This window comes from Hylobates moloch, unplaced genomic scaffold (genome assembly GCF_009828535.3).
Source record: "Hylobates moloch isolate HMO894 unplaced genomic scaffold, HMol_V3 SCAFFOLD_55, whole genome shotgun sequence".
Taxonomy (NCBI): domain Eukaryota; kingdom Metazoa; phylum Chordata; class Mammalia; order Primates; family Hylobatidae; genus Hylobates; species Hylobates moloch.
The window spans coordinates 286,561-353,391 of record NW_026652330.1 but is presented as its reverse complement, the minus strand read 5'-3'; the positions used below and the strand labels follow the sequence as shown (position 1 = coordinate 353,391).

Below are 66,831 nucleotides of genomic sequence, written 5' to 3'. Positions count from 1 at the left end.
TCCAGTCTGGGGACAGGGCGAGACTCCATCTCAAAAAAAAAAAAAAAGAATGAAACCGGTCCCTTATCTCTTCCTATATACAAAAATCAACTCAAGATGGATTAAAGACTTAAACTATAAAAACTATTAGAAAAAAATCATAGGGGCTGGGCATGGTGGCTCATGCCCTGTAATTTCAGCACTTTGAGAAGTTGAGGCAAGAGGATCACTTGAGCCTCAGAGTTTGACATTAGCCTGGGCAACATCAGTGACACCCATCTCTATAAAAATTAAAAGGATTGCTTAAGCCTAGGAGGTAGAGGCTGCAGTGAGCCGTGATCATGCTACTGCACTCCAACCTGAGTGAGACCCTGTCAAAACAAACAAACAAACAAACACACACACACACACACACATTGGTTCCAGGGAAAGAGTTCATGGCTATGGATGCAAAAGCACAACTGTAATAAAAATAGACAAATGGCATCATATTAAACTAAAAAGCTTCTATACAACAAAGGAAAACAACAGAGTGAAGAGAAAACCTACTGAATGAGAGAAAATATGTAAACTATTCATCTGACAAGGGACTTATATCCAGAGTATACAAGGAACTCAAATAACAATAAAAAAAAAAAACAAATAATCCCATTAAAAAGTGGGCTAAGGACATGAATAGACATTTCTCACATGAAAATATTCAAGTGGCCAACAGGTACATGGAAAAATGCTCAGCATCACTAGACATCAGGGAAATGCAAATCAAATCCATAATGAGATACGATCTTACCCTAGGAAGAATGGTGATTATTAAAACGTCAAAAAATAACAGATGCTGGCAAGTATGCAGAGAAAAGGGAATTCTTATACACCGTTGGTAGGAATATAAATTGGTACAACCACTGTGGAAAACAGTATGGAGATTCCTCAAAAAATTATGAATAGAACTACCATAGAATACAGCAATCACAATTTTGGGTATTTACCCAAAGGAATAAGCGTCTGTATATCAAAGGGATGCCTCCATTTGCACATTTAGCATAGCACTATTGACAATAGCAGCAGTCAGGCATGGTGGCTCACACCTATAATCCCAGCACTTTGGGAGGCCAAGGAGGGAGGACTGCTTGAGTTCAGGAGTTCAAGACCAGCCTAGGCAACATAGGGAGAACGCATCTCTACAAAAAATTTAAAAAATAGCCAGGTGTAGTGGCACACACCTATAGTCACAGCTACTCAGGAGGCTGAGTTGGGAAGGTTGCTTAGGCCCCTGAAGTTTGAGTCTGCTGCAGTGAGCTGGGCTGGTGCCACTACACTCCAGCCTGGGCAACAGAATGAGGCATTGTCTTAAAAACAAAAAACAAAACAAAAAACCCAGAACCAATAGCAAAGAACAAACAGGCAGTCAATCTAAGTGCCCAATGACAGACGAATGAAGAAAATGTCGTATATATACACAATGGAATACTATTTGGCCATTAAAAAAGAATGAAATCATGTCATTTGCAGCAATATAAATAGAAATGGAGGCATGTTACATGAACTAAATCAGGCACAGAAAGACAGATGCCACATGTTCCTACTCTTATGTCAGAGCTAAAAAAAAACTGATCCCAGGCCAGGCACGGTGGCTCATGCCTGTAATCCCAACACTTTGGGAGGCTGAGGCGGGCAGATCACCTGAGGTCAGGAGTTCAAGACCAGCCTGGCCAACATGGTGAAACCCCGTCTCTACTAAAAAACACAAAATTAGCTGGGTGTGGTGGCGGGTACCTGTAGTCCCAGCTACTTGGGAGGTTGAGGCAGGAGAATCGCTTGAACCCGGGAGGCAGAGGGTGGAGTGAGCCGAGATCACGCCACTGCACTCCAGCCTGGGGGGCAACAGAGCGAGACTCCGTCTCCAAAAAAAAAGAAATAAAAATTGATCCCACAGAGATAGAGAATACATACTAGAGGCTGGGAAGGGTGTCCAGGGTGGGTAAAGAGAAGTTGATTAGTGGGTACATAGTTAGAATAAGCCCCAATATTCTATAGCACAGTAGGGTGACTACGTATTATATATTAGTAACAATGTACTTTAATTTCAACATAGCTAGAAGACAGAACTTGAAGTGTTACCAATACGTAGAAATGATACTCAAGGTGTATCTCAAGGTGATATACCCCAAGTACCCTGACCTGATCATCACATTCTATTCATGTAAGAAATACTCACATGTACACAATATGTAAAATACTTTGTATCAATAAAAGATACTGTAGCTGAAAAATTCCCACTGCCTAGTGACGTCCCAGCTATAGGAATGTCATAGCTCAACATGTTACTCGTGTTTGTAGTGATGCTAGTATAAACAAATCTACCACACTATTAGTCACATAAAGAATAGCACACACAATTATATACAGCTTGTAATAATAAACGACTATTAATGGCTTATGTATGTACTACATGACACTGTAATAATATATGCCTAGTATGTTTTTTAGAAGTTAACTTTTTTTTTTTTTTCTTTTTTTTTGAGATGGAGTCTCGCTCTGTCACCCAGGCTGGAGTGCAGTGGCGCAATCTCGGCTCACTGCAAGCTCCGCCTCCCGAGTTCATGCCATTCTCCTGCCTCAGCCTCTCCGAGTAGCTGGGACTACAGGCGCCCGCCACCACGCCCGGCTAATTTTTTGTATTTTTAGTAGAGACGGGGTTTCACCGTGGTCTCCATCTCCTGACCTCGGGATCCACCCGCCTCGGCCTCCCAAAGTGCTGGGATTACAAGCGTGAGCCACCGCGCCCGGCCTAGAAGTTAACTTTTAACTGTTAGCCCCAGGCAAGTCCTTCAGGAGGTATTCCAGCAGGCACTGTTATTGTTATCAAAGGAGATGACAGTTCCATTCATGTTACTGCCCCTGAAGACCTTTCAGTGGGACAAGTGTGTAGGTAAAAGACAGTGATATGGAGAATCACAAGTTTACCTAAATAACAAACCAGCACACATCCCCCTTGAACCTACAAGTTAAACTTTTTTTAAAACGCTTACAGATAAGTATGTATTTTCATAAAGTTGTAGTTTTTAAGAGTCAAAAAGTTCTTAAAAATTAGTTTGTGGCTGGGTGCAGTGGCTCACGCCTGTAATCCCAGCACTTTGGGAGGCCAAAGCAGGCGGATCATGAGGTCAGCAGTTCGAGACCACCCTGACAAACGTGGTAAAATCTTGTCTCTACTAAAAATACAAAAATTAGCTGGTAGCGGTGGCGGGTGCCTGTAGTCCCAGCTACTCAGGAGGCTAAGGCAGGAGAATCGCTTGAACCCAGAAGGCCTCTGCCACTGCACTCCAGCCTGGGTGACACAGGAAGACTCCGTCTCAAAAAAAAAGTTAAATGGAAAATACCTTTTATCTGGCTAATTTTGAAATTTTTGTAGAGATGGGGTCTTGCTATTTTACCCAGGTTGGTCTCAAATTCCTGGTCTCCCAAGATGCTGGGATTACACGCATGAGGTACCATGCCCAGCCTTCTGTACCTCTTCTATGCTTAGACACACAAATATTTACCACTGTGTTATAATTGCCTGTATTCAGCAGTTACATGCTGTACAGGTTTGTACCCTAGGAGCAATAGGCTATACCATATAGGTTTGCGTATACTCAATACCTTTGCTCTTTCCTTCCTTTGTTGAATTCACCTGGCAAAGCCCTAGTTAAATCCAACTCCCCACCTGCTGGCAATTCTGCATGTCCCTAGTATATCTGTTTTCCCATTCCCAAGACAACTATTTCACATCTTTTTCTCTTTAAATCTCCAACATCCCTTCAGGCCCCTTTCTCTTCGCTTTCCAAGACACACCACAATAACCCCAAGACTTTATTTTTATTATTATTTTGAGACGGAGTCTCGCTCTGTCACCAGGCTGGAGTGCAGTGGCACGATCTCGGCTCACTGCAACCTCTGCCTCCCGGTTTCAAGCAACTCTCTTGCCTCAGCCTCCCGAGTAGCTGGGACTACAGGTGCCTGCCCCTACGCCTGGCTCATTTTTATATTTTTAGGAGATGGGGTTTCACCATGTTTGCCAGGATGGTCTCAATCTCTTGACTTTGTGATCCACATGCCTCTGCCTCTCAAAGTGTGGGGACTACAGGTATGAGCCACCACACCCAGCCTAATAATCCTAAGACTTTAAAACTGAAATACATTTAATCACTGGATGAACTGACTAGTCTTAATATCCATAAACATGGAAAAAAAATCGATTGTCTTTTTATCGTTCTACTCCCTTCCATAAAGATCCATAGATTCACTCCTAACTTCCTTGATAGTATCATGAGAATATGTGTATGTACTTTCTAGACATTACTATACAGAAACACAACTAGCCAATTATAAACACTCAAATTTGACTGCAGTATCTTTTGGATTTTTGGTGTGGCCAGCATCACCTATGCATGACAATTATTTCTTCCAAATCCTTCCGTTTTTTTTTTTTTTTAACTGTACCGCCCTAGGTCTTCCAGTGCAACATTCAACAGAAACTATGACACACTCACTTTTTTCCTCACTTCCTGCTCTCCTGTGCTCACTCTGCTCCAAATGGCACATCTCTTCAGGAAGACAAAAAAAAAAAAAAAAGAATACAAGTTATCTCACAATTGCTAAGGCTGGGGAACCAGACTCAGTGTCACCATCTAGGTGAGGCAGATAGGAGGAAATCATTGCTGCTGCCACATCATCAAAGCACAACGACTACCCTCACTAGCAAACGGAGTTTGCACAGCTTCCTAGCAATGTCTCCAGGTCTCATGTTGGTGTATCTGATTGGCAGAACAGGTTCTAAACCTTGATCTTGGCTGCAAGTTTTCTGGGTAGTTTTTGAGATGTATAGCCTCTGCAGTCCTTAGAAATAATCCTTAAGTACACAAAATACTGGGCAACAGAACACAAGACAGTATCTAACAACATGTACGTAGTTCTGTTTCCAACATTAGCACGTAAGATTGTATTCCCCCAAAAAACTGTCCTCCTCAACATGTTTTCGAAAATCTCATTCTAACATTATTGGATACTTAACCAATGTTGTTGGTCTTCCCATTTCCATGATATCCTAATACAGATGCTCTTCAATTTATGATGGGTCAATGTCCCCATAAACCACAAGTCAGAAAATCATTAAGTTGAAACTGCATTTAATGTTGGCAACACTGCAATCAACTTACGATGGTTTCATTTATGATTTTTCAACTCTGTCATGCCATGAAAACAATGTTGCTTCAGTAGAAACTGTAACCCCACTAAAAGCCCCTAAGTTGAACCACTGTAAGTCAGGGACTGTGTGCATCTGCAGATCTAAGTAACAGTTTAGATGCTACCAACAGTTGAAGTTTCAGGTCCATTGCACTCTTGCCAACACTGGGTATTTTCATAGGCTGGGTGCGGTGGCTCACGCCTGTAATCCCAGCACTTTGGGAGGCTGAGGCAGAGGCGGATCACGAGGTCAAGAGATCAAGACCATCCTGGCTAATAATACAGTGCAACCCCATCTCTATTAAAAATACAAAAATTAGCTGGGCATGGTGGCACATGCCTGTACTCCCAGCTACTAGGGTGGCTGAGGCAGGAGAATCGCTTAAACCTGGAGGTGGAGGTTGCAGTGAGCCAAGATCGTGCCACTGCACTCCAGCCTGGTGACAGAACAAGACTCCATCTCAAAAAGAGAAAAGATCAGCCACACTAGGCTTAGGATATAAGGTGTTGAGAACCACATAATTACAAGCTCACCAACCTCCATGTTCCTAAGCAGCTTTCCCATGGGTTTTATATTACTTGTTTCCATCTCTAGGACGTAAGGAGCTGAACCAATATTTGATGACCACACCAGGCACTGTGACAGGTTCCCTTAACACTTCAATTGGCATCTTCAATTGGCACATTGAAATAAATTCTCCCAAGGTGACAAAACAAAGTGGAGCAGGATGAGAGTCTGGTCGGTCTAGGCTAGAGCAATGCCCTTTTAAACAATGCCTCACAGCCAAAGGGACCCACACAAAATCTACACTATCAAGCCTTTCTTACAAATGAGCTAAATCCTTCAATGAAAAATGGCCCCGTTATCAGAGTATGTATTTTCTAATTTTTAATATGGGCCCACAGGCTTGCCACTTAAAGGATTAGAGATTTTGAAGACATTTTACCTGAGGGAATTAGCAGTGAGCATCATCTATTTATAGACTGGGTCAAGCTAAGGGTCCTATAAATAGCTAAATACTTATAAACTAAAGCAAAACTAGACAAATTTACACAAAGACAATTATTTAAGACCTTTATTAACAGGTGCTTGCAGTTTGTTGACTTTTTTGAAAAAATCAAGTTGTAAACTTTTATTACAAATTAAAAATGAAGTTCTTAAAAATCTCAACTTGACCAGATATGAAACAATTTAAAAACCTTTAAAGGCGTATTGAGAAAAACCAGGCTTTTTTAAAAAACACGTTTGTTATTACCAAAAAGAGACGTCTTTAGGTAAAAATAATAAAAACCCCATGCTGCATAGATAATGCAGATAGTTCTATTTATCTGGTCAACGGGCAAAAAGCAAGCACTTAAGGTCTTCAGCTCCAATCTTTTGTTCATTTCTTATTGCTGGAATTTCATATTTCTTCTTGTTGGATGACTAAACTGTAAAGAAAAAAAATAAAGATGATCATGTAGAATTCATGGTAATCTTCATTTAGTGTAGTACATGCTCTAGCTTACATTACTTGTGTACTGGGAGACATTAACAGATCTTTTGCCATCCAGCAAATAGTAAACGGGAAAAAACCAAAAGCACCGCTTGTTGAATGCTAATTTTGGAGGGAAGGACAATCACATACCTCTCGATATCATGCAAAAAGGGGAATGAAAAGGAATCCCTTAATTTTGGAATTAAGGGTAATAAAAACAAGTGAACTAATAAGCTAAAGTAACAAGAACGTAATTGTATAATGTGGTCTGCCAGAGAATTATTATTATTAATCTACAGGCAGTTTAAATAAACCATGATAAACCACGTGTCATTCTCCTAGGAGTTTTTTAGACACAAAAACACTCTCATCTTTTTCCGGGAACAACATAAACCAACAAAAAAACAATTAGAAATGATTAAAAGATTATATTGACGTTGCCATTTTCCCCAAACGGGCTCTATTTGTCACCATCTAGGTTAATTCTAATAGCTATCCCCACTTCCTTTTTGAAACAATGCATAAATAATAATGTAATTAACATATTTCTCAGAATACAGCTAGCAAAACTTTCCTCCGTTTACTAGTGAAATCATAAAATTCATTCAGAAAAGTTGATAGAAAGCACTAATAGTTCAAAATACTCATGAAAATACAGGTCTCCAGTGTCAGAATTGAGAACTAGCTGAGGGGTGGCCAAATATGACTCTGATATTCAATATTCCTAAAATGAAATATTAGGTAATTAAGAATAGGGCAGAACACATTATAAATAACATGGCTTTCATTAGCTGATGGAACTGAGGTTTTTCCACTCTCGCATTAATAAAATGAAATGGTCACCACTCACAACTGCCATAAATGGATGGCCATCCAAGCTTGCTTACCCGGATGATGGTAGAGATGGTAAGCCGGCATTTACTCAGCCCCGCCCTGCTCAGCCTCGGGAGCGGACGAATTCTCAGCTGGTGGATCGGCTGCTTTTGTCTCTTTGCCATCTTGTGGTTTAGGGTTTTCTGGGCGTCTGCGTCGGTAATTGAAGTTGCGGCGGTACCGACGTTGAGGTGGCTGCTGACCCTGGGTCTCATCTCCTTGATTTTCTTTATCTTCTTCATTGCCGTCCTCTCTAGGCTGTCTTTGGCGAGGAGGGCCCCTGCAATGAACGGTGTCAAACTTAAGAATGATAAAACCTTCTCCAACACACCCACCAGTGTAACCAGTTGGTTCACAACTAACTCACCATGTCTGGCCCATTCTGTATCAAGTGGTCTGTAGGCAATTTGTGTAAAGAGATGGATTTTTTTTGGGGCGGGGGCAGGTGCAGAGTAGGGGAAGAGTCTTGCTTTGTTGCCCAGGCTAAAGTGCCATAGCATGATGACAGCTCACTGTGGCCTCAATCTCCCAGGCTCAAGTGATCTTCCCACCTCAGACTCCCGAGTAACTGGGACTATAAGGCAAGCCCCCCACATCTCATTAATGTCTGATTTTTAGTAGAGATGCCTTGCTATGTTTCCCAGACTGGTCTTGAATTCCTGACCACAAGCTATCCTCTCTCCTTGGCCTCCCAAAGATTGCTGGGATTACAGGCTTGAGTCTTTTAATCACCAAGATAAAGATACTAAATTTTGGGATTTTCTTTCCCCCAGTGCTCAGAAATGATGGATTCCTGGCCTTTCCTCCACCCATACTCTGAGCACTCCAGAAAGCCCTAGGCCTTTAGTATCTATCAGTCATCATGGGAATAAATTCACATTTACCTTTGTACATTCTAAAACTCTTTCCCCACATCTTTTGGAACTCATGATGAATCTTCGACAAAATTGTTCTGACTTTTCTTTGCAACCCTACAGTGGTGACTGTTCTAACCTTATTGTGGCTTCTAAATCAACTCTCCCAGTTTCTAAAAACTGTAGGCTTTCCATCTTATTTTGGATTCTGCTCCATTTACTATCTTCTTCTTACTGCAGTTATTACTAAGGTTCGAGTGTAACAGCTTCTAATAACCTGGGCTTTCAGACTGACCTCCCAGTCCAGCTGTTTTCTACCTGGGTTTTTTCAATTATATCACCCAACTTTCCAATTATGTACCTTCCTATTTTTTCTAGGTAATTCCTTATTGTTTTCTCATTCTTAATCTAGGACCTGTAATACAGCGATTCTATCACCTATTTATCTCTCTCCAAAGTTGGGCACAGTGGCTCACACCTGTAATCCTAGCACCGGGGGAGGATCACTTGAGGGCAGGAGTTCAAGACTGCTTGAGTAACACAGTGCAACTCCATCTCTACAAAACAATTTTAAAAAAACCCTCATTTTCCCCTTTTCTCACCTCTTAGATATATCTAAGTATAAAGTCTACCATTAATCATATGACCAATTCCTACCCCAGTGTCTTCATCTGGATAAACCAGATCTGGATAAGTCAAACCAGATCTGGATAAACCAAATCTGGATAAATCCAACTCTCTGCCCAATCTGAGCCTGATGCCCAAATGGCTAGAAACAAAGAGCCAAGCTGGGTGAACTCACTTCTAATTTATGATCGTTATCCTATTACTCATAAATTTACCATCTCTATTTTCTCTTCTAGAGGGTTCTTTGCCCCAAACTTTTCAAATTTCCTCTTTTGTCTCAATTGAGCAACCAAAGGCTTCCATGTCTTCCCATTAACACATGCGTGCCCATGTATTCTTTTTTCTTACACAGGAAAACATCAGGTTCCTAACAAAAAGTCAACATTTTCACCTGTGGGCAAAACCCTACCCTCTCTGAGGAAGAAAACAGTTCCAGCAGTCACTTTCCTGCCATCAACTGTTATCCTGGATTGCATTTCAGCCTATAAATATTATTTCTCAACAAAAAACCTCCCCTTTTGACTCCCCATTTTCCCCTTACTACTACCTATTTGTCTCCTTTTCAGCAACACTTGTACTATACTCTGTCTTAAGATTTCTCTTTCAATTTGCTCTTGAACCCACACCAGTCAAGATTTCACCACACCATTCCATGCATTAGGGGCAGCATATTTCATTTACTCTCATTTGAACAAAAGATTCCTGCAGTTTGGAAAGTCTAGCATTCATTGATAACTTCAAAGCAATTATATGTTATTTCTGCAACTATCTGGCAGGATTGAGCATTCTAAACATTGAAACACATAGAGATTAAGTTTAACCTAAACCAGAAGGCAAAAACCTTTGCACTGGAGGGGTAACAATGGACAAAGACACCTTGCTAAGAGATAAATCAACCTCAAGCTTCTTGTTCGTCAATATAAAGATAAACAATTTACTCAACGGTGAACTGAGGCACTGAATACAAATACAAAATTATGCTATTTTTAAGGACATCAATGAAACTAGGCAGAACATTTAAGCTCTTCAGTGCAACAAAAAGGTAAACCAAAGATTCTGCTGCTGGAACCCATGGACTTAATAGATGCACTGCCATGACAGCCTATTTTAGACCTACTCCGAAAAATAAAAACCCATCTATCTTCAACATCCAGCATCTGGCTAACACAATCTCCTGGTAGAAAACTGAATCAGAGATCCTCAGTTGTGGTAGTGATCAGTTAGGACCTCAGCTCTTTTAATTGAAAACTCAGGACAGGACATATATCAATACAAGAAATATGATGACATCAGCTGCTCTTGCAAAACTCTCAATGTACATGTGCTGATAAATAGATGTAATATAACCTTGACTAGATTCCCTAGTTCCTAAAACTTCACTAAGTGCTCCAACTTTGGTAAAATTTAAAAACCTATATACAGAAACCCCCTCTTACAGACTCACAGTATATTTTGGTTATGTTGGATACTTCTAGAATAATAAACTTGACACTTAAAAATCTGGGGATTTAAAAGTTGCGATTTAAGTGATCAGTTAAGATGCGTTATTACTGTATTGGTTTGATTCTTCAGAGGTACCTGTCAGTTTTTAGGGATCACCTATGAAAACGCAATGCTTTTATATCAAATCCTTAGAGAAACAACTATTACACCATTCTTATCCTACCACCACGGGACTGGGAACACTGCCTCAAAGTATACTACAGCATGGACTAAAATATGCTTGGCTCATGGAATTTTTCCTCGATTACTCTAATAATGACATCTATTAATAAGATTTCTAATACCCACTCAAGTAGATAATTGTCTAACGACAGACTGGATTTCAACCCCCAGAATGTAAATTCTCGGTGGAGCAATTTCATTTTGCAACTTTGAGCTGACAACCCCTCACTCCAAAAAAAGGGGGTAAATACCTAAACTGAGAAGTGTTTAGTGGAAGATAATGTATGCCATTTCAAGTGATAACACTGTTGATTCTTCACTGATGCCATGGTACAATTCAGACACTCCTAATGCTTTCCTTTCTCCCTACCAAGGAGGCAGGTTTAAAAGGTGTGGTTTAAAATATTATCTTACCTGTTTAAGGACAGAAAATTTGAAATTCCATACCCTCATCATTTTCTAAAAAAATTTACGTATAAAGCAGACCTCATCTATACAAGATGTTTTTAATAGGTTCACCTCTTAGGCATGTGATGAAAGAAAACGTGAAGTGTTAACAGAAAAATGAGTCAAACAGTCTACAGGACAGGCATGGTATTGCTGAGTCCTAACACAGGTTTGACGAAAGTTTAATAGAAACATGTTTACGTGGACCATACCTGCGGAATCGTGGTCTATATCCCCGATACATATTCTGCCTCACTGGTCTACCTTGTTCTCCTGCACCCTGGTTGTCAGCACCCTGAAAAAGACAATGGAAATCAAGCCTACTGGGTCAGTAACATAATAAAAAACCCAACCAGATAAATCCAAGAGTTAAAAAACAAACAAAAGACCATCTAGTAATTGTGACTACATTATAAATTAATCCTGTTGGTTCTTACTAGGAATCCAAGTTGCTTTCCGTATGATTAACAGCTCTAAACAGTCCTACCAGAACTTATCACATTGCTGTTGCTGATGGTGAAACTTACCTCCATCACTTCTCCCTGCACAGGAGGGTTGGAATACTGTGGTCGACGCCCATAGGGTCTCCGCATGTAGTAAGGTGGGAACCTTCGCCTGCGGTAGGGCCGGCGTTGTTGGGCCTGGCCTTCGGGAGCACTCTCCGATCCCTCGTTCTTTTCCCCACTCTCACTATTCTGGTAATTTTGCTGGTAATTGCGTGGAGGACCCCTACGACGTGGATAGCGTCTATAATGGTTACGGTCTGCTGCATATTTACTGCCTTGAACTGGAACACCACCAGGACCTGTAACATTTGCTGCCTCCGCACCCTACAAAAGCCATTACATATTGATAGTGACAAAGGAAATCAGAACACTTTCAACACTTTCAAAAGGAAATCAGAACAATTTCAAACAAAGCAAAAAACAAAACAAAGTTAAGGAAAAAAAAAGTGGGGGGGGGGGGGGCGCGACTGTGTGGCCAGGGGTGCACGGAAATGACTAAATATCAGTTCCTCACTGTTCTGAAGAGATTGCCCTCTAACTGCAGCCAGAACATTAGGCTTGAGGCACCTGTGTTCATGAGGTCACCTGAACACATCCATCCACATTAGAGCCACCATCCTAATGGATGAGACCTCCAAAATATTTCCATACTGAAGTCAAACCTTGACACAAAAAGCATCCTCACCTTTTCTCCTTCAACAACATCAAACTCCACAGTCTCTCCATCTCCTACACTGCGAAGGTACTTCCTGGGGTTATTCTTCTTTATGGCAGTCTAGTAATATCACATTCCAAAAATAGATTAACAGGGGAGAATAATGTGCTTTTTCATTTAAAATGTACCAGAGTCAATATTATTTTAGCTTGGATATACACTTAAGATTTGCTTTAAATAAGACCAAACCATCAATAAATTTAGGAAAGCGGGGACCACGCTATTCCCAACTTCAACAAAACACTCCAATCATACAAGGCCCCAGCATTTTACCACTATTTGCAAAACTAAAACGAGTAATTTAACACTCAAGACAGACACAACATTTTAAAGACTGCTTTTTGCAAAAGCATTATATGTAACTTTTAACAAATGAGGATATCCATCTATCCCCTGAAGACTGCACTTAATAGTAGAAGGTGGCCCCACACTGGGTCAGTTTAGATGACAGGCGAGTTTAGTTTTGCATGCTTCAGAGCTGACCAAACCAACTTTGCCCCTGTGTTACCATATCAAACTCAATTACAAATGTCAACCAAAATCCCTTCCAATCTGATAATACATCAGTGGAAATGCAATTCACGTGTATTAACTATGTCATTCTTTATATGATCTGACTGCATGGAATTGTTAGTTATCACCTCCCCAGATCAATAAATCTTATATTGGAGACTTGTTGCTTCTGCTTTCTCCAGACTGTTAAGAGAAGGGAGGAAGAGTAACATCTCATGTTTCTATGAAATTTTTTTGCAACATTCTTTCACTTACTATCTATTCAATCTCATTATGAGACAGGACATGTGAAAGTATTGTTAATCCCATTATACAGATAATGTAACAGGCTTTAAAGTTAGGTGACTTGCCCAAGGTCACACAGTTAGTAAGGAGACTTTCTAAACCCAGGTATTGGGTCTCCAAATCCCATGTTTATTCCAAATCTCAGCTATATCCATTACAGGATCACTCATGCATTTCCACTGCAGAGGAGACAGGACAATCAACGAATCTGAGGCCAGTTAAGTGAAGTTGCCCAGAACTGCAGTCTCCTTGATACACCACTAAGACCTGAGCAGCCAAAGTCCCAAGAAACAACTACATGTTGAAACCACTTCCAAAAAAATGAAAGCATATTGGTGGCACCTTGTGAATAGTACAACTGGGTGAGTTGAGTCAAATAATTGATCTCATCTGTCATCTAAACTGTCACATAGTTTTCATACCTTTCAGATATAGCCAACTATCAATTACCTGCAGTCATAGGGGATAGCAGAATTATGGATAATTAAAATCCCAACTCTTTATTTTTATCAACATCTCCACCCCCCGCCCCAACCCCAACCCTTAAGGGTTGCCAACAAGCAACAAGACTGAGAAACTTTGCTGTCTCTTGTTCCTAAGTTTACATATTCTTTTGAACATGCAGAAGGGGAGTAAGGAACAGGTGAGCTGTGTTCATCCAAACAAGAATACCAATTTTATAAAACATCTGCTTTAAAATAACATTTTGTCTGAAGTAGTCCTGTATTTATTTACATTTAGAATTTAAATGATTCCATAATTACATTTGACCCTGAACTACCTGATTGGGTTTTGGATGTACTAGAAATTGATACAGCTTCTTCCTTGTCATCGAATGCTGTGTAGGACATTTCAGTGACCTACAAAGCACCAGCCTATGACAGCCCTTCCTATGAAACATGCTGCCATATAAGCTAATATCTAATTAAATGAGAGTATGGAAATTGACTTTAGGTCTTTTGATTTCTGGATTACAGTACAAAAAAGTAGTTATGGTCTCTAATTTTAATACAAGTTGACAATATTTCAAAAGCCTTAGTGAGAAAACTGATAGCACAAACATATTTTTTCGTACTCATTTCGTATCTCTGAGGATAAGTACATTCAATGTAGCCTATAGCATATCTAAATTTGAAGTATTAACATACACTTGGCAGTGATTTACATTAGCAATAATCTTAATTCCTGAATGTGCAAACATTTTCCCTAAATGATACTTAAGGAGAAAGTTCAGTATGTAGTACTCATCCTATGTTAACAGTTTTCTCTTCCCAAAACACTGGAAGCCAATCTAAAAATTATTTAATGAACAGCTGCCAACCTTGTCACATTTCCCCCCACTTAACCTTAAACTAGTGAGAATTTTTTCATTTTCCAAGCCAGCCAAAACTCTCCAAAGGTTTAAAAAAAAAAAAAACAAACAAAAAAAAAACCCAATACCCATTCAAAGTGATTCAAAATAAGTAGAAGGCTCTTTATGCTACTTTTCAAGTATTCACTTCAATTACTATGTTTTGCAGGTCTGTCTTATCTACCCTTGATTATGGAGATTTGTCCCTACAGGTACACCTAAAAGCCTTTGAAAACTTGTTGCCAAAGTTTCTGTGTATTTATAGCAACATTATTTGTTCAACTTTAGAATCATGGAATAATCTGTTCATCTGAAATTAGGTATAAATATTTAATGCAGTGAGTTTGACTCAACATTTGAGAAAGCCACAGCTGTTGACAAAATTCCAATTTGAAATGTCCAGGATAATTAAGTCAACTCTAACACATTTCCATGTATACATTTTAAGCACGCTACTATTCCTGTAGTAAGTAAATAAACTGGTGGTTGGACTTAACCTTTCATAAGGAACAAAAGTTGAGAACATATCTAACCTTTTCTTCTCACAATCCTTGAATCAGAAGTGCAAATATCTACACAAGCACTCACCTGGTGTACAAATACATCTTCCTTGGTGTCATTCCTGCAAGACAGAACCAAGTTGAACAAGTTAGAAAATGAAATAAATCTCATGTTGTCAAAGATTAATCTTCCCAGAGACTCTCTGGCTGCCAATTAGTTACCAGGACATTTGGCAAAAATAAAAAAACACAAGCCACCATGCTCTCTGCTTTAAAGACTTCAGCAGTTGCGAACAGTTGTAGCCTCATTACCCATAAGATAGGCAAAAAAAAAAAAAGTGTGACCTACTGAGCCATAATTAAGAGGGTAGCAGTGACTAGCAACATATATTCTGCCCCTCCTTATCCTATTAAACATTAACTGTTCTAGCACACCCTCGTCTTACCTCTAGAGCATGGTTACCAACAGAAGTAGTTACATTCTCACCTTATCCTTCAATCATTTCTTCTTCACCATTCCCAACTACCAACTTTCCTTGAGATCATAAAAATGAGAACCCCCCTCCCCCTCAACAGAATGTACAACGCAAAGAGTGAAACCTAATGTGAACTGTGACCTTTGGGTGATAAGGTATGTTTGAATGTAGGAAAAGCCCAGTTATAAAAGCTACTCCACAAGTCCAGACAAGGACTGATGAAGGTTTAGACCACGGAGCCATATATGAAAAGACATTTGAGATCTCTTTTTGAGGCAAAATGAGAAACTTTGCGGCTAACTGGATGTCAGAAGTGAGAGGGAAGTAGAGAATAATCTCACTTTTTAGCCTGGAGATTGGGATTAAGGTGCTAACACTAGGAGCAAGAACCACCACTGGAGAAGGAAATAGATTTCCAGGCCTGTAGTGGCCTGCCTCACCCTCTTTACTCCATCAGGTCAGAGTGAGAAAAAGCTCAATAGTAGCTCTAGCGTTTAATGACAAAGGGAACAAAGGTTACAGTGAACTGGACAAACTGGCTTACTGACTGTTAGCTTCTTGCTGAACTAGGGGGCAACATATGCACCAAAGGATCCACATAAAATTAACTTTAAATCTGACCCGTAAATTATAGCTTGGATTATTATAAGAACATTTTTAATTGATGGGAACAGGATAATTAAAAAACCAGAACAGGTAAACTGTAAAAGCAACTTAAGGCAAGTGACTGAAAACTGACCTTCCAAGCTAGATGATTAGGATTGCCTAGGGAAATGATGGCTGTACCTAATGTCCATCTGGCCATAACTCCATAGGCACCACAAAAACAGATTACAGCCATCATTTATTAGTTCTGCTCTCCAATATGACTGAATTTCAAACTCTAAGGCTCTAAGGGGAAATACAATAAAAAACTGGTAGAGTAAGAAAGGCAAATGCAGGCAAAGTTTAGAATAGTGATTTTCAACAGAGGCAATACTTCCCCTGGCAGAGTATTTAAAGTTTTTCCAGTCCAGGTGCAGTGGCTCACGCCTGCAATCCCAGCACTTTGGGAGGCCAAGGTGGGAGGATCACCTGAGGCCAGGAGTTCAAGATCAGCCTGGCCAACATCGTGAAACCTCGTCTCTACTAAATTACAAAAAATTAGCCAGGCATGGCTGTGTGTGCCTATAGTCCCAGCTACTCTGGGGGGTGAGGCAGGAGAACTGCTTGAAGCTAGGAGGCAGAGGTTACAGTGAGCTACTGCACTCCAGCCTGGGCAACACAGTGAGATTCCGTCTCAAAAAAAGTTAAAAAATAAATTTTTTTCCAAAGATAGGGAGCACTATCGGCATTAATGGAAGTGGTGGGTGTCAGCTGCTAGAAGACTATGTAAAGATTTGGTATAGAAAGTAAATGTGTTTATTGTTATCTGAGTCATGTATGTATTTCTGTACTGTTTTAATAAGCATTAAATTCACTAAAAATGCAGCTTCTGTGGAGATTTTTTCATTATTGATAATGCTACTCATGGTATCTGGGTAATACATCATTTATCAGTCCATTTTGTGGTGGCGCTGACTGTTTGTTATGCCTTCTAATGTAGTTACAACAGCTATTCACATATCAATATCATACCCGGCAATAAAAAGAATTAAAAGTAGTTAGTGGCGAGACCCTATATCTACAAAAAATAAAAAATTAGCCGGGCCTCCAATCAAGCCCCGGAAATGAGGGTGCAGCGAGCTATAATCATGCCACTGCACTCCATCCTGCGCAACAGAGCAAGACCCTGTCTCTAAACAGAGAAAGCACAAGGCTGGCATTTCACACAGGGTAATGGCACTCCTGCAAAGACAGGGAGGTGTTTCGTGGCTACATAGATAGATATGTGAAACCAACACAGTTCACTGACCAGTGTCATGACAGTAAAAACAGTACTCCAAAAGGAATACTTAGCCAGGGCCTCAAGCTCAAGGTATTTATTGAAAACGTCCTCAATTGCAATAAAAACATCATACCATTAAAAAGAGTGATCTGTTGAACCAGTGATTTAAATGTATTGATCTGCTTTGAATTTGCAACCAGCCAGAATCTCTAGTTTAAACTGGCAGTCATAACAAAGGAGAGCCTCAAATATTAGACACCTGCAGTGCAGCTTTCTGGGTGCAGGTGTCACTCTCTGCCAGCCATCACTATTCTTTTCTGTTCAGTTTTTCTCTCAGGTGTTTGCTGGGAAATTAACACTGAACTGACCCTTTTCTGGCAGTGAATGTAAGCTCTAGCTCTTCCATCTACTATAAAGAAATGTCTTCAAGATGTAGAAATAAGGAATATTCTGAAAATAAAAATTATACAGTAGTAAAGATAATTCAGAAAGAAAAAGCTACCTGTTAGAATTTCCAGTCTAAATGGCACAGGGTAGTTAGGGAGAAAAGGAGTTGGAGAAACAGAAACTATGACTAAAGACAAGAGGTATGAACAAGCTGTCAAGTTCCGATGGGCTTAAGCTGGGGCAATCAGGCCCTGAACTCCAAAGCTGGATAAAGTATTTCTTTGTATTCTTCTTGGCCACCTGCATAGTCTGACACATACATATGGACAATTAGACTTGCAGGTCACAGGAGTGCCCTGCATTGTTTTCTTTTAACTAGAAATAAAAAGTATTAGTCTAAATGTGGTTCTGGTGCCCTGTACATATGTAACAACATAGGACCCCCAAAATAGATTTTGCTTCTGGTGAATCTTATTCATTGGGTTAGTATATGACTGTCTATAATATTTTCCATTTGTATTATTATATTGGGGAAAACACTTTTATCACTTTCTATTGTTAAGAAGATGGAAAACTTAAATATGGTGTTAAAAATGGAAATATATGTGATATTTGCATTATTAAACCCCTTTGCAGATCTTAAAAAAAAAAAAGAAATAACAGTACTCAATTTTTTTTTGAGATGGAGTCTCACTTTGTCGCCTAGGCTGGAGTGCAGTAGCTAGCGATCTTGGCTCACTGCAACCTCTGCTTCCGGGTTCAAGTTCCTGCACTTCAGCCACGAGTAGCTGGGATTAAGACAGGTGTGCACCACTACGCCCTGCTAGATTTTTAGTCTTGATTCAACTATTAACAGCTGTGTAACCTAGGAAAGCTGCCTCACTGGCTTTTTTACCTGCAAAATGAGAAAAACTACACTAAACACTTAATAACTTACATTACTAAGGTAGGGACTCAAATCTTTTTAGTATTTATTGGGCATTTACTATTCACTAATACTAGCCAGGTTTTTAAATTAAAATCTAATTGCTACCGCTCCTACACTATGGCCTATCCAGATTGGTAAGGGTCTTATAAAAATAGACAAAATGCAACTCAAAATGGGAAAACAAAGGCAAAAAAATTTAACTTCCCTGGAAAACTTTTTAGTAAGTCAAAAGACAATTACAGCTTGCCAGATAATTCTCCATGCCATAGGAACTAGGAATTCCAGCATTTGCTTTTCATGGCCCAATCCATCCAAACTCCAGGACTCTACTCCAGCATGTTCACCATGTTTGACCCCCTCCCACTCCTTTTAAAACATAACTATCTTTATCCTAGCTGTATATCTACACAAAAAAATAAGCTAAATTTTAGAAAACTTTTTTGCCAATCCACAGTATTGCCTTAAATAAGACTTATTATACGTAAATTTATCTGTAACTAAATGCTCTTATACTACTTTGTTGCAGATTACCAGACCACACTAGTCTAACACCTTAATTCACCTAACTACATAGGCTAATTTACAATCCTGTGGTTATAAAAACTCCAGGATTTACCATCTATATGCTCCATAACCTAAAGCAACCAGATACCAATTTCCAAGCCTTGCAGATGACTGTAAGATAATAACGTCCGCTTATCTTTGTATTTCTTCTCTATTAAATACCCTTCACACCCAGCAGATTCACTTCTGTTTCCCACATATTGTCTATGACTCTGCCTTTGGATAGACTGTATGTTTCCAAGGGCTAAGATTGGAGGGTAGCAAACTCAGCAATTGCAGCCCCAGGACTAGGCGGACAGGAAGGTAATACAGTGTATCCTTGAATAACTCAACATCTATGAGGATGGATAGAAGTTTGAGGTGCCAACCTGCTGCACAGTTGAATCTGCCTATAACTTTTGACTCTTCCAAAATTTAACGGCTTACTCATGACTGGAAAGCCTTACTGGTAACATAAATCCTTAACACATTTTCTATCTCACATGTATTATATACTGTATTCTTGCAATAAAGCTACAGAAAATGCTAAGAAAGTTGTAAGAGAAAATACATATACAGCACTGCACTTATCAATACAGTAAGTGTACATCTGTCTGAAAGGTAATTCCAGCTGTAGACCTCATCTATAGCATATATCAAGCAACTGAACTTTTTCTTACAATGCCATGACTTTTCTCAGCATCACTAGAGCCACTTTGCATGGGTCCCACGGTGCTATTCAAGACTTACAGTATTGCACTAAACCACAATACCTGAGTACTACAAGTTCTTTTTACTGACATGCAATTTACTAGAGAGATAAACTGTTTATGTGAAGACGATTGGCGTCACATGGCATTTTAAGGGGCTCACTGCAGTAGCAACAGGCAGCGGCTACAAATTATAATAGTACAATATTACTACAGTGAATGTCGTGCAGTTATGATTTAATACTGCCTGAACCTTTACGTTTGTTTACATTTCTCAACTGCAAATGGCCATATTAACTTTCTACTGGATTTGTGTACATTTCATGGTAGTAAATAATAGACTAGTATCTACATATTTTTGGTATTCATAACATACTCAACTTTTCCTTGTTTTGGGGGATACTTCTTGGCTACGTGGCTCATCTGAAGTTTTCAGGTTGCTGCAAATCTCCATTTTCCCAATACATTTATCAAAAAAAAATCTGTGTGTAAGTGGACTTGTGTGGTTCAAACTCACGTTGTTCACGAGTCAAACTGGATGCTAGTTCTCTATCCTAGATTTCAAGAGTAAAGGATTCTACTTTGGGAGGACACAGGGAGTGGGACCTACTAGTATTCTCCAAGTCAAGTATTCTCCAAGTCACGTATCAGTGACTTGGTGAACATGGATGACCTCCTGCCAGCCTAAGATCAATGGTTAATATAACCAGCATACAAATCTCTCTTAATGTCTCCTGCATACATGTCACTGATGTTTGTCTTTAGGGTTCCAGTTTGGAACCTTCGACATCTCTCCCTTAGTAGCACCTGCAGAAAAGTCTTTAAGCCTTCCCTAGTGCCATAACATTTTGTCAGTTATGTTATGGTCTACCCATGACTTATGTGGCTTAGCAATGGATCTACTGTGATCAAGTCTTAAAGATCAGTGTGACTTTAACAGCCCAAGAGATTTTTGGTAATGACATCCTTCCAAAGGTTTACACTTTTATTAAGAACCACACATTTGGGAGGCTGAAGCTGGAAGATCACTTGAGCCCAGGAGTGCAAGACCCATATGGGCAACACAGAGAGACTCCACCTCAAACAACCAACAACCACACATTAAGTACTTTACACCACTGCCTTTAAAAAAAAAAATCACCCTTTAGAGGCCGGGCGCAGTGGCTCACACCTGTAATCCCAGCACTCTGGGAGGCTGAGGCGGGTGGATCACCTGAGGTCAGGAGTTTGAGACCAGCCTGGCCAACATGGAGAAACCCTGTTTCTACTAAAAATACAAAATTAGCCTGTGTGGTGGCGGGTGCCTGTAATCCCAGCTACTCGGGAGGCTGAGGCAGGAGAATTGCTTGAACCTGGGAGGCGGAGGTTGCAGTGAGCCAAGATCGTGCCATTGCACTCCAGCCTGGGCGACGAGCGAAACTCCATCTCAAGAAAAATCACCCTTTAAAAAGGCAATATTCATTCTTACCTTGCAGGCCATACTAAAAAAAGATTAAGTGAGATAAGGTGCAACGTTCTCTCCTTTAATTCTTCACCTCCCAGTATCAGGAATTAAGCAAGTCCTTTTATTTGTACAGCTGACCTACGTGCTAAACTAGAACTTTTAACAATCCCAAACTTCACAAAGTAGATAGTGAAAGGCAGAAAGCTTTTCAAATCCAGGAACTAGCAAGTCAGCAGACAAGAGCCCCAGTGACATACTTGGATCATTTAAGAGTCTTTCAATGGCTAAAAATAATCACCCTAAGAAATTATCTGTTAACCATGTGGACAACAACCAAATTGAAAATGGCTAGGGTCTATTTCAGAAACAGCGTAACAGCAGTTGGTGAAGACTAACTCCAGAGTCAAAAAACAGTTCCAATCCTGCCACTTATCACCTATGCTTACGGGGGCAAGTAACAACTCCTTTGTGCCTCAGAATGACAGTACCTACGCCTCAAAGGTTTTTAAAGATTAAGTGAATTGGCTCATTTTAAGCACTTACTATAGACCCTAGTATAAATACCTGTTAGCTCTATCTATTTTCACCAACATGTGAAGCAAGTCACCTAACAGTTATGTACATATGGAATCCCCACAAGGGAGCCCCCACCCCAAAGGGAGACTAAACCTGATAGGCGTGACTAAAGAGAGATAGCTAAACCTTTCCCTGGCTTCCCTACCATCTTCCTAGACCATGGTAGTAATAAACTCAAAGGCATACACAGAGGCCAGGCGTGAAGGGAAGTCAGCAACCTAAAACAACTAAGCACGACAAACAGTCGTAAAGAAAGTATACCCCACCTAAATGTGGTGACAATATGGCCAGGTGGTTTTTACTTATGTGGAAATACAGGCCCCCAAAGCTAGCTAAAGTTCAGATCTTAAAAATATAATAATCTAGATTACTTGGTGTTATCTCCTGAATTATAAATGTTAGTAATTAATCCCAATTCCTTTAAAAAATACTGTACTGTCTAATCAAAGCATCTGGGAGTAGTTTTAGCCAGAAGGTCACAAATTTGTGACCTTTGCTCCAAATTCTTTCTTCACCTCAAAACATTAAGAATTATTAATTTAGACATTTTAAGTACTCTGGAAACAGAAAAATATTCCTATTCTGGTCACTATAAACTGTTGCCAATTCATGGTAATCTTTGGTGAATACGGATCAATTCTCAACCACTAATAAAATTCAACAGTAATCTGGGGGGAGCTAATAAACCCCTCTAGTCACATTCTCCAATTATGTTTTGTAGACACAGCTCACAAAAGAATAACTCAATGAATTTCTTAGAATTTCTAGATTACACAGTCTAACAAAATAAAGCCAAAACTTCTGCTATTTTTAAAAGCTCTATGCTCATGTTATTTAGCACCTTCTTCACAATATAACCATCAGGGAGAAGCCCTTTCACGAATTAATTCTAACAAGGTTGTAACAATTCATCAGGTGGTAATTCAGGCTGGAATAAACACATTTACAATGAAATTATGTCTTTAAAGGCAGAAAATTTACATACAATATTGTAATTATAAAAATTCCTTACAATCCTAGAATATATAATCCAGCGCATCCAAAAACTGCAATTAAAAGTCGTCACAATAGTCATCCCCAACACTGCACCCTCTCCTTTATACAGAAAACAGCACGTTACGTGTCAGTCTGTCTCCCTTCCTTGTAAAAGACAGGTGCCTCCAGCCAAGTCTATCTGTTCTACTACACGAACTACATATAGAACCAACTGCTAGCTTCCAAACTGATTTCTTTTATCACATACATTTTCCTTAAAGCAAATCTTCCCTGTATTTAATTGGAGTCGGATTTTACAGCATCTTATTAAAAAGTCCCAGAATCATTGAAACAACCAGTTCAGAAGCATGAAGAACATTTTAACCAGTTAATTTGACAAAATAATTGAGGTTAGGACAGTCCAAACAAAGGACCATCAGAAGCCAATTCATAACTTGCCCTGGGGGATGACCAATTGAGTTGATTCCAATTCAGAACAGAGAGATTCAATGAATAGTATCTCATGGACTAAATTCTTATAAAATGTAAAGGTATTACTCTTATTTTGGACAAAACTGTTGATTTCAAAAAATGTCATAACCTATGCCCACTTCAAAAAAATGCAGCGAAACAAGGCACTCTCCCAAGGTAAGCACACTTAAATTAAACTAAAACACTAATAAGTTCAGAGAGATCAGTTAAAAAGCTATCAGTATACCAATTATATATAAGCATTCCTTTCCTTCTTTGCTAGTAAGCCATTATCAAAAAATTAATGAAAAACATAGTTTCGGCCAGCCAGGAATGCAAACAGTATAGAACAAGTTGGAAAATCCTAAGATTTTGGAAGAAACAAAATATTTTCCCACAATTGCAAAAGTAGAGAATAGATCATCAAATGCTTATCTCTTACTCTGAGTGTTTCCACAATACTCTATGATTGACTAATGAACAGTTTTTCATCAGGCAATGATTCTGTCCTTAAGCTTGATTTTGCCCATTTGTTGTCCATTCCACATTGTTCTTTTAATCATCTGCTTAGGTCTTCTACATTAAATAAGCAAGAGAATGCCGAGATGGCACTAAGTACCATACCTGTGAGGCCGAGATTGCTACTGGCATACCCAGTGCTCTGCACCCATGTAACTAGCACTACTAGCCTTGGCAGCCATCTTGAAAATGATGCCCGGCTCACAAGGGAGCCCATGGAATACAGTGGTCTACTGCACGTTACCACCACCACTGCTACAAACGACCCGAAGGGTAACTCCTAAAGACGTGTCTGCAGCTTTGCCTTCAAACAGGAAAAAAAATGTCAAGTTACCAGTGACTATGGCCACTCTAATAAGCTACAGCCAGGGATCTAACAGAAATCGACTTAACCGGTTATGATTTTAAGACAAGGAAGAATGAAAAATAAGAACTGAAGAAAGAAAAAAAACCACTTTCTTGCAAATATATTATTATTAAAAGCAGTTCTCTCTGGTCAAAGCTGTGCTAAGACAAAATTTATCTCAGGTATTAAAATGAAACGTGAAACAAAGGCAATACAACCTCTCGGTAAAGATGACAAAACCTCATATACTTGACACGTCAAATCCTCTTACCCCAAAATGTTAACAACGCGTAAATATCCGATGTCAGTGGATCACACTCTCAAATACCGAGTTCAATAAAGTAGAAAAGGATGACAAGGACAAAAATGTACTGGACCGTAGTTTCCCGTTTACCCTGTTAAGAAATGGCTCATTCACTCCGCTTGCCTTTTAAATTGCTTTGTACTGTGACGAAGCCTTTGAAGTTAGCTTCAAATTAATATTTAGCTGCAAAACAAAGGCATTCTCTAGATCCACTAATCCCTCCAGTCGTCAAGGAAAACAACAAAAAAAAACATACTAATACACCAGAGCTAGTAAATGCCTCTCAGAACAGGGCTGTGCATTGGGGCTTCCCAAGCCCCGAGAAGCCGACAGAGCAGGAAGCAAGCAAGAAGGTGGGATGGAGGCTTCAGAGCCCGGCAGCTCACCTGTTGATGAAACCATATCCGTTCCTTACATTGAACCATTTTACTGTTCCCAAAACCTTCGTTGCTGGAAAAGAAAACAAAGCAAAACAAGCCACGATTACCAGCTATCCAGCTATCCTTTTCCAAACCCGCCCGGCTTGGGCATCCGGTCCCTCGCACGCTGGCCGCCGCGGCCACCTGACAGCCCTTTCTCTCCACCGCCCGGGTGCGGGGCCGCGCCGGGGCCACGCAGTCACTGCCGCCGCCGCACACGTGGGTGAGTCCGAAGCGCGGGGCGCTCCAGGGCAGGCGCGGGGCGCGGGCCCAGGATGCGTGTGTGCGCAGGCCGCGGACGGAGAGCACGTGAGGGAAGGGGAAGCCGCTCCGGCCTGCGTAGGCGGTGCGCCGCGCCCTCCGAGCACACGCGGAAGGGAGCTGGGTGGGGGAGACGCGAACAACGGCGTGCGGGCCCGAGCGCACGAGGCCGGTCGGCGGGGAGGGGACACCGTCGCACACGCGGTCGGCGGCGCGCGGCCGCTGGGGGAGGGGCGCGCGGCCGCGCGGGGTCCACAGGGGGCGCGGGAAGCAGTGCGCGCGCGCCTGCCGGGCGGGTCCCCGCGAGAGGGAGTGAGGGGGGAACAGGGGGGATGGGCGTCCGCGCGCCGCGGAGTCAGTGCCCACCGGCCGCGCGCCCGCCGGCTCGCCCAGCTCCGGCTAACGGTTCCGCTGCCGGGCTGCCCGAGGGCCCCACCCCCGTCCCTGTCCGGTCCTCACCGATGACCTTCTTGTCCCCGCCGGCAGGCGCCGCCGATGTGAGGCCGCCCGGGCCACCGCTCCCTGCGCCGCTGCCCGTAGTGCCGGGCTTGGTGTCGGCGGCGCTGAGGGCGGGGGCGGCGGGGGGGGCGGCGGGCGGCTGCTGGGTCTCGGCCTCGCTGCTCATGGTTGCGGTGATGGTGACTGGGGCCGGCTGCGGCAGCTGCGGCTCCTCCCGGGGTGTGATGGTAACTAGGCCGGCGGCGGCGGTGGGGCTGCTCAGGGCTCTCTGGGGTCCGCTCTCCGCTCCCGCTACCGATCGAACTAGCGAGAATGGCGGGACAGGCGGGATAAGCCCTACGAGCGACCCGCCCTAGGCGTTGTTCACTGGCTAGTGATACTGTCAATCTGCCCACCTGACCCCAATCCCTGGTTTCTATTGGCTAATATTTTATCAGTCTTCCACTCTCATTGGACCTTTGGCGGCTAATTCAGCCGACCTACAACCGTTCCTGCCTCCGCCGGCCGCCATAGAGACCGGAACTAGAATTAGAGTAGTCGGCCACGAAAACCATAGAGTACCTGAGAGGACGGGCAGAGGGAACGTGACTTCCACGAGGCAGCCGCCGGGCTGGCGGGCCCCACGTTCAGGGTTGTGTCTCGGCTGAAAAAAAGGCACGCCCGAACGCTGGGCAGGGATTACCCGGCCGGACCCGGGATTGGAAGGGGGCTCGACGACGCCTTAGCCCCCCGTGAAGAAAAGGCTTCCCTCCCTCCCAGCTCCAAATACGGTCCTTGTGATCTGAGAACGTTACAGCGGGCATAGAGTCGTTTTTTCTTTAATGGCCGTGTACTCGCGGCACAGCCGAGGGTTTCTGGAATTGCCTTAAACGTATGCGTTTGAAGAGCGTACGCTTTTGTCGGAGCAGTCACCTTGGAGGGACCACGCAGGCTCTGGCAGTCCGGGTTCAGCATGTTTAGGGCGAAGGTGTGCTCCATGGGGACCTGCCTTTGATCCGTTTTACCAGGCATATATTTAAAAAAATGTGTCTTCCTTTCCAAGTATTCACGTCTTTTTCTACTGGCCACAAATCAGATTTAATTCAACTCTCATTTATTGAACAAGCTAGCCTGTTTTGTTTTTTCTCTTTATTCCTGCAACAGCCATGTGATTGAGGGATTACTATCCACGTTTCACAAACGATAAAATTGAGGCTGCCACCTGATGTTACTGAAGTCCTCCACCCACCTTCTTTCGTTCTTTTTTAAGCGTCTACTATCGGCTGGGGATGGACTAGTTCGCGAGTCAGTTTCTGCCTTCTGATGGAGGCAGAAATTTAAACAGCCAACACGGTAAATACTCCAGAGCTGCAAAACCACGAAGTATTTTGGGAGTGGAAGCAGGGAGAAGGTGGAGGGCTGACTTTCCGCGCACAGGGTACAGGCGAGAAGAGGTGGGATCTCGGGAAATGCAGTCAAGTAGTTCATTAAGACTCGAATATGACATTGGGTTGCAGAGGTGGGCAGTCACTTAGGTATATTTAATTGGAAATATATCCTGAGGGGAAGAGTGAGAAGAGCAATTTTAGAGTCATAAGTAGGGAGGGGCATCTTTTTAAAAATGGCTGCGGAGTAGAGAATGGGTTGCAGAAGGGCAAGGAGTGGAAGTAGAGAAAGCAGTTAGGAGGCCAATGCAGTATCCCTTACCCCTACCAATGCTGTCTAGACCTGTGAGTTCCACCTTCTAAAGGCGTTCTTGAGTCGGTCCTAAACCCTCTAAATGTCAGAGTCTTTAAGTTCCTACTGTCACTACTGTAGGCCGTCATCACCAATTGCTTAGAGCAAGGGGTAGGAACCGTTTTCTGTGAGAGCCAAATAGTTAATAATATAAGCTTGGCCGACCATGTGGTTCTGACTTACTACTCAGGTTTGGAGCTTGAAAACAGCCTTAATTTTTACATGACACGAATCTTTACATATTTTCAACTATTTAAACATTTTAAAAACCATTTGTATTCTTAGCTCATGAGCCACAGAAAAACGGAGTGTAGTCGGCTGACCCCTAGCATAGAGCAGTGCCGTTGGCTACTAACCACACCTCGCTACCTCTTTCTTACTCTAATGTTACCCACCACAACAGCCAGAAAGTTCTTTTGAGAACATCTATCTGATCATGACACTGTCTTACTTAAAATCTTCCAGTGACTACCATTACCCTTAGGGTAGTTCAGATTCCATAATGTGGTTTACTGGACTCTATGACTTCTAAGGGAAGTCTTTAGAGTCGAGTCTTGTATTCCCTGTCCAACCTTCCAGGTGCTTGTAACTACTGGCTGCAGGAGCAGAGGTAGCAAACAGCTGAATTCTATGACAATAGAACTTGGTTAAAAGTGTTGCTTCAGTGTATCAGATGACAAGGGAGATGGTGAAATATTACAAGGGCCCTACAGAATAGACACTTGCAACTCTCCAGCCAAGTGAACATGTTTCAGAGGGCATTGTAGAGAAAGGACTGTCATCTAGTGGAGTCCTTTAGCCCCTGTTTCGTTTGGAGTATTACATAAAATTCTACATATAACACTCTTCCTTTCCTCCTTCCTCTTTGCCTGCTTAATTTTTCATCCTCTAGGTCTTGGCTCAGATGCTACTAGGTTAAGAATCCCTCCCGTCTTAACACACTGTATTGCTCTAATTAAATGTTCCCCACCAGACTGTGACTTCCTTGGGCATCTTAGTGCCTGACACATAATACCTTAAAAGATTTGTTAAATGAGCGACATGGTGTAGAAAATGAATTGAAAAAGGTACTGGCAGCAGAAGGGTCATCTGGGCAGCTGTGCCAGTAATCCAGGTGAAAAAGGCTTTCAGCAGCAATGTGTATGGAGAGTGGGTGGATTCCACAGCTGCTATTCATGTGTTCCAGCTCCAGATGACTTGAATGTTAAAATGTTTCCTCAAAAGGCAGTTCTGCCAACACTGAGGACATTTAAAAGCTTGCCCTATAGGCTTGAGAGCTTTTCTCCAGTTACAAAGACACTTAGAAAATATTGCAGCAGCACCTCTACGAGTAAGTGAACAGCCTCACTATGTAACTGCTTTGAAGGGATGGCTTCTCAAGCAAAAATACAAATTGTGTAACATCTGTCTTTTCAATGTTACTTTAAAAAGTATCATTACTTACTCATCCAGTTACTTCATTCAGCTCTCTTCGTGCTCAGTGAGCCTGAGGATGAGCTGTTTAAGAAACTAGTTTGCAGCCAGGCACGGTGGCTCATGCCTCAAGCACTTTGGGAGGCCGAGGCAGGCAGATCACTCGAAGTCAGGAGTTTGAGACCAGCCCGGCCAACATGGCAAAACCCCATGTCTACTAAAAATACAAAAATGATCTGGGCATGGTGGCATGTGCCTGTAATCCCAGCTACTCGGGAGTCTGAGGAGGGAGAATCGCTTGAACCTGGGAGGCGGAGGTTACAGTGAGCTGAGATTGTGCCACTGCACTCTAGCCTGGGTGACAGAGTGAAACTATATCTCAAAAAATAATTTATTGTAGCCACCTCTCTACAAGCACCAATAGTTCATGGCTGTTCTAAAGTGGGAGAGCGCCACTCCAGAGCTTTGCTAGTCTCCCTGCCATCCTGGGAGCTCACACCACCCAGCTGTCCGTGGTGACCACAGTACAGACAACTCCAGTGCCTGCCTTTAAGTGATGTGATGGGCAAGGGATTCATCCCAAGAATCTTCTCTGCAAAATAACTTTTACTTTGTCCCCCCATCTCTAACAGACTGTGGCGTAAGAACACAGTTCCCTCTTCCTAGAAAGCCCTCACCACCTTGTTGATCTGGCAAATTAAAGCCTGTCAATACTTACCTCAAGCGTCACCTCTTCCAAGAAGCCTTTTTCCCCTTTTTTCCCCTCTTCCTCTCATACCACTATCATTCATGCAACAAATACTTAATTCAGCATCTATTAGATTCCAGAAGCTTACTTCTTCCAGGTGTTGGGGACACAGCAGCTAAAAACAAAACAAAAAAAAGGTGGGGCGTGGTGGCTCACGCCTCTAATCCCAACACTTTGGGAGGCTGAGGCAGGCGGATCATGAGGTCAGGATATCGAGACCATCCTGGCTAACACAGTGAAACCCCATCTCTACTAAAAATACAAAAAATTAGCCGGGCACGGGGGCATGTGCCTGTAGTCCCAGCTACTCGGGAGGGTGAAGCAGGAGAATCGCCTGAACCTGGGAGGTAGAGGTTGTAGTGAGCCAAGATCGCGCCATTGCACTGCAGCCTGGGCGACAGAGTGAGATTCCGTCTCGCAACAAAAAACAAAAAAACCCCAAATGTCCTGCCTTGCCTTCATACAGGCTCACATTCTAATACCACCGTGCATTGAAACTGTCCCTGTCTCCTATCACAAGCATGAGCCACATCTTACCTAGCTCCAGGGCCTAGGACAAAGACTGGCATAGAATGTAGGTGCCAGATGTAACAGTGCAGCTGACCAGCCCATCGCAAGAAGGTCAGCTCCGGATCACAGCTGTTCATCCTCCTTCCCATCTCTTTACAGTCCCACCCTATATAGTTAGTTAAAAATCTCTCCTCCTCTAGATGACAGTCCTTTCTCTACAATGTCCTCTGAAGTATGTTTCCTTGGCTAGACAGTTGCAAATGTCTGTACTGTAGGGCCCTTATCACCATCTCTTGTCATCTGATACACTGAAACAACACTTTTAACCAAGTTCTATTGTCATAGAATTCAGCTGTTTGCTACCTTTGCTCTTGCAGTATCTTGCAGCCAGTAGTTAAGAGGCATCCCCATCCACAAGACAGAAGAAAGCAAGTAAGAATGAGAGCAAACAGAAAGTGCCTCATGAAAGAAACATCAGGGAACTTTCTTCTTTGCCTCTTCAAAATAGATGGGGTCTCACTCTGTCACCCAGGCTGGAGTGCAGTGGCATGATCATTGAAGCTCACTGCAACATCAAACACCTAGGCTCAAGGATCCTCCTGCCTCAGCCTCCTAAGCAGTTAGGACTACAGGTACGTGCCACCATACTCAGCTAATTTTTTTGTTGTTGTTGTTTGTTTGTTTTGTAGAGACAAGGGCTTGGTACGTTGCCCAGGCAGGTCTGAACTTCTGCGCACTGAAGTTTCTCCCACCTCAGGCTTCCGAGTAGCTGGGATTATAGGCAGGAGCTACAGCACCCAGCTCAGTGAGATCTTTATATGTTGAGCTGTTTCCTTTCAAAACTAACATTTTCTTTTTTTGAGACAGTCTCACTCTGTCACCCAGGCTGGAGTGCAGTGGCGCGATCTCGGCTCACTGCAACCTCCGCCTCCCAGGTTCAAGCAATTCTTGTGCCTCAGCCACCAGAGTAGCTGGGATTACAGGTAAGTGCCCCAAGCCCAGCTAATTTTTTTATTTTTAGTAGGGATGGGGTTTCACCATCTTGGCCAGGCTGGTCTTGAACTCTTGGCCTCAAGTGAACTGTCCACCTTGGCCTCCGAAAGTGCTGGGATTACAGGTGTAAGCCACGGCACCCGGTCCCAAAACTAACATTTTCTAAGGTATTGTTGCTGTTTACTACAAATTACCTTCATATCCACTCTTATTTGACTCTTTCAAGGATGCTCTGAGGTAAGTAGATAGGTCAAGTTAGTGACCCTTTCCCCATGGGCTCAATCCAGAACTAACCAAATTGATCCTTCTGGGAACATCCTTGGAATAAGTAGAGCTGTAAAGTCCTGGGGCTATGCCTTCTTTGTCCATCAGCTGTAACCTGAGAGAGTTAGGTTTGCTACAACTGCCTGCAAGTCAAGAGGCATCAACTATACACAGCAAAACTTGGCTCTGGTCCATGCTGGCCTCTGAGGAGTGCCAGTCCTCTTAGCTGAAGCTGAGGTGTGAGGAGACAGGGCTATTACAACTATTTAAAAACAACACACAAACAAACAAAACCAAAAGAAAAAAAAACATACACATATAAAAAAACTTTATTTACAGTTGAAAACTTAAAGACAATCTTGGATTCTGAATCTCTGACACTTCCATGGTCTCTTGATCAAATGGGGCAGCAGCAGGCAGGGAAGCAAACACAGGGGCCAGTCCAGATTATCTTACTCAAGAACACCACCAAGAAGAAGGGAAGGCCTACAATGGCAGAGACATGGAGGTCAGTGTGGGATGGGGAGGTAAGCACCTCAGAGGAGCTGGAAGAGGACATCCCATATGAGACAATGCTCCCAGCTATTCTCTCTCTCTTTTTTTTTTTTTTTTTTGAGACAGAGTCCCATTCTGTTGCCCAGGCTGGAGTGCAGTGGCACGATCTCGGCTCACTGAAACCTCTGCCTCCCGGGTTCAAGCAATTCTCCTGCTTCAACCTCCTGAGTAGCTGGGAATACAGGCACCTGCCACCACACCCAGCTAATTTTTGTATTTTTAGTAGAGACGAGGTCTCACCATATTGGCCAGGCTGGTCTTGAACTCCCGACCTTGTGATCTCCCTGCCTCGGCCTCCCAAAGTGCTGGGATTACAGGCATGAGCCACCGTGCCTGGCCACTCCCAGCTATTCTCTATATTCCTAATCCTCTTTTCCCAAAAGGGTAGAACAGGTCAGATTCTCACCATAGGTCAGACCTTTGGGTCCCCAGAGCAAAGCTGGGCAGTAAATTACAAAAGAACCAGGAAGAAAGCAACCAGCATTTATGGTCAAGCATACTATCTCACTTATTTGCCCTTCACAACTCCATGCATTATATATTATCTAATTATGCAAAGGAGTAGGGTCCCAGGGGGTTTCATGGCTTGACTAAAGTCACAGAATTAGACAGTGATGAGGCTTCCTGGTCTTCTTGGCTCCAAAGCCTTTGTCCTTTTTGTCAGACTCTGATGGCTCTCTGTGGAGGTCCAGAACAAAAAGCAATCCTTTTTCCTTGCAGGTTTCGGTCCCAGAGGTAAAGAGAAAGGGAAGTCCACACTCTGGGTTTACGACCTTGAAGTCGAGCAAGCTATACTAAGAGAAGGATATTTTTATCTGAGTAAGTACACTCAGATACTATTGTCCCCCTCCTCCTGCCATTCCTCAAACATGCCACACCTTGCCCCAGTGGACAATGAGTACTGGCATCGTACTGCAGGCACAGACTGAAGTTTAACTGTGGGCCCTCAAGCAAAATGTATGAAAATGTATAAATGTACTTTGTAAGCTGCATGGTGTGCCAGGACCTAAGCTCTGTCATACCAGGCACTATGTTAGTCAGCATGATCCTTGCTTCAACGAGTTCTCAGTCCAGAGAAAAACAGACTGACACATTTGTGATACAGTATATTAAATGCCACAATGGAGAGATGAACCAAGTGCTGTGGGAGCACCCACTGTCTGGGCTTAGACCTGGAAGAGGAGGTGGAGAGATCAGCAATGGATTCACAACTGATGTTAGCCACAGCTGTGGGCAGGCTCCTGGGAGGTGCTGGGAGGATTTAGGATTAGTTAACACTACATATAAACAGTACGTATTTCTATTACGACACACATGTTCAAGGTAGAAAATTCAAGCTTAAATAAGCCAACTGAAAAGTCTCTTTGCTATCTCTACTCTGCAGAAGTATTATCAACAGTCTGCTATATATCACTGCAGAGATTCCTGAAAGTCATTCAAAATAAACAGTAACATGCTTACATAAATTACTACATCTTGACTGTCACTTAACTTACCTTAGAAATCTTGCCAACACATCCAGATCTACCTCTATTTTGTTAAGGCTGTATAGTATTCCACTGAAGAGAATGGAACCTCTGTGTGTGTAAGACTTGGCTGCAATGCAAGCAGCTTTGCCTTTGTACTGGACTGGAATGGACTGGAGCCAGACATTCTCTCCACCCCTGGCCTTTTCAGCTGGCAGAGTTTCTGAGTTTCAGGACAGGGAACAATCAGTGTCACATGCCCAGCAGGCACATAAATATTTGCTGCCAAATCTCCAGTGCTCCCCAGACCCATATTTTCATGTAAAACCTCTTTTCTCTTGCCTGGACTACACTGCAGTGGACTCCTCACTGGCCTCCAGCCCATCCTCCACAATGCTGCCAGAATCATCTTCTGAACATGAAAATTCATCTACAGTATTCTGCTGAAAATCCTTCAGTGGTTCATATCGGCCTGATTCTTTTTTGGAGGGTCAGTGCCCCTTTTGAGAATCTCAGGAGCACAATGGACTCCTTCCCCAAAAGGGAACAATTACTTCATGCCTGAAAGTCAGCCCCTGCCCTCAGAATAACATATGAACTGCTAAGCTTGGCACTGGCTTTCACTACTGGCCCTGGCCTCTCTCCAGCCTTCTCACCGTTTGCTTTTCATATCTTCCTGCTTCAGTCATATTGAATTATTTGCAGCTTCCTCTACACTTCCTGCTGTTTCCTGCCTTTGTGAATTTGCATAGGCTGTTCCCTCTGCCTGGAATGCCCTGCCCAGTTTTAGCCACCTGACAAGTTATATTCTTTCTTGTACTAAACTGAAGCATCATCTCTTCTGTAGTCTACTCAACCACTCCGGGAAGATCCGGGCATTTATGCTTTCCTCACCTCGTTCTAAAACCTCCAATACAGGGCTTTATTGTACTGTAATTGTCAGTTCTCCCAAGAGACTGAGTTCCTTGAAGGATGGAACTGACTTTTCAAATCTGTAGCCTCATATGCAGCATGGGACCTATCTTAATTCATCAGCGCTTAGTTATGGAATGAACAGGACCAGCCCAACTGCCACCAACACATCTTTCCTAATCTTCCCCTACGGGAATGTCTCGCATCTACAGGTAATTCCAGAATGACACACAGTGTTTCCTAAACCTTAGTCATTGAAATAGCACGTTCACAACTGTTACAATATCTGTCATCCACAGGTACAATTTATTTTTTAAGCTAATCACTATTTGAACTTCAATATTGCCTCACTGTAAGCTGTAATAACTGTAAAATGATGTATTGTGCTAATTCTGTATTTTTCCTAAGATCCAAATATTAAAATAAAAGACAGTCACCCCAGCACTAACTAAAGTAGTGTTTCCCACACTTTTCTATTAAGAAGCATGTGAGATACTTGTTACAAACATAACATCCTGGTCCCACCCCAAAGCCACTCAATCAAATACTCCAGGGAAGGGATCTAGGAATTCGTAGGTTTAACAAGTGCCCCAAAATGATTATTATCTGTTAGAGAATCTAGGCAACAATGAATTAAGGAAAGCTCTCTGCCACTTGGTACTGGTACCAGGTTTGAGGATCACAGGGAAGGGGGTAGCATATCAGACTAGCAGAGTTGCCAGAACTTGGGCTTTCAAAAGAGAAATATACCCTCTCCCATGTATATGTAAGTAGCAAACAACCCATTCAGACTACAGCAGGAGAATCCTGAGGGTAGAGGTTCATTTATGCTATACATAACCAAATTCATCATAAAAAGTTTTCCAAGGGCTTGGCACGGTCGTTCATGCCTGTAATTCCAACATTTTGGGAGGCTGAGGTGGGAAGATTGCTTGAAGCCCGGAGTTTGAGACCGGCCTGGGCAACATGGTGAAACCCCATCTTTAAAAAGTTAGCTGGGTGTGGTGCTGCACGCCTATAATCCCGCCTACTAAGGAGGCTGAGGTGGGAGGATCACTTGAGCCAGGGAGGTCGAGGATGCAGTGAGCTGTGACTGCGCCACTGCACTCCAGCCTGGGTGACAGAGTAAGACCCTGTCTAAAAAAAAAAAAAATCTCCCAGAACTCACTGAGATAAAACCAAGGTTTCTATAACTAAAGTTGTACAGACCAGGCTTGGTGGCTCACACCTGTAATCCCAGCACTTTGGGAAGTCAAGGCGGGCAGATCACATGAGGTCAGGAGTTTGAGACAAGCCTGGCTAACATGGTGAAACCTTGTCTCTACTAAAAATACAAAAAAATTAGCCAGGCGTGGTGGTGCATGCCTGTGATCCCAGCTATTCGGGAGGCTGAGGCATGAGAATCGCTTGAACCTGGGAGGTGGAGGTTGCAGTGAGCCGAGATCGTGCCACTGCACTCCAGCCTGGGCGACAGAGTGAGATTCTGTCTTTAAAAAAAAAAAAAAAAAAAAAAAATTGTACACAAAACTTCATTTTCACTAAAACCAAAGTCAGAACCTAGGAAGGGAAAACACAAAGGTTCTGGAAAGAAGTGCTCCATACAGAGGTAGAATTGATCAAGTGACCCGTCTTCTATCTCCTTCTTAGCTGTTTCACTGCATATGCCCAGTGCCTGGGCACAAGGCCTCAAATGCAGGATTAGGTGATATCTTGATGTGAATGCAATGGATTCCTGCTGGACTAGTGCCACCAAGAGAGTACTTCCTCTTGGTCTTTTTTTTGGAATATGGCAAGTTCTCAATTAAAAGATAGACTCTTATCCCCTATTGACTTGCCTCTCAAAGTCTGCATCAGCATCACCTGAGAGCTGATTAGAAATGCAAAATCTCAGTCCCCATCCAAACCCACTGAGTCAGAACCACTGTTTTACAACAAATCTCCTGGAGATCCATATGCGCATTAAAGTATAAGAAATACTGCCTGGCCGGGCGCGGTGGCTCATGCCTGTAATCCCAGCACTTTGGGAGTCCGAGGCGGATGGATCATGAATTCAGGAGTTCGAGACCAGCCTGGCCAAGATGGTGAAACCCCGTCTCTACTAAAAAAATACAAAAATTAGCCAGGTGCGGTGGTGGGCACCTGTAATCCCAGCTACTCAGGAGGCTGAGGCAGGAGAATTGCTTGAACCTGGGAGGCAGAGTCTGCAGTGAGCCGAGATCACGCCACTGCACTCTAGCCTGGGCGACAGAGCAAGACTCCATCTCAAAAAAAAAAAAAAATACTGCCCAATAGGGCTTAAAAATACCACTTCCCTTCCCTCCAGACCCCTGCTCCCTGGGAAATTCATCTCCTCTTTCATTAATTTTTCTCAAATCACATTATTCAGAAACCCAAAATGGGGTGCCCATCTGTGGAACCCCTTTACATTAGACTGCCACCCAGATTTCCTAACACTTTAAAACCTATGATGGGGATTTTTGGTAAAGTGAAATGCGATAATTCAAGTAAAGTTCTTAGCTCATTATTTGGGCACAGGAAGAATTCAATGAAGGATAACTGCTTGAATTATAGTGCCCTTAAGTATTAGCTACGAGATTCAGTTCTAAGCAAGCCAGGGCGAGTAGATTGAGAGGCTTACATTTAAAAGAGCTCACTGTCCAGTACAGTAGCCACTAGCTACAACTGGCTCTTTATATTTATTATTTTTTTAATTTACTTATTTATTTTTGAGACAGGGTCTCGCTCTGTCGCTCAGGCTAGAGTGCAATGGCAGTCTTGGCTCACTGCAACCTCTGCCTCTCGGGTTCAAGAGATTCTCGTGCCTTTGCCTCTAGAGTAGCTGGGACTACAGGCGTGCGTCATCACGCCCGGCTAATTTTTGTATTTTTAGTAGAGATGGGTTTTACCATGTTGGCGAGGCTGGTCTCGAACTCCTGGCCTCAAGCGATCCACCCACCTCAGCCTCCCAAAGTGCTGGGATTATAGGTGTGAGCCACCACATCCAGCCTAATTTAAATTTAATAAATTACAGCTTAGTTCTGTCAATAAAAAAAATAAATAGGCTGGAATGTTGGCTCACGCCTATAATCCCAGCACTTTGGGAGGCCAAGATGAGCAGATTACCTGGTCTCAGGAGTTCAAGACCAGCATAGCTAACATGATGAAACCCCGTCTCTACTAAAAATACAAAAAATAGCCAGGCACGGCAGCGTGCGCTTGTAATCCCAGCTACTCAGGAGGCTGAGGCAGGAGAATTGCTTGAATCCGGGAGGTAGAGTTTGCAGTGGGCCAAGATGGCGCCACTGCACTACAGCCTGGGCGACAGAGCGAGACTCCATCTCAAATAAATAAATAAATAAATAAATAAAAAGTAAAAAGTTAACAGTTTAGTCTCTCAGTTGCACCAGCCACATTTTAAGTGTTCCGTTGTCACATGGGGCTGGTAGCAACCATACTGGACCTCCCAAATCTAGAATTTTTCCATCATCACAGCCTATGGACAGTCCTGGTCTAGCGGGCCTGTGGAATGTACAATGGCCACCTGAGGAATGCGTTCTGCTTGGGTTGCAGGCTGAGAAGAAGGGCTTTCTTGGAGGCAAAAGTTCATATAACTTTTGCTAACAGTGGGGGAGAGTGGGGAGGGTTGATGATCCCCACCCTCAGAAATAAAACCTCAACAAGGACTTCCAGTAACTTTATGTAAAAGACTCAGAAAGATACAGAAAAGAGGCCCCAACATTAAGAATTTCTAAACTTTATTCTTTTTGTTATCGTCTCTCCTCTGGTAGTGATCAGTGGTCAGTCTTTGGAAAGAAAGGACCTATGAACTCAACTTTAGTTATAGCAGAGAAATGAGTAGGAGAGGGAGGGAATGGCCAGCAGCCATTGAAGAGGGAGAGCAGGCTGGGCCCAAGGGGGACCCAGTATTGGCAGAAAGGAAAGCTCAGGGTGTCAAGTGGGCCTGAGAAGGGATCATCTGGCTGAACAAGAGAGGTCCACATGCAGCTCTCAGCACACACTTGTGCATTCCAGCCTCAGCATTTGCTCACACCAGTTCCCTGCCTAAAATGCCTGACATTCCTCCCTCTCTACTTAACTCATGTAATAAATTTTTACTGAATGCCTGTAAGTGCCGGATACTCTGAACAGAGTTGGTCACAGATAAAGGTGTGTTGTAGAGTCATTAAAATGGTCAAGTATTTGACTGGATCTCCATTTGGAAAAAAAGACAAGAAAAAGTCCTATCTTAACACTATACAGAAAAATTAATTATAGATGGTTTTATGAATATACAAATAAGACTTTAAAAATACTAGAAAAATGATCTTAGTTCCACCATATAAAAAGAAACACTAGAAAAAACACGGAAAACATTGTGATCTGAGGTAGTAAAGACCTTAAATGAGACAAAACCGAAAAGCAGTGAAAGACTGACAATTTGGACTTCATCAAAATTTAGAACTTCTCTTTAAAAAAGAATATCACCAAACTTAAGCAACACAATACTAATTTTTTTATTAAAATATATTCTGAAGAAAACAATTACAACATATAAAATTAAGAACTAATGCTCAGCTTGGGGCAGTGGCTCAGGCCTGTAATCCTAGCACTTCAGGAGGCCAAGGTGGGCAGACCACTTGAGGTCTGGAGTTCGGGACCAGCCTGGCCAACATGGTGAAACCCCATCTCTACCAAGAAATATAAAAATTAGCTGGGCGTGGTGGCACGTACCTGTAGTCCTAGCTACTTATAGCTATCGTATAAGGTAATCTTATACAATATTTTTAATACGTTTGTGCATGAAACAAATTTTTGACTATGATCCATCACATGAGGTCAGGTGTGGAATTTTCCACTTCTAATGTCATGTCGGTGCTCAAAAAGTTTCATATTCTGGAGCGTTTGGGATTTCAGATTAGGGATGCTCAGCCTGCACTGCAGTTTCAGTTTTTCTTTTCCTTTTTTTTTTTTTTTGAGATGGGGTCTCACTCTGTCACCCAGGCCGGAGTACAGTGGTATGATCATAGCTTACTGCAGCCTCAAACTCCTGGGCTCAAGTAATCCGCCCATGTCAGCCTCCTGAGTAGCTGGGACTACAGGCTTGCACCACCACACCTGGCCAATTTTTTTTTTTTTTTTTTTGGAAAGGCGGGGTCTCACCAGGTTGCCCAGGCTGGTCTCGAACTCCTGAGCTCAAGCTATCTGCCCTCCTTGGCCTCCCAAAGTGCTGGGATTACAGGAGTGAGCCACTGTGCCGGGCTGTTTTCATTTTTTAATACAAGGTGGTTTTACATGAACTAAGAAGGAAAAGTTTTCAAGACATATTTTTTAGAACATGAAAAATATAGTATGATTTCATTTGGGAAAAAGAAAACCTCCCAAATGGGCAAGGCAAAGGCCCTGATGGACATACATCAAACTAATAAGGAAGTGACCTCTGGAAAGGGGAGTGGAATTGTGGGTGGGTATTGTCAAGAGGGGCTTTCTCTTTATCTGTTTGGTGTGAAAGTTTTCACAATGAGAGTGTATTGTTACTTGTGTAAACCAAATGAAATGAAATATGGGAACCTTGATTGGATCACCTTTTCTTAAGCTACAAAAGTTACTTTTGGGACAACTGGGGAGGTCTGAAAATGTACTATATATTAGATAACATTGTGGTTACGTAGGATGTTCTTATTTTTAGGAGTTCCTTGCAGAAATACTTAGGGGTAAAGTGTCAAGAAGTCTGCAACTTTCAAATGGGAAAGAAAAGAAGAAAGGGTAAAGGAAGGAAGATCGGAAGAAAGATAGGAAGGAAAGGATGGAGGGAGGGAAGAGGAGCAGGAAGGGAGGAGGAGAGGCGATGGAAATGGGTGAGGAGACAAGAAGGGAAAGCAAAAAACAATTGTTAAGGCAAAGCAATAAAACAAGAATGTTAATCACTGGTGAATCTAAGTGAAGATATATGGGTGTTCAAGGTATTATCTTCTAACTTTTTTGCAGGTTTGAAAAAAAAAAAAAGAAAAACAAAACATCACTACCCCTCACCTGGCTGGAAGTGATGGATTTCTCCCTTGTACTCTTCTCACACTTGGCAATGTCACTCATGTTACTAGTGATCACCTCTCGGAATGTCTTACTTTCCATGAGCTCCTGAAAGGAGACATCTTTCAATTCTTTGTCCCCCTCTCTACAGCTAGTATGCTGCCCAGCGCAGAGCAGGCAGTGGTAATTACGGGTAAGAAATGAGTCCTCGTAGGCTGGAAGATGCAAGGCATTCACCTATGAGGCCAGCAAATACGAAGTCAAGGCCTGGAATTGCAGCATCAGTTCTGATGAGAAGCATGACAGGTGTGTCTCCTGGCTGCCTGGCCTGGTCCCAGCAGAGAGTTACTCAGGCCTGGAGCCAGGTCTTTCTAGGCGGACTACTGAATGGAACTGTAGTCTGAGAGTGCTGTTACAAACTGCCTGAGTAGTTTTCACATTGATACTTTGTACATTACAAAGTGATAGAAAAGTAAAGTGCTCCTACAACCCTTTCTGATTTTTACAGTGACTCTGAGAGATAGGTATTACAGTATTTCCATTTGACAGATGAGGAAACGTGCTCAGAGAAGGAAAGTGACCACTCCAAGGCCACACACAGAGGAAATGGGCTCAATCTCATGTCTTCAGGACTAAAGTTCTTTCCAGTAGACCATGCTACCTTCTCTGAGGTCTGACTCCTAACCCAATAGGAGAGAGACACACTTACCTGATTCAGTCTCTCTGGACTACATCTCCCCACACTGCGAGATCACCACAGGTAGCTTGGGCTTATTGTTAGGGCCTGTGGGAACATTCTAGGAAAAAAAGCACAGTGGAGATTTATCCACTCAGGCACTTCCTCATTCCCTTATCAAACTTTTACTGATGCCTGCCAGCCCTGTGCTAAGGACTCAGCACTCAGAAACAGTCCATGTCCTGGCAGACAGGTAAAGCATATAATATCTATCAAAGAGAAAATGCAAAACACTTAGAAAATATCAAACTTATGATAATATAAGAAAAAGTTATAAGAGAGAGTTGGATAAGGGTTAGATGGGCAGCTAAACTGGGGCTTAAAGAGGTCAGGGAAGGATTCACAAAAGAGGGGTATTTGAACTGTGCCTAGAGGGATGAATGGGATTCCATCGGGAGGGAAGGAAAGAAGAGCATTCCAGCTACAGGAAACTGTGTGGGCAAAGGCTCAGGGGCAGGAAAGAGCAAGTGGCAGGGACGTGTATGGCAGATTTAGAGAGGAGCTAGTAGCCTGATGTGACTGGAACATGGAAGAGGCAGTGGCAGGAGAAGGTGCCATGGAGAGGTAGACAGGGACGAATCATGAAGGACCTTGAACGCAATGCCGAGGAGTAGAATTTTATCAAGTAGGCAACAGGGTCATCAGAGGCCAAACCTCAGTGTTGGCCAGACAGGCTAACTTATGTGGTTTCTCCTCCCTTTTCCTGAGGCAATGAAGACCGGGCCTAACAAACTGGAGCTCATTCCCCATTCTCTAGCTCCTGGACGCTAGTCAGACAGTACCAGACCAGAATGGCAGAGAAAGAGAAAAATCAAAGCAGTACTTACCTCAATCTTTCTCATCACTAGAAGTCCATCGATGATTTTTCCTGTAGGAAGAGTGTGAGCTGGACTTTATTCTTGTTTACATAGCATTTTCCAGCTTCCAAAGCCCATTCTTAGCTATTTTCTCATTAGACCCTCATACTAACTTTAGGAAATTAAGAAGCGGTAGAGGTGAAATGACTTGCTCAAGGTCATAGGTAATAAGTAGAGTTAGGGCTCAAACTTATACCTGAGTGACTCCAAAGTCTCACCGTATCATGCTGCCTCTATGGCATTTCTTTGGTGCTAGCAACTGGGTTTTCCCCCTAAGTGGTTCCATACTATATCAAATGGCCCTTTTGTCCTTCCCTCTAGTTCTCTAGCCACACATGTTCCCCACCTCCCCACCATTTCTGTTTTCTCTATTACCACCTAAGCAGTTACATGAGTTGAGCGTTCTTGATAAGAGTTTGAGAACTAACTCCTCTGGAGGTTCCATCCGGAGTGAATGGGGCCTGGACCATGGGACAGGAGTAGGGCTTACCAAACACCACATGCTTCCCATCCAGCCAATCGCACTTAGAGCAGGTGATAAAGAACTGACAGCCATTTGTACTTGGACCACTGTTCGCCTGATGGAAACCAAATATACCTGCAGTAAGTTTCCCTGGCCATGTTAGCTGAAGGGCAAGATTTCCAAAAGAGCTTGTAACACTGATTCCTCCATGGTTTTTTTCAGTAAATGTAACTTAGCACCTATTATGAGCTAGGGCCTAAGCTAGGATCCAAGGATACAGAGATGAACAGGATATGGCTCACTGCAGCCTCAAACTCTTGGACTCAAGCAATCCTCCCACCTCAGCCTCCATAGTAGCTGGGACTACAGGTCTGTGTCACCACACCTGGCTAATTTTTTTTTTTTTTTAAGTAGAGACTAAGTCTCACTATGTTGCCCAGATTGTTCAAACTCCTGACCTCAACCTCAAGCAATCCTCTTGCCTTGGCCTCCCCAAAGTGCTGGGATTACAGGTGTGAGCCACCACGCCCAGCTATGAATATGTCTTGAAAGCACAGCTGTTTACATTCTGAGCAGTAGGGCTGAATGCCCAGACACAAATCCTGGTTCAGATTTTAGTTCCCCAGCCTGCTAGCCTGCTAGTGGGCCTTACCTACTGGTTTTCTTTTCTTTTGTTTGTTTGTTTTAAGATGGAGTTTTGCTCTTGTTGCCCAGGCTGGAGTGCAGTGGCGTGATCTCAGCTCACTGCAACCTCCCCATCCTGGGTTCAAGCGATTCTCCTGCCTCAGCCTCCCGAGTAGATGGGATTACAGGCACCCACCACCACACCTGGCTAATTTTTTGTATTTTTAGTAGAGACGGGGTTTTACCATGTTGGCCAGGCTGGTCTCGAACTGCTGACCTCAGGTTATCCACCTGCCTCAGCCTCCCAAAGTGCTGGGATTACAGGCATGAGCCAGCGTACCTACTGGTTTTCTCAGTCAAACCAGACTGAGAAAGGAGGTGGTAAAGGTGAATCCTGGGCCAAGCAAAAGAAGGAAAGCATTTGCTTCCATCCCAAGAGACAGCACTGGGCCTCAAGAGGGGCCCAGAAACCAGCTGGCTATAACCCAAAACCTTGATTGGACCTCACTTACCATGGAAAGCAGGCCTGGAGCTGAGTGTCTAAGTTTAAAATTTTCATCAGCAAATGGCCCCCGGTAAATACTGGCGACTCCAGTACCATCTCCCTGAGCAGAGAGAAGGGAAGTATTAGTGACTTGGAGTGTTGGGTCCCTGGAAACCAGAGGAAGAACACTGTCGCACCTAAAGCCTGACGTCTTTAAAGTCTACTCTTACTGTTGTTGGTCATCTTGGAAGCTGCACCTATTTGACCCCACCTTGCAATCAGAGCAAGCCTTACACAAGGTACCTACAGCCCACAAAGACTGGCTGGAGCATTTTATAGACTGGATAAAACAGGTCACAGCTGGGCCTCTAGAAAGATCAATTAAGATGCAGACAAAGTAGGGAACAGCAACAAGGTGATCACATACTCAATCCTTGCCATTCCTGAAGACTCTCATGCCTTCAGTCACATAAAAGTACCCACTTAAGTGACTACCACGCCATTCCCCTAAACTATCTAAGAGGGTGGGTGAGCTCTTGGCAGTCTGTATGTACAACATGATACCACCCTCCTGGTCATAGATGATTGATCCAGGGAAGGATGCCTAACTCACACTGGGCCAACTAGAGTTCCTTCTCTGGGAATCTGGAGGTGGGATAGATGCTCTCTTTGAGGCTAAATTTGTATCATGTAAACCTGAAAGCTGGATGTGACTACCATTTGCAAGGTGGGCTACAGAACAGAAAGAGAACACAACACAGATGTGTAGCGAGCACTAGAGAAATGGAGATAAAGAACTGCCTTGGTTCTCTATGGTTCTAGTTCCTAGTTCTATTTCTTCCTTTAGTTCCATGAAACACTCCCTTTATTATAAACTCCCAATTTCTGCTTAAACTAGCTTTATTTGCATTATCTCTTTGCTCTTCCAGCAACTTTGAGGAATAAGCATTATCATCTTCCCCATTTTTCATGTAAGGAAACTAAAGTCTGGGTAATAAAACAATTTGACCAAGGCCATATTTGCAGTGCCTTAAATAGAATCCCTGAATTTTAAAGGCAATATCGAGAAGTGCCAAAAAGATCAAGCTCTCCTCACCAGTTAGTAAAGAGAAAGAGTGCATGGGAGAAAGGGAAAACACTGACCCAGTGTAGAATCAAGGGTCCCTTTTTGGGAAAGAACAACCATTAATATAAGCCAGAGAATAAAGAAAAACTGTCCAAATTCAAACCTTTATTTGGCTAAATATTATCAAATAAAATCAAGTCTGTATATTAGAAAGACCTGGCCTGGTGCGGTGGCTCACACCTGTAATCCCATCACCTTGGGAGGCTGAGGCGGGTGGATCACCTGAGGTCAGGAGTTTGAGACCAGCCTGGCCAACATGGTGAGACCCCATCTCTACTAAAAATACAAAAATTAGCCACGTGTGGTGGCGGCGCCTGTAATCCCAGCTACTCGGGAGGCTGAGGCACGAGAACTGCTTGAACCCACCCGGGAGGTGGAGGTTGCAGTAAGCCAAGATTGCACCACTGCACCCCAGCCTGGGCGACAGAGCGAGACTCCATCTCAAAAAAAAAACAGAAGATGTGAATTTGAGTTCCAGATCTATCACTTAGAGCTGGGAAAGTCACTTCCTATCTGTGGGCCTCAATTTCCTCATCTATGAAGTGAGGATGAAATTACCTACTCTTTACAGTTATCATGAAGATTCAATTAGATAAGTGTCTGTAAAAAGCACTGTGCAAACAATATAGCACTATATAATCAAATAAGCTATTGTGTCATTAACTAATTCCACATACATATTAATACAGAAGGAAGAGAGAAAACAAGTTCATCTCCAATTTCCCAGTGAACCTAAGGGACACATCAGTTACCGTGCCATTCTCCGTAATCACATTATCTATAGCTCTCCAGAAACAATAGGGAAAATTACAAAATTAATAATTTGGAGCAAACAATAGAAAGCAACTTATCTTCAACTATAGTGAATTGATCAAATAACTTGTCTATTCATAATGAAATACTAGGTGGCTATTAGAAAGCATGTTTTAGAAGATGTAAGGACAAGGGAAAATATGGACAATTATGAAGTACAAAAAAAGTAAAACATATAGATTATTTTAAGTCTGTTAAAAATTATATAAACACACATATACATACCAAGGTAAGACTGACAACTGTAAACCAAAATGCCAATAGTATATTGTGAGGTGAGATTGAGGGTAATTCATTTGGTGATTTATTTTCTTCTTTGCACTTTCCTTTTGCAACCAAAATAATAAATACTATTAAAACCAAAAATAAATGAACAAAACAAATATTCTTGGTCAAACTTTGGAAGGTCTCAAATTGTGATTTTTTCTGACTCTTGCTTATTCCATTTTGCCTTCCCCAAGGAAGGTTCTAAGCAAGCTTTTTTTTTTCCTTTAGACAAGGTCTCGCTCTGTCACCCAGGCTGGAGTGCAGTGGCATGAACATGGCTCACTGCAGCCTTGAATTGACCTCCTGGGCTCAAGGGATCCTCCTACCTCAGCCTCCCAAGTACCTGGGACTACAGCCGCACACCACCAAAAATAAAAAAATAAAAAATAACTTTTTTTATTTTTGTAGAGACAGGGTCTTACTATGTTGCCAAGCTGGTCTCAAACTCCTGGGATCAAGCAATCCTCCCAGCATCCCAAGGTACTAGGATTACAGATGTGAGCCCTGCCAGCAATTGCTTTTAACTGGGCTGGCCTTCAAACTGAGCAACTATTGTCTAACCCCAGAGTTATCGACAAGTGATCAGATGTGCCTGGGGCAAAGACTAGTAAAAAGCTGTTCCTCTCCTTGTAAGGCAATGGGGGAGCCTAGGGGAAAAAAAAGGAAAGAAGGCAGAGGACAGCTTCTCGGCCCTTCTTACCAGCTAACAAACCTCACTATCATTATTCGTTTCCAGGGGTTGGAAACAAATGCCTATAGGAGCAGGCAACATAAATAAGGGCAACAGTTGTGGAGACTGGTGAAATGGCAAAGATATACCATGTCCAAAGGGACCAGTTCCTTGATTCCAACCAATTGTCACTGTCACTGCCACTGTGAGAAATGCAGGCCCAGCATACCTCCACTTTCCATTTTTTAAAGAGAAAACAAAACTAGGATTTTTTGTGCCATTTCACAGTTATATAACACCATGCAGATGAAACAAAACATAGGTAAAAGCATAATTCAGCCTAAAACCTGCCACTCTGCAACCCTATATTGCATAGGAAAGGAAAGAGGTCTTAAAAACTCATGAGAGCCAGACTAAATAAACACATAAAAGAGAACAAATGTCTCCCAGATCCAAGAAAATAGCAACACAACTAACCAAATGATATTAATAAGAGTAAAGAAAGACCATGCACAGAAGTGGGGGGTAAGGACAAAAGCAGGTTTAAGAAAGAAAAAAATGTAGTTTATCCCACGCCCTCCAAGGTTGGGGTGGGGAGGGAGGCTTCATATGGGGGACAAAAACAGTTTACTTACAAGAAAGTTATGGTTAGCAAAAAAGAACTATTTCACTGGGCCCTCCCAGAGAATAGAGCAAAATTCCTCCAGAACTATCTACCTCTCTCGCTCTGATTCCTTGCCCACAAATCAACTTCTTATGAAAAACTCAGCTTTCCAGGCACTGTGACACCAGAAGTAAAAGAGAAAATGAGACAAGCATTTAGCCCACTAGAAGGAGACTTACCTCCATTCAGAAAAAAACAAAAACAAAAACAAACCACAGCTGATTTCTGACTAAGTTTCATATGACTAATTAGTGTGAACCCATCATAGATCATCTATAGGTATTCTTAAAAAGTCCAATTTCTGGCTCAAAAAGGCTGAGATTTGGACCATGGAATTTAATGCCTCAATCAAAGTGCTAAAGTCTGTTATCTACAGTCAGTTGTGCCCAGCCACTTTCAAGAACTTGCCCATCACCATTCTCTCCAACACCCCCATCAAACCTGGCTATTGTTCTTAAGCCTTAAGACTGGGTCTCTGTAGTAAAAACAGCAATTGCAGCAATAACAACAAAAACTAAAACTATAGGTCTTTGATAGGAAAGGAATAGTACTTACATTAACAAAATCTCCACCCTGAATCATGAAATCCTTTATGACCCTGAAACAGAGAGCAAAGAATACTGAGAAGATTTTATGGTTTAGAAAAACATAGACTTTGTTATTATTGTATTAGATTAACATTGATTTCAAAATACACTCACTTTGGCAATTATAAAATCATTATTCTTAGCTGGGCACGGTAGCTCACGCCTGTAATCCCGGCAGTTTGGGAGGCCGAGGCAGGCAGATCACATGAGGCCAAGAGTTTGAGACCAGCCTGGCCAACATGGCAAAACCCTGTCTCTACTAAAAATACAAAAATTAGCCGAGCGTGGTGGCACATGCCTGTAGTCCTGGCTACTCGGGAGGCTGAGGCAGAAGAATTGCTTGAACCCAGGAGGCGGAGGTTGCAGTGAGCCAAGATCATGCCACTGCACTCTAGCCTGGGTGACAGAGTGGGACTCTGTCTCAAAAAAAAAAAAAAAAAAAAACCCGAAGATTATTCTTTTCCTGAATGATTAAGCTGAAAGGATAATTAACCATAAAAAAGGATTTTAGTTATAAATTAGGGCATGTTAGAGTTGATCGAGTGCATGATCTGGTACCTGAACAGTAACAAGAAGAAGGGGCTAAAAGCTTACTTGCCAAAGCAAAAGGCAGATCAAGGGTTTGATGTAAATTTGGGGGAAAGAACTACAGAGAATTTATGTGAAATGTACTGCTACACATGCAAGGCTTAACAACTGTTAACTATTACCCCTAGGGAGGGTCCTTAACCTTTCTTATCCTCAGTTTCCTCCTCTGTAGAATGCAGATCACACATACCACTTCACAGGAGTCTTACTGGGGATTAGAGACCCACAGCTCTAAAGCTGTGATATAATTATGTGCTAATATTGTTACTAACCACAGTGAGGCCATGAGAAAGATTCTATATTGAAATGAGACTAAGTGTTGCCATACTCCACTCCCCAGGAAATACGATTATCCTTGGACAATCATATATGATCATTTTAGGAATTAGTTATAAATATCAACCAGCAGGATATATTATATGCACTTTAGGATTACAAGTGTACTTTTTAAAAAATCTGCATTCGCACAAACAAGTGCATGAAAAAGACAAGATATTGTAAAGATGAGTAGTTTCTGTTTTAAAGACCTAAGAAGTGGGAGAGTGTAAGTAGAATTAGAACATTTAATAAATCTTCAGTTGTTGAGTCCACAAAAACATTTCTTCTCAAGAAATGTAAGAATTACCCTCTGGTTTTATTTTCCTCTAAAGAGCCTAATCCCCCAGGAAATATTTCTGAAAGACTCCAGGATGGCTTGCCAAGAGCCTTACCTGTGGAAGGTGCTTCCTTTGTATCCTATTGGAACCCCATCTTTTCTACAACCAAAAAGAAAGAGACTTGGAGTGACAGCAGGTAGCACAAGGCCTTTCCAGTTTACCATGCACTGGAGCCAAAAGGACTCTCCTAAAGATGGTTGACAGACATAAAGAAGGCAAATAAACTAGGGACAGACCCTTGGGGCATTACCTTCTATCACTGTCACCAGCAATCATTCAAGGCCAGCAGGTGGTTCACCGATACCCTCACTGCAGCCCCAGAACACCCCTCTGGAGCAGGCAAAAAAGTCAAACACATCTGAAACTGACCTGAATTCTCCGGTGCAGAACTGCCTGAAAGGGACAAAAAATGAATGATTTAATCACTATGACATCACAGTCGTGAGCGCCTCTAAATACGGGAAAGAACAAACACTGGAGCCAGCAAGTCCACCAATCGGCCAGCCAGACGTCCAGACACGCAGACACACAGATTAAGAACGTAAATTAACACGGGAACAATCCAAACGGCAACCAGACAGTGCAATGCACGGAGGAATCAGATCTCAAGAGCAGTGAGCGGACGGACAGAGGTAGACAGGTTATTTCAGGCGGCTGACTGGAGCCCGGCTTCTGCCTCAGCTAATCCGGCGGAGTTGGAGCACGTCCTTACCTAAAGTTCTCGGCCGTCTTAGGCACAACGTCGGCAAAGAGCTCGATCTTCATGCGGCCAACTTCCTGCAATCAGCGGGAGACTGTCAGAAGGCCCAGTCCAAGACCATAAGGGCTTCACGGGGCAGGAGGCATGATGGGCTGACCCACCACCCTGCCGCTCGGGATCTCCCACCTCCACCTCCCTAACCGCCCAGTTCCTCCAGAAGCGGGGCGCTAGGACTGGGGAGACTCCTCCTCCTCCTTTCACCCCGCCCGGCAGGTCGGTAGGTTCGGGTGCAATTTCACTTTCTGGCTGGCTTCCCGAGTTCGCTCCCTCTCGGTGAGTTCTGCCTGCCTAGCCCCGAGCAGTTTTCCTTCGGCGCAGGTGTGGGCAGCCTCCTGGATCTCACCTGACCGCCAATGCTGACATCAAAGAACACCACGGGGTTAACAGGACTTGAATTTGCCACCGCCATGGCTCCGACCCGGAAGCAGAAGTCGGGAGCGTGGGATTCCGGCGAACCTAAAGCCCGGTCCGCGGATTTCGTCCGGGGAGCAGGCGCGGTAGACGTGGAGCGAGACCAGGCCCCGCCCCCGGAAGCTGTCGCGCCGTGCAGTGTGTGCTGAGGCTGCTGGGGTCTAGCTGGGAGACTGCCTGGCACTGGGGACGCGGGAGTGAGGAGGAGGAAAGCCTTGACGTCTTTTTGGTTAAGGTCAATGGTCACCCCACTCACGTGGCTGTACTAAGGGCAGTACAAGTTGATCTTGCTCTAGCTAGGACTTTTGGACTAGGCAGTCGCCAGGGTCCTCCTTATCGGCCTCTGCACCGCCACACGTGCTGTCTGTCTTCTGCCCGCTAGTCTGTGAACACCGTGAAGGCAGGAACTCTGGTTTGTTCATCCTCAGCGTTTAGAACAGCTTGGCACGTAAAGGCTTGCTAAGTAAATATCCCTTCCTCCAAGTCAAGACAATAGATTATGTTTCAGTTCTGCCACAAGCTACCAGTTTTGTCATTTCCAATTCATTTCCCATAAAGCAACTAGAGTTTTTTATGTTTTATTTTTAAAATAACTCTTGTGCTTCCTATTTATTTTTAAAATAACTCCTGGCTTCCTATATTTAGAATAAAATCCAATTCCGTACATACGAAGCCCTACAGTGTATTTATCTGGCTATCACCTACCTGACCTCATCTTGTACCACTTGCCCTTAGTTACTGTGCTCTGACCTGTCTGTTCCTCCAGGTCACTAAGATCCCTCCTCTCTTTAGGGCCTTGTAATAGCTGTTACTTCTGTCTGAAATATTCCTTCTAGATCGTAATGTGGGTTGGTGGGGGATGGTGGGGGTTGGTTGGGGTATGTATGTGGAAAGTAATGCTCCTTGTAGTTCAGGGCTCACCCCAGATGTTACCTCCTCAGAGGCAACATTAGACCTAATCTAAAGTAGCCCTTGGTCAGTCAGATCACTGGTTTGTTTTCTTCATGCCACCCCCCCTTCCACATTATCTTCGTGTAGTATGTGTCTACACCTCATTTCCTGCCACACACACATAATCTTCCTCCCTGATAGCATATAAACTCCATGAAAGTAGAGACTCTCCTGGTCCTATTCGCAGCTGTAGCTGCAATGTCTCCTACTGAATAGCACATAGTAGGTATTCAATAAATAATAGATGCAATGAATTTAGTGGAAGAAGGGGACCTTGGGCAAGGCTCATTCAATATAACAGCATGCATTTAATATAATAGTTATTGTTTCCTAGGTCATTTGATCATCTTTTCTAGCTCTGTCGTCTGAGAAAGCAAGGATTACATATAAAAATACAGCGTGTCTCAATTTAAAGGGTCGTTTTTATTTCTGGTTACTGATCCTCTCCTCTTGGTCTCCTCCAACTGAAAAAGAAGAAGGCGGAGGAGGGGGAAAAGGAACAGCAGCAGTCACGCTTCAGTGTAATTTTATACCAACTGTTTTAGAATAAATCTTTAAAATTGATAATATCCAATGTTGATGAGGTTGTGAAAAAAATAGTACATTGATAAACCGCTAGTAAAAATAAATTATGATAGCGTTTATTAAGCAGTTACTAAGTGCTAAATACTTTACATGCTTCATTTCATTTGGTCCTCACAACCCTATGGGATAGAGAACTATTATTGTTCCCATTTTATGAATCAAGAAATAGAGGCTCAAGGAGGTTGAGTAACTTGACTATGAAAACAGTATGTTGACACACTTTTTATTTATTTTATTATTTATTTATTTATTATTATTATTGTTTTTTGAGACAGAGTCTCACTTTTTGCCCAGGCTGGAGTACAGTGGAGTGGTCTCAGCTCACTGCAATGTCCACCTCTTGGGTTCAGGTGATTCTCGTGCCTCAGCCTCCCACATAGCAGGGACTACAGGTGTGCACCACCATACCCGGCTAATTTTTGTATTTTTAGTAGAGACAGGGCTTTGCCATGTTGGCCTGGCTGGTCTTGAACTCCTGGCCTCAAGTGATCCACCTGCCTCGGCCTCCCAAAATGCTGGGATTATAGGTGTGAGCCACCACAACTGGCCAGGCAGAACCCTTTTTTAAAGCAAAGGAAGTGATGTCCTAGAGCAATATTAACATTTATATCCTTTGACTCAGTCTGATCTTGCAAATTTGTTTTCTGGAATAATTCAAAAGAAGAAAAGAACTACATGCACAAAGACCTTCAATACAGCATAATCTTAAATAGTAAAAAAGTAAAACCAGGCCTGGCATAGGGGCTCATCCTATAATCCTATCACCTAGGAGGCTTAGGTGGGAGGATCACCTGAGCCCAGAAATTTGAGACCAGTTTGAGCAACAGAGTGAGAGTGAGACCTCATCTTTACAAAAAGTACAAAAATGAGCCAGGCATGGTAGCACGTGCCTGTACTTGGGAGAGGCTGAGGAGAGAGGATCACTTAAGCATGGGAGGTTGAGGCTGCATGAGCAGTAATCACACCACTGCACTCCAGCCTGGGTTAGAGAGTGAGACCCTGTCTCAAAAAACAAAAGTAAAAACAACTTAAATGCCAAACAAGAGAACGTTTAATTTATAGAACATCCACATCCTCAGAGATACTGAGCAGTACTGTTCCACCCTGATAGATGAAATGGATGTGAATGTTGCTGATCTTTTCTGAAGAAGCAGTCCCACTACACTAAAGATGAGCTGGAGACTGTTCACCTACTTTGTACTCCTGTTTGGAAATATTTAGAGGTAGTTTCTATGTAATGGGGTTTATGTGAACTCTCTTCTCATACCCCCTCCCCCAGGAAAAGCTCTTGGTATTTTCCTATCCTTTATTTTAGTTTTTTTTATTTATTTTATTTTATTATTTTATTTATTTTATTTTATTTTATTTATTTTGTTTCATTTTATTTATTTTAATTTATTTTTTCGAGATGGAGTCTTGCTCTGTCACCCAGGCTGGAGTGCAGTGGTGCAGTCTTGGCTCACTGCAACCTCTGCCTGTCGGGTTCAAGCGATTCTCCTGCCTCAGCCTCCCCAGTAGCTGGGACTACAGGCGCACGCACCACCACACCTGGCTAATTGTTTTTGTATTTTTGTTAGAGACGGGGTTTCCCCAAGTTGGCCAAGCTGGTCTCAAACTCCTGACCTCAGGTGATCTGCCCACCTCAGCCTCCCAAAGTGCTGAGATCACAGGTGTGAGCCACCGTGCCCGACCTCCTATCCACTTTTAAATAATGTATTGCCCTAAATCTTCTTCATTAAACATTTAAAACTTTTCCCATAAAAATAATTATAGAACATCAACATGATTGAATATCATATGGCGATTGAAAATGTTTCCATGGTATATACAGTAAATTAAAAATCGAACTGTGAAAATGAATATACAATATTATAATAATAACCATTTAGAATATATGTACTTGAATTAGGACCAAAAGGGAATAATTGTAAAATAAAAATAGTTGTGTTAAGACTGTGGTATTGGTGTAATCCCAGCACTTTGGAAGGCTGAGGTAGGTGGATCACCTGAGGTCAGGAGTTCAAGACCAGCATGGCCAACATGGTGAAACCTTGTCCCTACTAAAAATACAAAAATTAGCTGGGCGTGGTGGCGGGTGCCTATAATCCCAGCTACTCGGGAGGCTGAGGCAGGAGAATTGGTTGAACCTGGGAGGCAGAGGTTGCAGTGAGCGGAGATCATGCCACTGCACTTCAGCCTGGGTGACAGAGTAAGAGACTCCGTCTCAAAAAAAAAAAAAAAAAAAAAAAAAGCTTGTGGTATTATAGGAGGGTTTTTGTTTTTGTTTTTTGCTTTTTTTGAGACGGAGTCTCACTCTGTCACCCAGGCTGGAGTGCAGTGGCACTATCGCGGGTTCACGCCATTCTCCTGCCTCAGCCTTCCAAGTAGCTGGGACTACAGGCACCCGCCACCATGCCCGGCTAATTTTTTTGTATTTTTAGTAGAGACAGGGTTTCACCGTGTTAGCCAGGATGGTCTCAATCTCCCGACCTCATGATCCACCCACCTCGGCCTCCCAAAGTGCTGGGATTACAGGCGTGAGCCACCACACCCAGCGTAGGAGGGTTTTTTTAAAAAACAAAATTTGCTTTAATGTGACTGTATTATTTTTACTCTTAAAAAATAAATCAGAAAAGATACCCATGATAATGGGAAAGAATGTTGAATTAACCATAAATGTGCTCTGCTGAAGAGAAACCTAAATAAATCATTGAACTAAAGTCAATATTTTGGTCAATACAAGGCATCTGAGGATATCAAACGAACTTGAGAAATCCATTTTTACAACTGCTTTAATGAATTTATCAGCAATTTTGAAGACTCTTGGCTGATATCCATTTGGGATCTGTGGTGACTCTTCTCAATGTCATGGTCCACCTTTTGTCCAGGCTTTAAGTTAGCAGTTTTGTTCGGTATAGCTTTAGGCACCAGTGATTTTATAGTTCTGACTTTTGGTCTTGTTCTTGTATACCATGTGTCTCCTTCAGAGAAGCCACATTTATGTATCCAGCCTCAGAATTCTGTGAACACACAAGATTCTCAGGGGACTTTTCAGGGGACTTTGAACCTGCCATTGCTTCTTTTGACTTGATCTCTTCAGTCTCTTGAAGACTTACAAATGACTCTACCAAACCTTTTCCTGAAAAACTAAGGAAGGCCATATGTGAGGACATCATGTAGAGTTTGTTGGTAGCAGTTTGGGGTTACAGGGATACAGGCATTGACAGAATTTCAATTTTTTGCAACTGTTACACAAAGAAAGCCAAATAAAATTTACCTTAAACCTATGTTCATATTTCATTTCCTACCTTAATCAGGATTCTGTGGGGTTTAGGGGTGAAGGAGTGGCAAGGGGAGGAATTGGAAGAAGATGCAAACAATTCAGGTAGAGAAAATGGGCCCAGAATGCTATGCCTTCTCAAGCCAGCAATCCAGGACTAGTTAGGCAGCCACGACTTTCAGGCATGGCTGAGAGTCCATCTCAGATAGACTTCACTTTACTTGTCTTGACTTTACTAACCTGGAGTTTGATAAAGGCAATATTTCATTCACTACTTCGGATTCAAGTATGTCACTAATTGTTGTTTCCTAAAAGGAAAGAAAGGATGAATGTAAAAAGTTATAATGATAAACCATTAGCTATATGATCCTAGAAAAAAAAATATAGATACAATACCTGCACATAGTACAAACAATGAGAAACATAAAAGGGTATAGAATGAAAAGTTGGTTGCCCTCTCTCTCTCTATATATATATAATCTATCTATATCTATCTATAAATGATCTATCTATATCTGTCTGTCTGTCTAGTTTTACACACATGGTACCCCTTGCTTCTTTTGTTATATATATTTTGGAGATATTGCAGAAAATTTTATTTTTAAAATAACTGCTTTGTTGAGAAGTAATTCACATACTATAAAGTTTTCCCTTTTAACGGGTTTAACTGAGTGCTTTCTAATGTACTCACACACTTATGCAACCATCACCACTGTCTAATTCCAGAACATTTTCATCACCCCCCAAAAAATCCCATACCCAGGAGCAGTCTACTCCCCATTTATTCCTCCCCCGAATCCTTGGCAATCACTAATATACTTTCTGTCTTTATGGATTTCCTTATTCTGGATGTTTCATATAAATGGAATCATACAATATGTGGCCTTTTATGTCTGCCTTCTTTAAAATATTATCCTGTTTTCAAGCTTCATTATGTTATAGTAAGTATCAATACTTTATGTCTTTTATGGCTGAATAATATTCCAGCATTTGGATAAAACGCATTTTGTTTATCCATTCATCAGGGGATGGAGAGTGGGTTGTTTTCACTTTTTAGTTATTATGAATAATGCTGCTGTGAATATTTATGTGCAAGTTTCTGGTAGGACATATATTTTTATTTCTCTTGGATATTATGATGGTCAGAAAGTTTTTTAAAATTTTTATTTTTACTATTGAATATTGACAAATTATAAGTGCCTATACTTATGGGGTACAAAGTGACACTATGATATATAATATGGAATGATTGGATTGAGGTAATTAACATATCCATCACCTCAAATACTTCCTCTTCCTGTCTAACTGAAACATTGCACCTTTGGCCAACATCTCCCCATTGCCTCCCCACCCCTCAGCCTCTGGTAACCAGCATTTTGTTCTATGCTTACATGTGTTCAATTGTTTTAGATTCCACGTTTAAGTGAGAAGATGTGGTATTTGTTTTTCTGTTCCAGGCTTTTTTCACTTAGCATAATGTCCTCCAGGTTCACCAATGTTGCTGCAAAGTACAGAATTTCCCTCCTTTTTAAGGTTAAATAGTATTGTATCGTATCTATATACCACATTTTCACACACCATAGTGTATATCACATACTGACTTCAAATCCTTTGGATGTATACCCAGAAGTAAGATTGCTGGATCGTATGGTCGTTCTAGTTTCACTTTGTTGGGGAAACGCCACACAGTTTTCCATAATTGCTGTACTAATCTATATTCCAAACAACAGTGTACAAGGTTTCCCTTTTCTCCACATCCTTGCCAACAGATTATCTTTCATATTTTTGGTTTGTTGAGATAGGGTGTTGCTCTGTCACCCAGGCTGGAGTGCAGTAGCATGAACATAGTTCACTGCAGCCTTGACCTCCTGGGCTTAAGGAATCCTCCCACCTCAGCCTCCTGAGAAGCTACAACCACAGGTGCACACCACCACACCCAACTAATTAAAACAAAAAAAAAAATTTTTGTAGATACAGGGTCTTGCTGTGTTGCCCAGGCTGGTCTGGAACTCCTGACCTCAAGCAGTCTTCCCACCTCAGCCTCCCAAACTGCTAGGATTACAGGTTTGGGCTACCATGCCTGGCCCTTATCTTTCATCTTTTTGATAACAGTCATTTTGACAGGTGTGAGGTGATATCCCATTGCAGTTTTAATGTACATTTCCATAATGATTCATGATGTTGAGCTTTTTTTTTTCATATATCTGTTGTCCATTTGTATGTCTTTTTTTTGAGAAATGTCTATTCAGGCCCTTTGCCCACTTTTTAATTGGGTTGTGTTCTTGCTATTGAGTTGAGATCCTTATATATTTTGGATATTAATCCCTTATCAGATGTGTAGCTTACAGATATTTTCTCCCAATCCATAGGTTGCCTCTTCACTCTGTTAATTGTTTCTTTTGCTGTGCAGAAACTTTTTAGTTTGATGTAATCCCACCTCAAAGAGTCGGACCCGATCGGGCTCAAACCAAAGACACGCTGGTCGCGGTCAAGAGATTTTATTGGAGGCACCAAGGCGACACCACATGGAGGAGGAGAAGGAAGGAAGAAGGGGCGAGCTGCTTAGGTGCTGGGTTTTTATACTCAGTGGGGCTACGCGGGCATCGGTGATTGGCTTAGGGGTGGGGTTTGAGTAAAAGGCAGGAGGTGTTCTTCCCTGATTGGCCTTCTCTTGGCGGGCTCGCGGGGTGGAGAACCGGGAACTGGGGGGTGAAGAACCCGGAACTGGCGCCATCTTACTGTGCCCATGTTACCTAACACCATCCCATTTGTATATGTTTGTTTTTGTTCCCTGAGCTTTTCGTGTCAAATTGAAAAAATCGTTGTCCAGATCAACATCATGTAGTTCTTTCCCCATTTAGTGTTCTTCTAGTAGTTTTACAATTTCAGGTCTTAAAGTCTTTAATCCATTTGGAGTTGATTTTTTAATGTGGTGTTAGGTAACGGTCCACTTTCATTCTTCTGCACGTAGATATCCAGTTTTCTTAATACTGTTTTGTTGAAGGGACTGTCCTTTTCTCAATGTCATTTTCATCCTTTGTCAAAAAATTAACTGACTGTAGGCCAGGTGTGGTGTCTGACACCTATAATCTCAGCACTTTGGGAGGCCAAGGCAGAAGCATTGCATAAGCCCAGGAGTTTGAGACCAGCCTGGACAACATGACAAGACTCCATCACTACAAAAAATTTAAAGAATTAGCTGAGTGTGATGGTGTGCACCTATGGTTCCAGCTACTTGGAAGGCTGAGGTGGGAGGATTGCTTGAGCCCAGGAAGTTGAGGCTGCAGTGAGCTATGATTGCACCACTGCACTCCAGCCTGGGCAACAGAAAAAGAAAAATCAATTGACTGTAAATGTGTGGGTTTGTTTTTAGGCTCTCTATGCTGTTTCATTTGGTCAATGTGTCTATTTTAATGCCAGTCCCATGTTGTTTTTATTACTGTAGTTCTGTTATACACACACACACACACACACACACACACACACACACACACATTTATTTATTTATTTATTTTAGACTGGGTCTTGTTCTGTTACCCAGGCTGGAGTGCAGTGGCACAATCATGGCTCACTGCAACCATTACCACCTGGGTTCAAGCAATCCTCTTGCCTCAGCCTCCCAAGTAGCTGAGATTACTATGCCCAGCTAATTTTTTACTTTTTTGTAGAGATGGGGTTTTGCCATGTTGGTCCTGAACTCCTGGGCACAAGCTGGTCTCAAACTCCTGGGCACAAGCTGGTCTCAAACTCCTGGGCTCAAGCAATCTTCCCCCCTCAGCCTCCCAAAGGGCCGGGATTACAAGCCTGAGCCACCATGCCCAACCTGTAATATAGTTTGAAATCAGGTCGTATGAGGCCTCCAGCTTTGTTCTTTCTGCTGAATATTGCCGTGGCTATTTGGGGGTTTTGTAGTTCCACATGAATTTTAGGACTGTTTTTTCTATTTCTATGAAAAATGACATTGGAATTTTGATAGGTATTGCACTGAACCTATAGATTGCTTTGGGTGGTATGGGCGTTTTAGCAATATTAATTCTTTCAATTCATGAACACTAATATCTTTTCATTTATTGTATTTTCTTCAATTTATTTCATCAAAGTTTTGTAGTTTTAAGTATACAGATCTTTCACCTCTTTAGTTAAATTTATTCATAAGTAGTTTATTTCTTTTGTAGTTATTGTAAATGGTATTATTTTCTTGATTTCTTTTTTGGATAATGTGTTGTTGGTGTATAGAAGCAGTACTGATTTTGGTGTGTTGATTTTGTATCCTGCAACTTTACTGTACTTGCTTCTTAGTTCTAACAGTTTTTAGGGATTTCTACATATAAGATCATGTTGTCAACAAATAGACACAGTTTCACTGTTTCCTTTCCTATTTGGATGCCTTTTATTTCTTTCTCTTGCCTAATTGCTCTGGCAAAGATTTCCAGTATACATGAAATAGAAGTGGTGAGCATGGGCATCCTTGCCTTGTCCTTGATCTTTGAGAAAAAGCTTCCAACTTTTCACCATTGAGTATAATGTTAGCTGTGGGCTTGTCATATATGGCCTTTATTGTATTGAGGTATATTCCTTCTAAACCTAATCTTTTGAGAGTTTTTATCATGAAAGGATTTGAATTTTGTCAATTCTGTATATAATAAGATGATCATATGGGTTTTGTCCTTCATTCTATTAATATGGTGTATCATGTTTATTGATTTGCATATGTTGAGCCATCCTTGTATTCCTGGGACAAATCTCACTTGATCATGGTGAATGATCTTTTTATAGTCTCACCTGGTTTTGGCATCTGGGTAATGCTGGCCTCATTTAATGAGTTTGTTAGTATTCCCTCCTCTTTATTTTTTTTTTTTTGGAAGAGTTTGAGTAAGATTGGTATTCCTTCTTTAAATATTTGGTGGACTTCAGGAGTGAATCCAGCAGGTTCTGATCTTTTCTTTGATGGGAGACTTTTTATTATGGCTTTGATCTCATGATTCATTATTGATTTGTTGAAGTTTTCTATTTCTTTATGGTTCAATCTTGGTAGGATGTATGTTTCCAGAAATTTACCCATTTCTTCTAGGTTTTCCTATTTGTTGGCATATGGTTATTCATAATAGTCTCTAATGATTCTTTGTATTTCTGAGATCTCAGTTGTTATGTCTCCTTTTTCATTTCTGATTTATTTATTTGGGTCTTCTCTCTTTTTTTCTTGGTTAGTCTGGCTAAAGATTTGTTGATTTTGTTTATCTTAAAAAAAAACTCAACTTTTTGTTTCATTGATCTTCTATATTGTTCTTTTAATCTCAATTTCATTTATTTCTGCTGTAATCTTTTTTTTGTTTGTTTATTTGTTTTGTTTTGAGACAGAGTCTTGCTCTTTCACCCAGGCTGGAGTGCAGTGGCATGATCTCAGCTCACTGCAACCTCCGCCTCCCAAGTTCAAGTGATTCTGCTACCTCAGCCTCCTGAGTAGCTGGGATTACAGGTGTGTGCCACCACGCCCGGCTAATTTTTTGTATTTTTAGTAGAGACAGGGTTTCACTGTGTTAACCAGGATGGTCTTGATCTCCTGACCTCGTGATCTGCCCGCCTCGGCCTCCCAAAATGCTGGGATTACAGGTGTGAGCCACTATGCCTGGCCTGCTCTAATCTTTATTATTTCTCTTCTTGTATCAATTTTGGGTTTGGTTTGTTCTTGCTTTTCTAGTTTCTTGAGGTGCATCTTCAGGTAATTTGAAGTCTTTCCACTTTTTGGATGTAGGTGTTTATTGTTATAAACTTCCCAGTTAAGGCCAGGTATGGTGGCTCATGCCTATAATCCCAGCACTTTGGGAGGCCAAGGCAGGCGGATCACCTGTCGGGAGTTCGAGACCAGCCTGACCAACATGGAGAAACCCCGTCTCTACTAAAAATACAAAATTAGCCAGGCATGGTGGCACATGCCTGTAATTCCAGCTACTCAGGAGGCTGAGGCAGGAGAATCGCTTGAACCTGGGAGGTGGAGGTTGCTGTGAGCCAAGATTGCGCCATTGCACTCCAGCCTGGGCAACAAGAGTGAAATTCCATCTAAAAACAAACAAACAAATAACAACAAAAAACTTTACTCTTAATATTGCTTTTATCATATCCCATAGATTTTGTATTCCCATTTCCATTTGTTTCAAGATGTTTTAAAATTTCCATCTTAATTTCTTAATTAACCCATTGGTCATTTGGGAATATGTTGTTTTATTTCCATGTGCTTGTGTAGTTTCCATGGTTTTTCCTGTTATTGATTTCTAGTTTCATTTCATCGTGTTCAAAGAAGATACTTGACACAATTTCTATTTTTCGAATTTGTGCTTGTTTTGTGGTCTAAAGTATGGTCTATTCTGAAAAATGTTCTATGTGCTGATGAAAAGAATGTGTATTCTGCAGCAGTGGGTATGTTCCATAAGTGTCAGTTAGATCTACTAGGTCTAGCGTGTAGTTTAACTCCACTATTTGTTGATTTTCTGTTACGATGATCTGTCCATTATGGAGAGTTGGGTGTTAAAGTCCCCACTATTTTTGTGTTGCAGTCTATCTCTCACTTCAATTCTATTAATGTTAGCCTTATATATTTGGGAGCTCTGGTGTTGGATGCATAGATATTTATAATTGTTATATTCTCCTGCTGAATTGGCCCTTTTATCATTATATAGGTTACCCTCCTTGTCGTTTTTAGTCTTTCACTTGTAGTCTAATTTATCTGACATGACTATAGCTAGTCCTGCTCCTCTTTGGTTTCCAGTTGCATGGAATATCTTTTTCCACTCCTTTTCAGTCTGTGTGTCTTTATAGGTGAGATGGGTTTCTTGAGGGCAACATATAGTTAGGTTTTATTTCTTCATCCATTCAGCTACTTGGTGACTTTTATTTTTTTGCATTGATTTTATTTATTTATTTTTTTGAGATGGAGTCTTGCTCTGTCACCCAGGCTGGAGTGCAGTGGCTCAGTCTTGGCTCACTGCAACCTCTGCCTCCCAGGTTCAAGTGATTCTCCTGCCTCAGCCTCCTGAGTAACTGGGATTACAAGCACATACCACCACACCCAGCTAATTTTTTTGTATTTTTAGTAGAGATGGGGTTTCACCATGTTGGCCAGGCTGGTCTCGAACTCCTGACCTCAGGTGATCCATCCACTGCAGCCTCCCAAAGTGGATTACAGGCATGAACCACTGCACCCAGCTAAATCTTTAATGCTAGATCCCTGCCTCCTTTTTGGCTCTAGGTGGCACCTTCAGCCCAGGTTCACCTTGGCTCTAGTAAATGGTGACAGCACTGCCTGTCCCAAATAGGGGAGGTCCCAAAGGGATTATCCTGGCAGTGAGGGAAGGCTGTCTAGGGGCTCATGCCCAGGAGACCTGGGGGACATAGCTCCTACAGCCACTCTTATGCCTTCTTTGGCTGGGTTACAGAGCAGAGTCCCATCTCTTCTGTTTCAGGGATATTTCAGGGTTATGCCTGTCTTCAGGGATATTTCTGCCTGCAGGAAGTTGTGATACTACCTGTGGGTTAAGACAAGGACAGGTTTCTGGCTAGGAAACCCAAGAAAGTGGGAAATCTGTTTGACTACCTCAGTTTTACTTTTTCCAGTGTAGAAACCACAAGTTTAGAGATTTTCCAAACAGTGGGTGCCTGGCAGAATGTGGGGAAGGGAATTGTGGATGTGGAAGTTGGATTCTCCTACCATCTGCTCGGAGTGTTTCCACTTCTCTGTGGCCTCAGGAACTGACTCATCCTCATGCTGGAGTTCTGCATTGTTGCTGGTGAAGACCTCAGTGCTGTATATTTCTTTCTGTTTCTTTGTTGGAGGGAGAGAAGCCAGCTTGCCTCTATGCCACCATTTTGGAACAGGAAACTCCTTAAGATTCTAAGTTTAAAAACAATTTTGGAGTTATTTATTCCAATAGGTATCAAGATGTTAGAAGTTAGTACTTTTGACACATATGGAATATTGAGTCTGATGTGCTATAGTTCTGATCCATGTGACCATTCTTTTCTTTTCTTTTTTTTGAGACGGAGTCTCGCTCTGTCGCCCAGGCTGGAGTGCAGTGGCGCGATCTCGGCTCACTGCAGGCTCCGCCCCCCGGGGGTTCACGCCATTCTCCTGCCTCAGCCTCCCGCGTAGCTGGGACTACAGGCGCCCGCCACCTCGTCCAGCTAATTTTTTGTATTTTTAGTAGAGACGGGGTTTCACCGTGTTAGCCAGGATGGTCTCGATCTCCTGACCTCATGATCCGCCCGCCTCGACCTCTCAAAGTGCTGGGATTACAGGCGTGAGCCACCGTGCCGGGCCATGTGACCATTCTTATCTTGATTCAAGGGTAACAATATAGATCGCAAAGCTATTGGTCCCAGACATACTCCATTAAGTCTTCTAACTCAGCACCTGTAATACTATAGTACTTATTTACAAATGTGTCTGTCCTTCTCTACTAGACCAAAGGCCTCTGAAAACAGGGACTATCTTTTTATTCCTAGGACCTAGGCCATTTCCTGGAATTGATAAGTATTTGTTGAATGAATAAGTAAAAGAATGAATGACTAGACAATTGAAAACAGTTGTAGCTCAAGGAAAGACATAAATTACTGGATACCAAGCCACACTACTTGGCAGTTCTACTTTTGACAAAATCAGAAAACAAACCAAAAACCCACTCATACAGCTTGGAAATAATCACCTCTCTGAGACCAAACAAGTCTTACAGCAACAGTGATCAACAAGCAGGATCTACTGTCCAGTATCTTGGGAAGAAACATCTAGTAGGTGATATAAACCAGAGAAGAAAGTAATCAGCCTCCATCTTGGTTTCAGAATATGATTCTGTTCATTGAAGTCCCTCTTGCTGACTTGCTTACCAGACAGATTATGGACCTGATCTGAACCTGTATTATTTTCTGCATCTCTCTGTATTTGGCCACTTGTCTGCTTGGACTTTTGGAACATAATTGCTTTTCTTTCGCTCAGATGCTCTCATTAGGCTTGACTCTTTGCCATAGCAAACTTCACTTTACTTCAGAGTCTCAGATTTGCTCATGTTTTAGATGGGGCTAGAATCATACATGGCAAACAGTGCTGTTGAGAATGAGGCACATATGTTAAAACACTGAATATTTATTCATTCTCAAATATTTATGGAGTACCTGTCCATAGATACAGTAATATATGAGATACACTCCTTGCCCTCCAGGAACTCACTGCTGAGCTAATGAGATAGAGAAGAAAAAGGGCAATGACAATACAGTGTATTAAGGAAGAAGCTATGAGGCATATACAAATTGCTTGGAGATCACACAGGAGGAGATAGTTTACTAAAATCTGGCTGATCAAGAGCAGTCTCAGGGTCTGCTATCCTGGTGTGCAGCCAAGAGCCTCTTTGCCACAGCTTACCATGAGGCCAAAAGCCCAGCTACAGCTATATAAAGATGAAGGGAAGAGACAGCACAGCAGCCGTAGCAACCCGAACTTCACATTAAAGGCAGGCCCAATAGGAAGCACACATCTTACCTCTCCTCTGCGAATATGGATGCTCCTTATAATTCGCTCTAAGAAGCCAATCTGCTGTGTGAGACGAAGACTATGTTCCTGTAATTGCTTATTTTCCTTATCCATGTAAAGTACCCTAAGAATGGCATAAATCAGTGGCATGATTAGAAATTTCTGTATCATTACTAAAAACCCAAAACTACTTCCCACTTCCCACTGGCCCTGGATCTTAGACCGCTGACCAGATTTTAGAAGCAAGTTTGACAGAATAATTCCCACCATATTCCAAGACCAAGTGTGATGTTTAATACTGAGTGTCAACTTGATTGGATTGAGGGATACAAAGTATTATCCTGGGTGTGTCTGTGAGGGTGTTGCCAAAAGAGATTAACATTTGAGTCAGTGGGCTGGCAAGGCAGATCCACTCTTAATTTGGTGGGCACAATCTAATCAGCTTCCAGTGAATGTAAAGCAGGCAGAAAAATGTGAAAAAGAGAGACAGACCTTGCCTCCCAGTTTACATCTTTCTCCCATGCTGGATGCTCCCTGCCCTCGAACACAGGACTCTGAGTTCTTCAGATTTGGGACTCAGACTGGCTCTCCTTGCTCCTCAGCTTGCAGACAGCCTATGGTGGACCTCGTGATTGTGTACGTTAATACTTAATAAACTCCTCTTTATATAGTAAAGACTCCTCTTTATACACACTCTCCTTTACATATACATATATATGTCTCCTATTCTGTTCTTTTCCTCTAAGAAAACCCTAATACACCAAGTAAAAGTTAATAAGCTTCTGGGCTGTACATGGTTATTAAATACATGTACAAGAGTATTAATTCTAGCCCTTGAAAAATTTAAGGAAGGATATGATCCCATTTAGGGTGGGAATGAAACAAGAGAGACTCTGTATCCCTTCAAATATCGTAGCTACATAGCTTAAATCTGGTTCTGTTCTCATACTGATCTGATTCTGATTTCTTGTGAAGTAGAAATAGTGGTAGCAGCAGCAGCAACCATGTTTCAAGTACTTGCCATGTACTTATGCAATGTAACCTACCCACACAGTAAGCACTTAAAACTTTTCCGGTATTAGCTCATTTAATATGCACAGCAACCTGATGAAATATACACTGTTGTGACAAATCTGAGCCTCAGTTTCCTTATCTGTAAAATAAGGAAATACTCCTTGGAAGAAACTTACTCTAAGGAAAACATTCAAGTCCGGTCCAGGTGATTGTGTCATCAGTAGGGCAAGATAGAAAGATTATTAATGTTAATGCAAAGGTAATGAGTTAATTGTGTTGGATCCTGACTGTCAGAAGCTATGACAGTTTGAGAAGAGCAATGATTTATATGGGACATCTAAAAGGGGAGACACAGACAGTAAAAGATCAGAGATTCTCCAAGCCTGCTCAGAGACATGTGCCCAAAGCAGTGGACAAGAACATTCCAGTCTGCTTGGCAGTCCTCTCCCCAGACTATGGTGCCGTGGTCTAGGGCCAGGCTGCTGAGGTCCACGTGCTGCTCTGTCACTGACTGGGCTGAGTGAGTTCCCTCACCTCTCTAGACCTTGGCTTCCTATCTGTAAAATAAGGCTAATAGTGCCTCTCTCCTGGGATTGGTGTCAGGATTAAATGAACGAAAGAGCTTAGAACAGTGCCTAGCATATAGTAATTGCTCACACAAATCTTAATCATTCCAGTTATTATTGGTGGCATTATTTGTTAACACCAACCCACTCTCTTTGATTATAATTAAAGTCTCCTATGAAGAAGAGAATGCTCAGGCTGGCTGATATATGACTTATTTTCTGCTTATAATATTTCTCATTAAAAATTAATACACTGATATCCTGTGGATTTCATGAATTTAAGTTACTTCTGTGAGCCTAATTCTCTCTTGTTCTACCTTGATTCCATAGGTATCAAATAATAAAAATGTGGATCAACACACACAAAATGACAGGCCAGAATGCACACAGCCAAGTCCTCAGTGAGGCAATGACATTATGAAACAGCCTGTCTAAATAGCCAACCAGCCTCCTCCATGATATTTTTCTTTTTAATTTAATAATTTCGGCCACTTGTATGTCTGCTGAAAACAGCAGACAGCAGAGCGAGAGTTATAGGGTAGGCTACAATCTCAAAGGACAGTCTCTAGAACCATCTCTTTGTTGAGGGAGAAACATCCTCTTGTGGAGTTTATTGGCTCCCAGGCAGGATGGCACCTACCTGCTCTGGATGGAAGATATCGTCCATTTGTTGCTGTGGATCAACTGTTCTTGCTCTATGACTTGCTCCTGAAGTTTCCTTTTTTCTAGAAGCAGGGTATCATTTTGGGCAGTGATCTGGTCCTGTATTGCCTTCTCCTAGGGATTAGAAAGTCTCCTAATTACCACAGCAGGAGAAAGAATGATAAATTTAAGAGCATAAGGCTGTTTCTAAATCTAGCAGAAATTTTACATTATTTACTTTTTTTTCTCCTGTCCCCTAGTCTGT

General features: G+C 42.3%; 3 protein-coding genes across 7 annotated transcripts in view; all 3 read right to left on the bottom strand.

The window, feature by feature from the left end:
• Positions 1-6,265: 6,265 nt before the first annotated feature.
• On the bottom strand, positions 6,266-26,083 carry LOC116463734 (Y-box-binding protein 1). Its single transcript, XM_032146984.2, has 8 exons — positions 25,705-26,083; positions 24,952-25,015; positions 15,108-15,141; positions 12,341-12,430; positions 11,677-11,979; positions 11,362-11,444; positions 7,571-7,836; positions 6,266-6,636 (listed from the first exon to the last, which is right to left on the bottom strand). Exons 1-7 carry the CDS (start codon positions 25,868-25,870, stop codon positions 7,602-7,604), a joined length of 975 nt encoding a protein of 324 aa, XP_032002875.1. The 5' UTR covers positions 25,871-26,083; the 3' UTR covers positions 6,266-6,636; positions 7,571-7,601.
• Positions 26,084-31,659: 5,576 nt separating this feature from the next.
• On the bottom strand, positions 31,660-50,149 carry LOC116463733 (peptidyl-prolyl cis-trans isomerase H). 5 transcript variants are annotated; one of them, XR_009212125.1, is made up of 11 exons: positions 49,947-50,136; positions 49,556-49,620; positions 49,213-49,236; positions 48,898-48,942; positions 47,568-47,610; positions 43,501-43,593; positions 42,392-42,479; positions 41,872-41,912; positions 41,018-41,105; positions 40,312-40,416; positions 31,660-31,834 (listed from the first exon to the last, which is right to left on the bottom strand). XR_009212125.1 is itself a non-coding variant. In XM_032146982.2 (10 exons), the coding sequence occupies exons 1-9, from the start codon at positions 50,010-50,012 to the stop codon at positions 41,037-41,039; spliced, it is 534 nt and encodes a 177-aa protein (XP_032002873.1). In that variant the 5' UTR covers positions 50,013-50,132; the 3' UTR covers positions 31,660-31,834; positions 41,018-41,036. The 5 variants fall into 5 exon arrangements, 3 of the variants coding, with proteins under 3 accessions (XP_032002873.1, XP_032002874.1, XP_058290802.1); XR_009212126.1 differs by lacking the exon at positions 31,660-31,834 and adding an exon at positions 37,963-39,578; XM_032146982.2 differs by lacking the exon at positions 40,312-40,416 and having other exon boundaries at positions 49,947-50,132.
• A 3,830-nt stretch (positions 50,150-53,979) lies between these two features.
• Positions 53,980-66,831, bottom strand: part of LOC116463730 (coiled-coil domain-containing protein 30-like) — a 159,528-nt gene continuing 146,676 nt past the window's right edge. Inside the window, 5 exon segments of the mRNA XM_058434825.1 lie at positions 53,980-54,697; positions 55,071-55,138; positions 62,533-62,715; positions 64,354-64,468; positions 66,565-66,701. Of these exon segments, the coding sequence (XP_058290808.1) occupies positions 54,487-54,697; positions 55,071-55,138; positions 62,533-62,715; positions 64,354-64,468; positions 66,565-66,701 (714 nt within the window). The 3' untranslated portion in view covers positions 53,980-54,486.

Excerpts from the sequence above, each read along its gene's own strand:
- LOC116463734 (XM_032146984.2), bottom strand. The coding sequence starts at position 25,870 with ATGAGCAGCGAGGCCGAGACCCAGCAGCCGCCCGCCGCCCCCCCCGCC. Across the intron at positions 11,445-11,676 it reads TGCAGGGAGAAGTGATGGAG|GGTGCTGACAACCAGGGTGC; the intron begins GTAAGTTTCACC and ends TGTCTTTTTCAG. Across the intron at positions 7,837-11,361 it reads TATAGACCACGATTCCGCAG|GGGCCCTCCTCGCCAAAGAC; the intron begins GTATGGTCCACG and ends CGTTCATTGCAG.
- LOC116463733 (XM_032146982.2), bottom strand. The coding sequence starts at position 50,012 with ATGGCGGTGGCAAATTCAAGTCCTGTTAACCCCGTGGTGTTCTTTGAT. Across the intron at positions 49,237-49,555 it reads AAGACGGCCGAGAACTTTAG|GCAGTTCTGCACCGGAGAAT; the intron begins GTAAGGACGTGC and ends TGTCCCTTTCAG. Across the intron at positions 42,480-43,500 it reads CTCCAGGCCTGCTTTCCATG|GCGAACAGTGGTCCAAGTAC; the intron begins GTAAGTGAGGTC and ends GGTTTCCATCAG.